Here is a 69,477-nt window from a genome sequence, read left to right on the forward strand (position 1 = left end):
CTGGATGAAGAATTCATATTAAAACCCATTTTAATTCAGTGCCTGACTCATTTGATTTAAGAGTTGTGAATGTTTTAGGGATGAGCTCTGAAGCTGCTCCTCTGTATGTTTCTTACTCCAAATAGAGGGATGACCCTCTTCCCTCTTCATGCAGCAAGTGGCTGCAGGTAAAAATTGCTGTGGGTCACAGAAGGGCTGACTGGGGCCAGTCTCCATGCTGAACCAAAGAGCACTGCCTGGCCAGCCCATTCAGAGATGAGTTTCTGTTTCTGCTCTCACAGCCACCATGCAGTGGCACCCACAGGAAACCTTTAGCCAATGCTAAACTGCATGACCCAGCCCGTTTGCTCTGCTTTGCCTAAAACTAGGCCCAGAAGTCTCCCTTTCCTGACGTGGGTGGCTGATGCCCCTCGCACAGGGATTGCACAGGGTCTGTGGTGGAGATCTGGTCGAGACAAGGCACTGGAGCTCTCCCCTCCTCCCACACAGTACCGTCTGCATGAGACAACTGCCTGCCTGGCTGAGCAGGACCCTGCCCAGCTTCCTTGGAGGTGATGGATACACCAGGTTTTTGGCCATTTTGCTGAGCAGGTTTGCAGCCAAGACAGAGTTTGAGAGGCTCTGGCACTGACAAGGGCAGGAGGAGCCCAGAGCACACAGGCAAACAAAAGGGGCTACCTGTTTTGCTTCAACTGCCAGTTGCCGTTGGCTGGAGTGAGGGACTTTCCGAACCACTGAGGCGTAAAACCACTAATAGCTCGGCTTTGATCCCCCTACTTTGAAAGGAGTCCTGAATTTTCCAAAGGAACCAACTCTCATCAGAGGTTGGAGGCAGCTGCCTTTGCCCATTTTCACTTTGGTTGGGAGCTCTGCACCATGTATCTGGAAAAGCCCAACTAAATGTAGGAACCCCAGTTTTGGATGACTGGGCTTTTGGCTGCTTTTGGAAACAAACCACCATGGCTTCCCAAGATATTTTGGTGGCTGCTGGCCACCTTAGTCCACAGTAACCATAAGGGCTTTGTGCAGAAGCATTTCTGTAGCTTCCACACTGGGAGGTGTAGTGTTGGCTGCCCTTCCAGAGTCTCTAGCTTTCCGAGCCTTGCCTTTCCTTGTTACCAGTCCTTTGGACATTAAAGCAGCTGGTTTGCTGAGGACCTTGCTCCACAGAAAGGGGCTGCTGTTGCTCCCTGCCATCGCTTGATGTTTTTAAGGCAGAGAAAAGCTCTTTGCCCAGCTCAGGCAAAACCAGCAGAAGAAATGCAGAGTTTCCAAGTCACACTGTTCTTGAGAGATGAGGCAAAAAGCAATAACAGGTTAGAAGACTCTTGAAACATCTAGCAGCGAGAGGGCCAATACCCAAGCATTGCACATCCCAGAAAACTGAATCTTCTTTCTTGTGGCTTGGAAACACCTCATCTGACCTACATTCTGATGTGGCAGATCCCTTCTCACAGGGCTCTTGCTGTTTGCAGCCAGTGAGCCCATGGGTAAGCTGATGCTTGTTTGGGGGAAGCATAGAAGGAAAGATTTACCTCCAAGAAAGAAGCCATACCACTGAATCCATCCTATCTGCTCTGCCTCTCCCGAGCATTTCCAGGCTTTTTCTTTCCATGCTCCACTGGAGTCTAATCCTGCATACAGAAAATTCCTCATGCGTTTTCCTCTTATTCCTTCAGGGCATCTGTATTCTCTTTCATTCTGTCTGGCTGTTCAACAGCCTGAACTCAGTTACTCTAATCCCTCCATCTTCAGTGATGTTCTCAGCTCCACATAATAAATATTAACAGCTTACACGTATCTTGGGGTTCTTATGCAAGGGCTCCAAATAGCTTTATGGTTCATACGCACATGGGGCTCACTTTATTTGCCAGCAAAATGCAGCCACTGATGAGACAGCAGTTGTTTAGCAACCTACAGTGACAACACACAATAGTTAAGACAGGAAGTGAAGATAAATATCGTATCCATTTGAAACTCCAGGAGGGGATTGGAGTTGGCAGAATACAAGTACTCATGCTGAATTTTAGCCAAAATGCTCCGAATAGCATTCCTATGCTTGCAGAAAGAGCTATAGGATTTAAAATACCTAACCTATCCCTGGTGGTTTATTTACAATTCCCGTTAATGGCATGGATGTTTTAGGATGCAAACGATGCTCTTTACCCGAGAAAGGTGTCACTTGAGTAATAAACTATACAGGATTACTCTAAAGCCCTTCCTTAGACATTCTAAGAAAGGAAAAATCGGACTATTTTGTATAAACAGCTATCTATTAGCTATCAAATTAAATGATACATCTTTTAGGCAGATTCACCCTTCAGCTATGGTTTTCTCCACTCTGCGACAACAGGACGCCAATTGTGGCATTTTTTCAGTGGTGCCACAAACCCTTCTGCTATTTCCTAACACTGTCAAAACCTTAATGTGGTGGAAAAAACCAAGGGGAACACATTCCCCCCTCTTCAGAGCATGGCAGCTGAGGGAGCAGAGACTCTGGTTGAGGATGCTACATTACCCTTGCATGGCGCAGGGAGCACTGATGGCACTGACATGGCCTTCTCTTTCAGACAGCTCTTTCTGAAGGTCCTTACAGGCAGCGAGTGGAGGGCTTACAAAGCCCTTTCCGATCTTTGCTGGGTTTTCTTCACACTCCTGGTGTGCAGCGAGGCACACATAGCTTCAGTCCTCCCTAAGAGCATCTAAAGGCTTTGCATCATCTTCAGCCCTGCCGAATCCTCCACACGCCGCTTCAGCCTGGCTGCCTGCTTACCTCACTGCCTGCCCACAAGAACTGGGACCAGGACCTTCTCCTAGCCTGTCTCACCGGCCTGAGCACCTTTAATGACCTTCAGCCAATGCCCACAGCTCAGGGACATGCGGACATGCAGAGCATTCCTGCTGCTCATGTTCCAGGGATAGGGCTTCTCATTTCTACCCTTGTCTTGCAGGGGGATAGCTCTTGAAAAAGAAGATTAGCTGCCTTTATGGCAGACTTATCGTGCATAGTCAGATTTTAATTTGCCAGCTCCTCTCCAGCAGTCCTGTGGAGCATAGCTGCACTGTTTTTCTCTCTCTCTGTCTAGGACTTTACGTTTCTAGTGGTTTTGAATTTCACTACACTGCAAAAAGGCCCCTGCTCTTGTTTCTCCAGATCACTCTGTCCTATTCCATCCACTCCTTCATTTTAGAGGGGCAGAGGAGAGAAGGTTTTTCCACTGATTTTACTGCCTGCATCTTCTCATCGCTCCCTGAGAACGATATTAAATACCAATATTTGCTCATGAGTCTCCTTCCCCTGTACACAATGTTCAGTTTGTTTCTTTGACCCAGAATCCTAAGCCATGGCTTATGTAGCATGTACAGAAAAACCATTTTCCTCAACTTTTTCCCAGTGGCTGTACAGACACAGCTTAGTGTGATCCACCCGCTCCTACCCACTTTATTTTTTTGTACTTCCTAAATTGGTAATGATGCCAAAGGATCAGTTTGTTTTGCATGATCTGCTTTATATAAGTGTGTTTGGCAATTCTTAAACTTTTATCTGGAGCATCCACTTGCTGGAATATTTCCCATTGGAACTGTTCTCGGTATAAGTTCGCAAATACCATAGATAAATGTGATGGGGGAATAAGCAAGAAAAACTTGTTTATACAGCTATTGAAATTTGTGCCAGGTTAGGGAACACAGAATAGGATAAAACCTTTTCAACTCCATTTTAGTCCATACCAGGATCACACTGTCCTATTAAATAGCCACACAACAATCTGGAGGATACGGTCCATAGGTCAAATGACATTTCGGAGCAGCTCTGCACAGCAGGGCCAGGTTGGGCTCAGATACCTGAACTCCCTGCTCCTCGCAGGGTAGAGGCAAGGGCAGAGGACAGGGTTGAGGAACAGCCAGCCCCTGCCTTGTTCAGCCTTGGGGACAAGGCACCAAACCTCACACAACTCTGCTGCCTTTGTCTCCACACCACTGAACGCCACCTCCCTGGCGGGGCTGGAAGGGTCTCAACTGGAGATGTCTGTGCTGGCACATTCAGCACACCCAGACTTCCTGGGAACTACAGGGGGGCAGGGAAGCACAAGCTTCTGCAGGCAGCCCAGCAGCACCCAAAACCCCGCAGGGCAAAGCCGTGCCAGTGGTACCTGGAAGGGGCAGTGGCAGAGAGCCACCCACCTACATGCAAGGGATTCCTGTTGTGCCTTCCAAGGAAACAGGCATTTCTCACAGCTCTGATCCTGCCCACGTATTTCTCAGTGAACTCAGGTCTTGCCTCGGGGCACTCAGTACTATTTCATTTATCCAAAGGGATGAATCCCCTTCTTCTCCTTTCCAAGCTGGCATGCCACAGATGCCTTGAACCTGCACACATCAGGGTTTGGCAACACACTGGCCTTAACTGTAGCATCCATCCCCTGCTACATCATCCTTTTCCTCTCCCACTCCCCTTCTTCCTAAGGTGACAAGCCTGAAAACAAAAATACATCTAGGAAAGAACCCAGGCCAGTTCTTTCACTTGCCCCTTCACCTCTATTCCCTCTAGCCTTCTCGTGTCTTTGCTTGGTGCCTCATCACAACTCCCCGATGAGGTACCAGGCACTGCGGCACAGCGGTCAGACCCCCCCCAAGGCCTCCCGTGTTTGCTGGGGAAAGGCAGAGAGAGAGGCGGGCTGAAGGGGACGGCTGGAGGATAGAGGGAAGAGCCTCGCTTGCCGCCTGCCGTCAGAAAGCTGAACTGAAGATCGCTGTGACCCCGAAGCCTCCACCAGCTAGTCCAGGCCTCGGCTCACCCGACGTGCAGCCAGCAGACCAGCGGGAACCCTCCTCTCCTCCCTGCACACCTCCTCGCTCTGACACGAGGGTGCGCATCTGCATCTTCAAGGCATCACGATATGGTTGTGCATTCCAGCTGTGCACTACCAGGTGCCTGTACAGGAAAACTGCATTACAAACTCTACCTGCCCTATACAATTTTCCAGATGGCCTGCATTAAGGGAAATAATGTGCATTTTACCTATAAAAACCAATAACCTGAATTCATAATTTAACTCCAAGCCATAATTCAGTGCCAAAGCTCAGCAAATAAGTAAGCAAAGATCTTATGCTTTCAAGTCACCAGCAAGGGCTCAGGCCACTTTACAGCAGAAGCTTGCCTGCTGCAAGGTGCAACCCTCTATTCTGGAATAGAGGGTTTCACCTGGAGCTGTCACACCCACACATGACATTATAAGGAAGAGAGCAAGCCACATAGGTGCCAATGACTGTAGCTATAAGTTATTTATTCTGCAAAATAGAGGTATCTTCTATGGAGTTGAACACTGGAATCACAGCATTATGAATTGAGTTGTGGAAACTTTATGACAACACACACGCAGGCACACGTGTACACCTACACACACACACACGCACAGAGCCTTTGTACAGGCCTCGCCTCTTGCACTATCCAGAAGGAGCCCTCTCTGCATCTTTATTTGCAAAAACCTGCAGCGAGGGTTGCATTCAAGACCCCTTCCCCTGTTCACAGGGTTTCCAAGGGAATGAGGCTGGTCAGGATTGGGAGCATGGCACAGGCAACACGTGTGTAGTGCACAAGCTCCCTGGCCCAGTGTCCAGCACATCCTGTGTAGGAGTTAGCTCTGGGCAGAACACAGCCCTCAGTGGAGCACTCACTCTTTGCTTCAGTCTTTGCCTCGCAGCCGAGCTTCAGGTGTCTGCAGGAGGCAGATCACCATGTTAGGACACAGTCAGTGCTCCCTGCTCGCCATGGTCCATGTTCCAAAGTCGGTAAAACTCTGCAAAATCCACATAGGGCTCCACACGCCCATCCTCATCTGGCTGGAGTGAGTGGGCAGGCCGGGAGCGGAACAGACCTCCATCTGAACTTGAGCTGCTGCTCTGTGTGTGAGTATTAGTTGACTGGAGCGTCACAGTTGGGCTTTGGCTATGGAGAGAAAAAGAGAGAACACAACCACCTTTATGTTAGACAAGAAAAGCACCAGAACAAGCACCAGTTTCTTCACAGATCAAGCTATCCTAGCAAACAGTTGCAGTCACTTGCTCTATGAGAACACTAGTAGACTTGAGAGCTGACTGGAATTGACAAACATCAAAGATATCTGATTCACATTAACTCGAAGGCCTTAAATACAACCAGGCATCTGATGAACAGAGGAGAGGCAGCAGAAAAAAAAATAAATTAAAAGAAGTCCAAAAAAAAAGGCATGCACTCTGCCAGCCTCCCCATACCTATAACAGTGCAAGCTTTATGGGAAGTCAGGCAGCAAGGAAAACTATTTTTGTGTGACCTGTGCTGCAGCCAAAGCAGCTCTGGTGTGTCAGCTTCATTGTTTCTGGAGTTGCAGAACACAATACCTACAGCACTGCTTCACTTTGCAGTGTGTACACGCACCATCCTGTGACAAAGGCTCAACCTAAACCACAGCCACTAAGTAGTATGATCCCGCAAAGTGGGTCCAAATAGGACCCAGTTCTAAGCTTTATACACTTTTTTCCTGGCCCCTGAGGCAGTGCAGCCTCTCCAGCAGCCTTACAGGTGGCCTGCATAGTCTCTCTTCCTCACTAAAATGAAGGGCACCCACACTCCCTCTGTGCACAGTACCCAACACACTTGGCACACAAGATCCAAAGAGAAGGGCTGCTCACTGCCAGAGCGCCCTCCACGAACAGCAGCAGATGCTGCTCCCAAGGCATGTTGCCAGAGCTGGCTTCAGAGCTGCTCGCTTCACTCATTCCCACTCCTCACACAATCGCTTTCCAGCTAACACAATTTGCTGGCTGTCAATACTGCAGTCAGGGGGGCCATGCTACAGATAAGGGAATGACTGACGGGTAACTGACAGGTGTCTCTGCTTTGCAACCACTTTACACCGTGTGAGGTGCAGGAAAAACTGTGAGTAGCAAGAGAGCAGGACTTTACTTAGTGAGGGTAGGGGTGGCTTCATCCAGAGTTGAGCTGCTGTGGGCACCATTGACCATCTGGCCTTGGGAAGGCATCACAAGAGACAGCGTGACACTTGTCTTGCTTGTGCTTTGGGAGCTGGAATATGGCACAGAGACTGGGTAGACACGGCCTCCTGAGAAGGGAGAAAACAGAAGTTATAAAATGCAGTTGAGACATGAGCAACTGAGGGTGCAGCACAGCAGCAAAGAGGGCCCAAAGAACCCAAGAATTTATTTGAAAGTGCCTTTATTAGATGCTGTACTGTATTCTATAAAATTGTCACAGACTCCACATGTCAAAAGCCAATAATCTGTTTAATAAGAACATTCCTTCTACCCCAAGTACCTCCTCTCCCGATATGAGGTCAGTTCTGGATCAATCAAGACATCTTATCTTCCCCCCCTCCGTTTTGTCTCATTCTCCCCCCAACACACCTTGCGTTGGTGTCAGCGTGGGCTGGCTCATCTCACCCAGGGGGTACCCAAAATTCCTCACAAGCAGCGTCATGTCTTCATGACGGGGACAGAACTTGGACCGCTCCCCACCACTGGCAAAAGTGTCACAGTGGATCCGCTTAACCCGGTCCACTACTGCTTGTGCCACAGCATCCAGAGACGTCTGCTTGGCAAACTCTGTGGCTATCATGGCTGCAATTTCCTGAGCAGAGAAGGAAAAAAAAACATCAGAGGAAGGATGTTTAGGAGATTTTGAAGGAAACCTTTTCCTGCCATCTGATCTAAGAGTTTTTATGGCAACTCATCTGACTGTGAAGCTTGCCCATCTCACCTGCTGATATGTCCCCTTGTGTCTTGAATCATCCCACTCCCTTTTAATGGGCTACTCTTAAGGGACTGGCAGCTGCGTAGAAGAACTGGCTCGGCAAAGCAGCTCCCATACTATTATAGACTGGAATGTGGTGGCACAGGCATTCAACCTGGCCAGCACTGACAGGACATATGAGGAGGACAATCTATAAGGGAGCAGCTGAAGTGAGTCAATAGCCCAGGGAACGTTTCCTGTGTGAGCCAGCTCACCTGGTTGGCCTGCCCTGGCCCATGAGCTGCCTCCAGCGCTTTGTAGAGCCCTTCAGACATGAGCACCAAGAAGCCAGTCACCCCATCCAGCGAGTGCCCTCCGTGGATTTCAGGCTCTGCTATGATGGGCTTAGATTTAGCAGCACTGGAAAGAGACGGTGTTATTTAGCATTTAATGGTGACATATGGAGTGACGGTGTGAATGGAGTGATCATGAAGAAAAGGAGGGCTTGAAACTCCAAAGCTGAGTTTTTCTGACCTGAGCAGTTCAATGTCAGTATAGCCGTATTTGACTTTGTAATCTCCAATGCGTCGAGTGCTTTCCTGCCCACGAATAGTTCCCACTTGTTTTATTTTCCCTGCATCCAAGCCTGCCAGATTGAAAACCAAAAACGTTTAATTAACTTTGTGAAACTTGGAGAACTTCCTCTGAGAAAAGAAATATCTACAGCTAAATAGAACTGTAATACAAAAGAAGATGCTGAAGATTCATCAGGAGCCATACAGGGAGAAAAGGAATAGCAGTTTGCTGTGTTCCAAGGGACACCTTTTCATTAGTTGTGATCTGGGAAGGAGAGAAAAGGAGGGAGACACGTGCAGCCCAAAAGGCACACTGAATGCAACAGCTGGCCCCGAGACTAAGCCCACATCCTGGTCCAAAGCCACCAGCAGCAGCTGGCCTGGGCACACAGGCATTTGCCAAAAAGCCAGGAGAACATCTGCACCTGTCAGCTCTGGTCTGTGTGATGGGAGGAGAAGGCAGGAAGGAGGAAAACATATGTGAAGGATTCTGCTTCTTCTTCCGTCTATTATTGATCCCTGTCCCTAAGCTCCATATGACAATTTCCCTAGTACGTTAGACTGCAGAGAGAGGTTGTGGAGTCTCCCTCATTGGAGATATTCAAGAACCATCTGGATGCAAACCTGTGCAATGTGCTCTAGGATTGCCCTGCTTGAGCAGGGAGGTTGGAACAGATGACCCACTGTGGTCCCTTCCAACCTTACCCAGGTTGTGATTCTGAGATTCCGAGAAATCTAGAATCTAGAAGAGACATTGAATTTGTTCAAGCGCTCAAATTGATGTGGGCTGCTCCTAAGCTAAGAACAATAACCAAACAAATATTTATAAATTTAAGGGGATATACCCCTGGCAGGGGCTAGGAAGTAATCCCAGCTTGAAGGAGGTTCTAACAGAGACCATCTGGGTGCAGCTACTGTTTGAGGCAGGACTCAGACCAGATGAGCCACTTACCTGGCAACCCCCCTTTCCTGGTTATACCTAGAGCTAACAGCCAGAAAACACTGAGATTTTATCTAGGGATGACTGTCCTCAGTACAAGGTGAAGGCAGGGGTCCAACTGAAACGCTCCCTTTGAGTCAAACCAAGCCTCGCTGCACAGATGGCTCCACACCTACCCCAGCAGTAAGACACAACTCCTCCATCTGCTGCAGACCACAGCTGACTCATCAACACGGCCTGGCTCACTTGCCAGCTCCAGGCAGGGGGGTACATGCCACTGACAGACACAAACACAGGGAGGCCCAGAGCACACTGGAGAGGTTCTGTCTAAATCACTCTCCCAGAGCACCAAACAAGTTGTGATGTGCTGGGTGAAGAGCCACAAAGGCACAAGACCTCTCCCTTCCTTCCCCAAAGGGGTGACACAGGGACCATCATGACAAATGCTATCCCCACTACCTCTTAACACTGTGCTTCAACCTGGTCCTACAACCACCTCCTCTGGGCCCCCAAAACAGCCTGTGCACACTGTCCTGTTCCACAGGCTCTTCCTTCTCCTGGGACTGCAGGCAGGAGCGCCACTGCTGTGCCAAGTTAAGGTCAGTATATCTAACAGATCCCTGTCCTCTTATGGACTGCAGCTAAATTCTGCATTTTTGGCAGTAGAAAGGCAATCAAAAGGTCTCCTTCCCAGGATTCCTTCATTCAGTCTTCTGTTTCACAGCACATATCCCTAGTGCAGGAATAGGAGTAAAAGAGGAAATTACAGAGAAATAGAATAAAACAAGACCCAGCAGCAGAAATTACCACATCAACAGCCTCACCAGATAAGAATATATGTGCCAGGTGAACCTAATGAAGAATGCCACCTTAGATCTACCTAAATAAAAGTACAGAACCTAAGTATCTCAATAAGAAGAATTTGGTACTAGCTATCACACAAGTGGTCTGGGTTAGCTCTACACCAAAAAAGAAAACATGTCAAACACTGAAAAGGAAAAGGGAAATTGCCTAAAGCAAAATGTCAGCTCAATAGTTACTGATGTGAGAGCAGTAAATGCCAGTGCTTGGCCTGTCTCTCTCTGAAGTGAAGCTACTTTTTTGCAGCAGCAGCTTGTACAAAGGCATATTGAAACGTACCATCCTGAGGGTGCAGCATCACACAGAACTTAACCCAGCTCAACTGTGGTTTGCCTCCACAGGAGCACTCATATACTGTCCACCTCACTTCTACCCTCTGGCTGTGTGCTTCCACTCCTGCCTTCCTATTGACTCCAGCAATCACACAGCTGGAGGGCAAATCAATGCCAGTTTGAGTCGTAGTTTAGTGTCCTGCTGCCAAAACTTGAATCAAAAGGATAGTTTTCTACTAGGTCAGTGAGCTGAGCTTACTCACTCTATAGCCTCAGAAAGGCACAAAAAGAAGGCACTGAACTTGTTATCTGAAAACATAGTAAGCTTCTTTTTGTGGTCATTTATTGTTTCCAGTGGCTTGAGTCATTCTTGGTGCCCCAGATAAACAGTGTCATGCGATGTTCTGCGCTAAGAACATAAAACCCAAACTCACCCAGCTGAGAGAAGCGAAAAAGTTCATCCTCATTCTCTGTCGTATGGTCCACGTTGAGCTGAGTCACTTGCAGCCCATCCACCGTGGACTTGCACAGCAGTGCCCGATTGGTACCTGCAGTGGGAGCAGCGAGATGAGGCACCAGATAGCTCTGCCGTTAAGAGGGAGAACATATCCCAGTGGAAAAGGAACAGACAGGGGAATAAAGACAGAAAAGAAGAGAAAGGCTCATGTACTGTCTCATCATGATCTTCAAAAAGTAGACTTGCTAGCAGCAGAGTAGGCCTGCTAGGCAGCTCTTCATCCAGGCCTGAGCCAGTACCTCACAAGAAAGTTCCCTATATTTCTCAGTGAACCTGCACCACTTCTCTCAACCCACTTTCCCTCTGTTCTTTGGTCATACAGCCAACCTCTGTAGGGATAAAGAGCCAGGCTGATTTCAAGCGCTCCTGTAAGTAACAAGCATATCACTGCTTGGTCACAGACCAAAGAAACTGTCCCCCACATTCAAATTTCTTTTACTTCCTACAACAGCTGCCATCCTCAGGAATGCCAAGAGTGAGCCACTGACAAAAACCAACTCACCCACATTGGCAATGTAGAGCTTGTTGTTGAGAACGACAGCCACAATAGCCATGGCTCCTCCAGAGATCTCCTGCTCTACAACCTTCAATCTCTCTACAATCTTCTGGTACTGAGAAGGGAGCTGGTGGTGAGGGACACCCTGGAACCCAAAATGAGGGAGAAGCTTGAACACACAGTCCACAACACAGAAATCACAGCTGAAATAAAAATTCTGTAGGGAGGGGACTTGACATGTCTTAGCTTTGTGTCAAGCTTGTGCAAGACACAGTAATTTTTGTTCAATCCTAGCAAATGACACGACTTCAATAAGGTTCTGGAGCAGACAGTCCAGTACACCTGAAGAACAGAACACACAGTTGCCCAGATGCCATGCAAATTCAAGGCCTTGCCTCTCCTCTGCATCGTATGGCTTTGTTCTGGAAGAGCCACATGTACAGCCCGAACTCCTCTCCATGATACACTCAGTTCCTTACTCAGATAACCAACGATGGGTCTAAGTAGTGTCCGTATGAACAGTGGGAACTCTGGGAAATGGACCAAAGGGCTTGCTTCACTTCATGAAAGCTCACAGAAGAGAACCACAGAGAAGTAATTTTCACTTACAGCCTCCCTTGACCAAACTGACTAATATGCCCAAACCTTATCCAGCAATCTGGAGCACGGAACCTATCAATCTCTGCTCTTAAGGTTACATTACCTCTGGTAGCTGGGACTGCAGGCTGGCCTTCTCTGCCAAGGCATCGTCAATGGACTCCAGGAAACTTCTTTCCACCACATCAAAAGCCTGAAAAAAGGCCATAAAGAAAAACTAAGCTCTTATCCAATGCCTATAGACCTTTGAAGCTACCCATCCCCACCTATCTAAGACTGGCTCGTAAGAGTGGATGATCACTGTACGTACAGATATTCAAGGATCACTACATCACATTGAAACACAATTGTTTCAGTGCAACTAGTTAACAGCTTGTAAAAACAGCCTGCAACAACTCAAAACCATAAAAATTACATTCACGGGAATGTCAGAGACCTATCTGATCTTGTGTGTTGATTTTAAAAACTCGCCTTTCACTCAAGAAAGCACACTCACAAATCCATCTCCCTACACATTAACTTCTCCCTTTCACTCACTATCAACTCCCTCACAGGCTGACTTGTTCCTACATGTCCAAGGAAGAGTAGCTGCAGCTTCTTGGAGAGCTCTCAGCACTGTGCTGACGGAGCCAGAGGGACAGATGGGTTTGAGGCGGGAGTGAAACAAAGCACTACAGATGCTCGCCACGAGTGCAACTGCAACCAGCGGCAGATGTTTCCAACCCACACAGAAACCAGATGCTGCTCCCCTGATGGCAAAAAGAGGAGGTGGGTAGTGTGAAAAGCAGCAGCCCTTCCCACTCAAAGCTTCTTTACCTGCAGCAGAACTCGACGCACGTCAGCATCGCTGTGATCTGCGTGTAGCTGGCCCAGCAGGAGTTCTGCAGAGAGCCTCTGACCCACAAAGTTGGTGACTCGGTTGCCATCGTAGCCATTGAAGACACCATAGAGGTAGCAGTTGTTCTCACTCCTGCCAAGAGGGCAGAAGCAAAGAGGTCACAGATGTCTGTAAGACACAGACACAAGTAACAAGTTCCTCCAGGCACCTCCTGCATGCTCAGGCTCCACCCTCTTCTTCTGAGCCCTGTGTGACAAACTGACAAACTACATATCACTTTTACCTGCCCTTGTGCATGCAGGAGTCTGTCCCAAGTGCAACCCACTTACCTGAATTTTAGCCAGTTATCCTCCAAGGGGTGACCCTCTGTGCCCTTGCCATCTGCACTGTACGACCGGTTCGGAGCAGAGCCCACCCCGGAGAGATGGCAGGATGGCAAGTCATCTGTCCAACTGGGCTGCTGTTCCTGGGAGACAGGAAGAGGAAAGAGACCATGTAAAACCCAAGCAGCTTGAAGCGAGGATCCTGGTCCAGTACAGGTTACAAGTCCATCGCCACTCTCTTCTCAACCCTTCTCCCTTTGCAAACAAGGCAGCACACCACACTAGCTAATAACTTCACATTCCCGTGCTGCAGAACAGGACCACTTATCACCTCCCTTCCCTCTGAAGCTGAGCTCTGGCTGCACTTTGTCTCTTGCTAACAAGAAACCTGAAGTTAAATTTGCATGGGATTACGCTTGATACAGCACTGCTCTAGCTTAGCTATTCCTATGGTGAATCAGACCCTCACGCATCCCTGGCACGGGAGTACAGGGAAGGCTCTGGATCCCCGCTGGAGTACTCACCCAGGACAAAGGGACAGGGGCCCGGTGCTGCAGCCAGCTCTTAGGGAGACACCCCTGGGGCCGCCATCTCCCTCACGGCCTGCAGTCGCCAGCTGCCCCCTCACACAGCGGGGCACCCCGAAGCCCGCAGCACTGGCACGGCCCACCCCCCCTCAGCGACCTGTGGCCCCCCCAGCGCTGCAGAGCAGCAGGTCAGCCCAGGGTGCGGATCGCTGACCCCGCAGAGACGCTCGCCAGCTGGAACCCCCTGCCCTCAGGCGGCACAGGGGGCGGCAGGGCAGCAACCCACCGCCCCGCTCAGGGCGGACCTCCCCCTTCCCACACGACAGCGCGGGGGGCGGGTGAGGAGGAGGCCCGGAGACACCCTCGCACCCACCTGGGGGGTGCGTGTGCGCGGAGGGGGGGAAGGTGCCACTCACACTCTGCAGCAGACTCCTCCTCTGCGCCGCCATCTTGCAGCAGGAGCGGCCGCCTCCCGCCCGCCCCGCGCCGCCCCAGCGCCGGGTCCGCTCGGGCTCCGCCTCCCGCGCTGAGGCGGCGCTGGGCAGAGCCGGAGGGAAGTCCCACGGAACTGGAGTAGTTCGAAGCTTCCCTGTCGTTACACCTTCCTTCTTGTCGAGGGGGAATGAAGACATCTCCGTTTCTTAGCCATGGCCTTCGGTTGTGTGATAAAGAAGCACCTGTTGCCCGCCACTGCCAGCGCGCGCGCGCGCGTGTGTGTGGAGGGAGAGGGGCGGGGTTGTGAGGATCGTGGAATCATCAAGGTTGGAAGAGACCTTTAAGATCATTCAGTCCAACCATCAACCCAGCACTGCCACTGTAACTAACCCCTACACGACTAAATCATATCACCCATTGGCAGATCCAGACACCTCTTAAATACCTCCAGGGATGGTGGCTCCACTATCTCCCCGGGCAACCTATTCCGATGCCTGACCACCATAACAGTGAAAAGAAATGTTCTAATATCTAATCTGAATTTCCCCTGTCTCAGTTTGAGGCCATTTCCTCTAGTCCTCTCACTGCAGACACGGTAGGAAAGATGGGTCCCCACTCACTACAGCCTCCTTCCAGGTAGTTGTAGAGAGTGATGAGGCTCCCCTGAGCCTCCTCAAGATTAAAGAGACTCAGCTCAGCCATTCTTCATAAGACATGTTTTCTAGACCTTTCAGGAGCCTTGTTGCCCTTCACTAGACATCCTTCAGCACGTCAATGTCCTTTTTGAAGTGAGGGGCCCAAAACTGAACACAGTACTCAAGGTGCAATGTGTACTCTGAATCCTGTGAAATGGGGTCACCTTGGGTGCCAGAGAGCCCTGAGGGAGCCTGGTGTTGAAATGGTTTTCTTAGCAGTGCATTATGTTCCAAGCAACCTCCAGGGAAGACCTAGCCCAGGTACAACTCTCAGCTGCATCCTGCTCCATAGATGCCACATGAGGCATAAACGTGTTTCAGCTTTGAGTCTCCTGCCCTTTCCCACCCTCTTTTGCAGGCCATAACAAGGACATAGTTGGACCATGCCCTCCGGGCAGCAATGAGAAGGTGTCTAGAACAGCTGACAGGTGGTTCTCAATACCCGCCACGCTTTGGAGCAGTTCTTGGTGGTCTTGAGTCAGGCACGACAGTAAAATCACTTGTGTGCCTGCCTGAACAACACAGACAAAACCAGAGATCACTGATTTTGATCTTTAAAATCCTTTCTAGGCAGATACAGCCTGTTTCCATTGATTCGGTTCAGCTGGGGCAGGAGGGAAGACACGAGATTCATTCTCACCACTTTGTTGACATTCTAATTTAGCAGAAGAGCCCTCCAGGAGTGTGAGTGGCATTGGCTGGCAGTCAGGCTGGGCAGAGGGGGGCTTGGGGAAGAATGTGTTTCCCTGTGTGAATCGTGGCTGAAGGGGCTCCAGCATGAGAGACGTGCAGTTTCAGTCATGAGTAGTAGCAGTGCAGTTGTGGTGAGGGTGGGAGTGTTAAGTAGTCTTGACTTCCAGCAGTGGCTTGATACTCTTTTAATGACATCTTTGTGGCAGATATATTTGATTCAGATGCACTTCAGAAATAATTGCCAGATAATTAACCTCATTCTATGGAACGATGGTTTTTGCTACAGGGGATTCTGCCAGAGATTTCGAGCTTCCTTTCCTGTAAATCTTCTGTCTATTGTTTTGTTACATCTCTTTTTCCTGAATATGCAAAGATTACAGATCCTTCCCCTTCACGCAAGGCTCTCAAATAAACAGCCATTCAGGCAGAGTTAGGTATACAGGCAGAATTACTTTTTTTAAAGATTATATTGGGCAAAGATAGACAAAAATGCTAAATTTAGAACCTCAGTCTACAAACAAGTTTCCTTGTGGTTAGGCTTCTGTATAAGCTTGGTCTCACTGATGTCATTTGGAGTGTTCCTGTGGATAAAGCTGTGAATAAAAGGAATGGGTCTCAAATCTGTATTAAAAGTAGGATGGACAGATTTTGTACTGGCAAAGATTTGTTTTCTTACCAGTATCAAGAATTCCCAGTGCTGCAGAAAAATGCAGAGCACAGCATTGTCCGTGCCATTGAAAATCTACAGGCAAGTGTCTTTGCTTTAAAACGCGATGACACTTTTTCAGCATTGCAGCAGCAGCTTATGGTTATTTAATGCCATTGAAGGTTGCAGTCATGCACCTTGATGAGCACAGTCAGACCCTGTCCTTGCTTAGAGCGCCACTGAAATCAGCAAGGCTTTGGGTGTGCTCAGAACTGCCAGCATGTATTGCACTGCAGGACTGGGAATTTAGGAGTAATTTCTGTCTTTTTCTATCCATAAGTGAGTGCTTTTGAGACCAAAAAAAGCAAGAGTCTGTGTGAGGGTGTGATAAGGCAGAATGTGAACTCGATGAGAGAGCAAAACAACTTTCCTAAAGATACAAGATAGAAAAGCTGCCACTTTCCTTGTTTATACAATGACTTGTCACATCTTGCAGTTAAAAATGTGCCCTGTTCCTAATTTAAATATCTGGCTTCAGCTCATAGTCACTAATCTTTGTCATTCTGGTTTATATTTTTCTGCCAGTTTGGGCTGAACATAGACCTGGTGCAAAGCATGTTTTTCTTGATGAAAATACTTGTGCCAGATTCTGCCTGGATACTTCTGTAGTTCTGTCACTGAGCTTCTGCTTTAACTTTGAGTGAGACAATTAACTACTTGTCCTGGAAAAAAAGTGAATGGTAAGATTTAGCAAACAAGGCCATTTGCAGTGTTAAATGCACATTTGTCCAGCATTTCAGAGTCCTCCAAAGGAAAGTGCTACTGAAGCTGGTGTGCTGCTCTGTGAATGTCTGCTCACAGGGACCAAAAGCTTTGTGCAGCACTTGGAAGATGAAATACTGCACCAACTGAGTTTTTGTTGGCTGTACTGACCAAGCTTATTTTATCTTTCACTTACGCTTCTTTCTTTCTGTAAATCCTCTCAGAAATTACCATGCTTTATTCCCATGCAGCCAAAATCTCCCCAGGAATGCAGGACATTGGTCACTGAACCTCACCATCCATGCACAAGTAAATGAATTATATGATTCAGTGACTGCCAGATATACTGCTCCCTCTCTCACGTTAAACTCCCACATTTCTCGTTCCTCTTTCTCTCTCTCTCTCTCTCCCCCCCTCTCTCTCCTTTTGTAATTACTCTCATATTTTCTCTGTCCGCAGTGCTAGGGATTATACACATGGTATTTCTGGTGCCAAGCTGTACCACTGCCTTCCTGTTTTTACCAAAGTTTTCTCTGCAGGAAAGGAAGAAGCATGGTCACTGCTTGGCTGCTGGATGAAAGATGAACAGCATGACTGAACAACATGCCATGGGGAGCAGAGAGCTTGAGGCAGCCTCAGTGCAGTGCTCTTGTAGGCACTTGGAAACCGTACACAATGGGAAGCATATGCAAGATCGCTGGCAGAAGCCATCACATCACATTTAGTTTCTCTCTACTGATCATGTGTGAGATATGTTTAGGGAGATTTTTTTTTTCTCCCTTGTTTTAATGATAATGGAGGCTGGGGCTTGTCGCCTTGGAGTTTTTGATTCTTTAATTTTTATAGGTTTTAGAAGTAGTTATGTAGTGAATGTAGATTTTAGAAGTAGGTGTATTATATCCCTTACCCTTTAGCATAGTAGTTACACATATACCCAACCCTATTACCCCAATTCCATATCAGTTCCCCTAAATTCCAGTAGCATATTTAGTCTTCTTTTCAAGGTAGGCCTTCATTCTGTTTAAGAACATCTGCCCCCTGGCCTGGACAACAAGATATCACCCAGGACTTTGGAAAGTCTCCAAGGACTTTACATGCTGCAAAGAAGAAGATGAGGAAGAGAGAGTCCCAAAACACCCCCAGACTCAATTCCCGAGGGGTGGGGCGGGGGCAGAATGGGGCAAAGGCCGGGAGATGGACGAGCGGGAATTGGCTGGACATCATTATAAAATTATAACGCCCGGGTCAGGGCGTGCGTGCGTGGTTTGTATCTTCATTAAAACCTTCTCTTATCTTACCGCCTCCTTAAATTGCCCCCGAGGTTTTTTTCTCCCTAAATCTTTTAGGTAACAGGCTGGAAAGTCATGATTTTTGGCAAGGCCTGCAGGAGGTAATATGGGAAAAAAGAAGGGTCTCTCTGACAGAGCCAGCTTGCTGCACTGGCTCTGCTCCTACAGCAGACAGAAGGGTGGTGGAGAGGGTGGTGTTGTGAGCCCTCACGCAGCTCCACCCTGAGGTCTCTCCATCTACCTCTACCAACTTTAGCCTGATGCTTCCCACAGGCACAGGTGCCCTAATGCTCCTCACTTCTCTGCATGCCACTGTTTCCAGGCATGCTGGAATGGCAAAGAAACAACATGGGGCAATAGAGAGAACAAGTATTAAGGAAGGAAAGCTGGAATGAACAGCTTCCTGCCCCCAGCATCCTCCAGAGAGCTGGAAAGCCAATGTGAAGAGCTACTGACAGAGGAAGGGGTAATGATGAGAGTGCTGATCCCCGCAAGAGAGAACCAAATATCACTGCAAAACAGTTTGTACAGAGCTTTAGGCCAACAAATGGGGTTGTTTCAGTTGTGCCAAAATATATAAAATATATATATAAAATATATAATTTTATTGAATTTCTTGATACACTAAACAAAGTCGCATCTCTTTGAGTCCTGGGATTATGTGACCTTTTTTTAAAAAACCCCATCTTTATAACAGAATTATGTTTCTGGATGTCATGGCTACAGGGAGAAGCTTCAAAACATGACTCATAAGTACTTCAAATACCAGAAAACAAAATAAAAGAGATTTCAAATTATTAGAAAACACAAACTAGTAATGTTAGAGTCTTATTCATCTGAAATGCTTGCTTTTGGCAACATCTTGTCTCATCAGTTTTTAACTCCACCTGTTGCCAATGCAGACATTTGCCTTTCTGTGGGCACAGTATCTGCACAACACATCCACCCCAAGAGCTGAGACTGTAGGAAGGGTCTTGTCCAAACAAAGATTAATCATGAAACAAATGGGTTGGTCCATCAACACTTTTGCATATAATTTGATGTGCAGTTGCAATGTGTGCTTAGTTGTGTCCCCAAGAGAACAGACAGTTTGGAGGACTGGATAGAGCCTGTTCACCACCATGTGCCTCTGCTTACTGTCCTCAAACCCCACAGGGGTTCGGAAATGTGATATTCAGGTACGTGGCTGACAGACTCATTACAAAGGAATGAGAAGGAAGCTTTACCTAAGCATTTGTGTAGGATGGGATTTGGAGTTTCATTTTTACTGCAGAGACCGTTGAAACAAGATCCTTTTTAGTGGTGGGCTACCAATCACTGACACCCACTGTCAGCAATGTCTTGACAGCTTGTTTCCCAGAATCTGATTATGTTTTGAAAACTTAATGCACTACACCAGACACCCGAGCAATGGTCACACACAGATGAACAGAGGTAAAGACACATCAAGGGACTAAACAGATCTGCTTCTCCAGGTGTGGAAATACAGGTGTGTATTTTCATATAGGTTTGTATCCTATATTCCTGCACTTCCCCCTTCCACACCTCCTATTGCCATATCCATTTCACAGTGAAAGTCCACTTCTAACATGGCATGTCAGGTTCCTCATGTTTTCCTACTGATTAGGTGAAGACACTCAACGGTGTGTGATTTGAAACTCAGGCCAAGTAAAACAAGTAACCATTAGCTCCCCCTGAAACATCTCAATAAGGGCAGTTCTTTAGGTCTCTTTCCTCTGTTAAAGCCACTGATTGTCAGTAAACTTGCCAGCTTGGCCATGGAGGAGCACAGGAGCCAATGCTCTCGTAGCAAACCAAGCTGAAAAAGCCGTCCCTCCCCAAAGAAGAAAATCCAGACCATTTTTTTTCCATATAGTTTGGTTATTTTGAACATCATAACTTTATTGAGACACCAGTAGTTACCACCTTCACTTTGTTAACCACAAATATATAGGACATTGTAAACACAGGTGCCGAGGTGGCGGGGTTCGCTGTAGTTGGATTTCGGAACAGACAGGGGCAGGGGAACAGGGAGGAGGGGTGAAGGGACACTCGGGCTTAGACAAGACCACTCAAGAGGATCCTGTATGCGGCAGGCCATCCATGAGTCATCATATATACGTATATATGTATAGCTTTATATTATACATCTCTTTAAATATATATATATAATATATATACTATACACAGGCAGTAATGTGGCAGGGGAAGGGGCCGGGCAGCCCAGGTGGTGTTACAAATGCCACACAGGCAGCAGGGAGTCGTCTGGATGGATGGTTTGAACTTGCTGCATGAGGTGGCCTCACTGGGCTCCTTGCCTTGTACCTGCTCTGGGGACTGGAGCTGAGACTCCTGTGGGAACCACCCTGCAATGCTGCCTTCCCAGGTCCTCCCAAGTGCTTGCGAGGGAGCAGGGACAAAGACACCTCCTCCCCTGATGGAACTGCCAGGAATATGGCGAGGAAGGGTGTGTGTGATGAGGTGATGAACAGGGTGATGGTTAGGATATGGGTGAGCCAGGGATGGGGACAGGTCAGGAGGCTGAAGCCACAGATAGAACTGGGGCAAAGTTTCATCATCCCTTTGCCCTTCAGAGCCTCTGCTTCCACAAGACACTCCCTTACTTGGGGGCTTTGTAAGATAAGACATCAAGGGGACATTGTTCCCAACAGGGGATAGTAATCCTCTGTCATCTGGACAAATGGCAGAGGGAGAAGAAAGCTGCCTTATGATTTTGCTTATACAGCCTTCCCTCTGACCTCCTAATCTGTTGAGTGGGGCTGATATCACCCACATTTAGAATATAATAGACATGTTCTAGCCAGCAGTTCAGGTCTTGCCTATGATAACCAGAAATAGGCAGCACCTTATCAGAAGCGCCTAAGATAAGATAACCAGCCCTTTGGGTAGGTCTGTATGTCTCATCAGCTGCAGAACAAGCCAAATGCCATTGGAAATTGCATTTTGCATTTTAAAGAGCTACATGCAAACAAGGAGACTCCCACCCCCAGGTCTGTCACCATCAACCCTTCACTGCAAAGGCTGAAAGCACATCAACCCAAGGAGCTGTATGTCTTCTGCCATGAGCAAAAGCAAGAAGTTGTCTGAGTATCTACTGTTGTAGTGTCTTCTGCCACACCAATGCCTTTCCTACAAGCAAGGAGGAGAGGGACAGAGAGATGGGTAGTAACCCAGGATGAAGCCACCTGGCTCTGAGGGGGAAGCTCATACCTGCTTCAAGCCCATCTGAGACCATCAGCTGGTTACATGAAGGAAGCAAGCCAAAGAGGATAAAGAAAACCTTGCTCATTAGTCAGCCCCAAATGGTGTTTACTCATCTATGTAACTCTGATGGGAACAGGGTATGTAAGATGCTCCTGCGCCACACGCTAAAACAGAGCCTCAGGTAGACCCCCCACATATTTTCCATACCTCTCCCTATGTGCCTGGTCCCTCACCCAGAGGGGACAGGCACTGGAAAGTTCCATCCAAAAGGTACAACACATTTTTGTGCTCAGGGCTGGTTATTTATAGCATCCTCCTCCTCTCGGTTCCCTCCCCATACCCCAAATGAAAGCATGAAAGATGACACAGATGAGTTTGGGCGAGTACAACTAATTTCTCTCCTCCTCCACCTCATCATTTGTTTATTGTTCTCCCCCAGGGGGAGATGGACTGGAGGGAGCTCCCCCCACAGCCACAGTCATAACAAACCTCTCTCAATAAAGTAAACCCATCCCAAGCCTAAATATTAGGCTGAACCCACAGAAAATGAAGCTCAAGAGGCTTCCTTCCAAAAAACACCCCTCCTATTTACAGTATTGCATTCACTCGCAGCCCCAGAGCAAGGGACGTGTACCCAGTCATTCCTGCTGTGTCCGTGGGGCTAGCTGGTCCCCCCCTCCTGTCTTCACCAGTGGGTAACTGCCAGCACAGTGGGGCAAGCCATGAGGAGGACAGCCACCAGCAGCACAAGTCTGCTGGTAGGAGCAGGTAGAAACGGTGTCTGTATACAGCGGAGAACACTGCTCCACTTCCCTCTTGGGGGCCTGCTGCTCTACAGTCCCTACCTCATCCTGATCACTGTGGGGCAGATGGGAAGGAGTCACGCTGGGAGGAGGGAAGGACTAGTAACTCCAGTGTCCTCCAGAAGAGATGTTCACACGGCCACAGGCCAGACCTGTGTCTCATCCTCCTGACTCCTAAGGGTGCTACGAGTAATAGGCTGGATGCTCAGCAGGAGCATCTACAGATTTTGGATCTGCTCCCCATCTCTGCTATGGGGACCAGTGTTGCATCAAGCAGGGTGGCTTCCTGGGCAATGGAGCTCCTCACTGCTGCAAGGTAAACCCTGCATCTTGTGCTCTGAGAGATGTCTGTGCCAGGGACAATTGTCCAGGTAGCTATTGCTGAATTATTTCACTTCAGGGGAATCTGGGAACCTGTCTTCGCACAAAGACCTTGCTTCTATCCTAGAACAGAGAGTGAGCTTCCACAGCTTTGTCTTTACTTGAAGCAAAATCATGAGGAGTGTGGAATGATATCCATATGAGCTCTATTTAAGAGTCACTGCTGCCACCTAGGCGAGGCTTTAAAGCCAGCCAGGATCTGAGATGCTGCAGAAGAGCACAAAGGTATGGTCTATGGCAAGTACAGAAAGACCAGTCCTCAGAGAGCTCAGTCTGGCCCCACCCAATTCTCTGCACACCAAGACCTTCTCCCCATCTGAGTGGGAGACAAAGTGCGGCTGTGCAGGGCAGCATCCTTCCCCACTTGGTTGCACCCCTGTGCAAGAGCCAGATGCATGCTGGCCATCCCAGCAGCAGCATTTCTTTCCAAGTAGTGTCCTGCTCCATTCCTGTGTGCTACAAAGATGGCATCAGCAAGAGGCTTTGCAATGTTGTAGCAGAGGAAAAGAGGAAGGTAAGGACCTGAGGAGCAAAACTGTCTTTCTCCTCCTCCTCCTGCCCAGGATGAAAGGACAAAGCTACCCTCTCCCCCTTGAACCAACCCAGCTGGGGTCAAGGAGTCTCAGGGTGCCCAGAAGCCCACGACCTCCATCCTTCCTCCCGGGGCACTGTATCTGGGCCCAGGGACTGGGCATGGCTTCTCTCCTGCCTCATCAAACACTAGACTGAGAAGAGCAGTGAGCAGGATGCACAGCTGAGGGAAACTACCTCCACCTGAATCCCAGGGGGCTGGAGCTCATGGCACTGCCCCTCTGCTCTGCTCAGTCTCTTGCTGTAACCTACAGACACGCCTGTGATTCCTGATTGTACCTGCAGATCTTCCTCTTTCCCTTCCCATTTTTTCTCTTTGTGCTCCCCCTGCTCCAATATCACTTCTTCCCAAACAGTCTAAAAATAAAGCACCCTTCACTCACTAGCATGTGGCAGAGAAAAGCCCCCATCTCCACTGTTCTTGCTGCCCTCCAGGCCCCATCCTCACACTTGTGTATGCTGACTCCAACACCACTCCCCTTCCTGAGCCACCAGGTGCTCCAGACCAATTTGGATGCTCTCACATCTACTCCAGCCTTTAGCGACACCATCTCTTCTAGGAAGGTCCACAGTCCCTCTGATTTCTTCCCTTCTGCCTTCAACACTCTCCCCTACCCTGCTGGTACCATAGCCCCTCTCCTGCCCACCAGACACATTATGCCATCTGCAGCAAGGCAGGAGAGAGAGGAGGAAAGGGGGGACTTTCCTGTCACAATGCAGATTTTGGGAAAATTTGGTTCTGGCAGGTAGCTTGGGGGGAGAGGAGAAGGAAAAGGTGATGGGGAAACCTTTTTTTCTTTTTTTTTTTTTTCCTTTTTTAAAAACAATAAATAAAAACAGATGACCCAGAAGGCTGGAGCATAGCTGAGAGCCATCTCTAGTACCACTATGCACGTGTCTGGTTTGTGCCTCGGCTTTCTGCCGGCAGTGGGAAAGGGGGCAGAAGGGAAAGGGGAAGGGAAAGGGGCATCGGTGGCTCAGTAGTTCTGTGTTTGGTACCCCTGTGTCTCGGTGTCAAAAGCATCTGCTGGAGGGGGCTGCTGGTATGTCCCCACCGCATCTGTAGCATCCTCCTCGTTCGTGTAGGGAGCATAAGGCATGCCGGAGTCCTGGCTTGGGTCCATGTAGTCCTGGGAGAAGAGGGCCGAATCGGCACCCAGCTGGAAACGCTGATATGCCAGGAATGCCTGGCCCACCTTTAAGGGAGGAGGTGGAGGGAAGAAATGGGAAGCAGAGAGGGGAGGGAAGAGGAGAAAAAGAGGGGGAACGTACCGAAAAAGAGAAACAAACAAAAGTGGGGTTAGTAGTGGTTACGGATTAGTGCGCGAGGCCCGCCTGGCGGAGCACCGGTGAAACACCCCAAGAACATGGAAGTCCAGGCTGTCCCACAGAAAGCATGAGCCCACCAGGAGAGAAGAGCACTGGGCAGGGATGCTTGCAAGTGCAGCTGGCTGTGTGCAGCCTGCCAGGGCTCCCTGCTCTCTCTGGGATGTGATGGGCACCTCCTGCCTGGCAATGGGGTTTCACCAACATGGCACAGATCACAGAGGCTCAGTTGGCACGTGCTTATTCCATTCTGCCCCTCCTGCCTGTGGGAAGGCAATATCTGCCTCAGCGAAACCACAGCGGGTTCGGCTGCCAGGCTGGATGTACGCTGCCATTTGGCTTGGAGCGGCCAGGAAGAAGAGCAGGATTTGACACAAAGTAGTGAGGTAGAGGTCACCCCCTGTAACCCCTTCACTAGTCAACATCCACATGGTGCAGCACAGACCTTGGGAAGGAGCAGCAGGAGGCAAGGTGGCTGCTTCCCAGACCATGGGGTGGTCAGCAAACAAAGTGCTGCCTCCTGCCCCAGGCACTGCATGCAGGACACCTTTGGTGAACTGAGGAAGCCTGGGCATAGGGTTCAGCACTGTGGACCCCAGCAGGCATGATTTGTTGTCCCAGAGCATCCATGATCAAGGTGAGCAATCTAGCAGGTGATGGGGGGAGAGGTTTTTGGGGAGTGAGGTCTGGAAAGAAATGGAAGAGATAAAGTGGTGGGGGCAGAGGGTATCTCCTGGCTGAAGTATTAGGTCTGAGCAGTCATCTAAAGAAAGGCACAGTGGTGTTACAGAGCATTAGTTAGGGTATGGGTGAGGGAGAGAAGGGAGCAGAGGAGGAGAAGAAATTGCCAGTTCCAACTCTCCAGAGGGAGATCCCCCGTTCAGTGGATAACCCCACTCCAGTTCAATGGCCCATGTCTTCCCATCCTATGCCCTGCAGTGACCACACACCCATGGTCAGGGCACTGGAACCGGCTCTGCTCAGTGACCTCCTCCAGCTGAATCCCTCCGCCCCTTCCCCCAAATTCTCCCATCAGCAAGGGGCACTAAGGTAGCAAGGATGGGGAGTTAGGGAACAGGGTATTGTATTCCTCCTGAAAATTAATGTCTTTGAGTCTCCGGAAAGCCAGAAATGCGAGGATGCCCTGTGAGGAGAGAAAGGGGTGTGGGAAGGAGAATCAGTAAGGTAGAGCAAACTGGTGTTTGAAATAAAAACCCCAAGGAACCGGGGGAAGAAGATGCCTGTTTAGCCACTCACAAGCCTATGAACTCAGAGGACCACTGTAGGTGATGGCACCTCAAAAAGAGTCCTGAGGGATCCCCTGCAAAAGCCTTGCTCCTTGTCAAACTTTCTGCTGGAGCTTGCAAGGGGATTTTGGCAGCACTCAAGTGCAGGACACAGCTCGTGAAGGGAACACACACACTGTTCCTTGATCCTGCTTGGTGTGACCTTCCTCTCTGGCAGCTCTGTGGTCTTATGGCACCCCTTCTATCTGGACCCTGCCCAACGTTAAGGCCTGTAGGAAGGGGAGAAGACAAAGCCACAAGCACTTATGTATGGAGACAGGGTTAAAACGCTTTCCTGCTTGGAACTATCCTGTCACTTCAGAAAAAAATCACTTGTGCTTGGTGCTTTCAGAGGCAGGAGGAAATCATCAGGGATATTTATATTGCACACAGCAGTTCTTCCAGAAAACTAGCAATAAAGAACTGCTGGGGAAAGGGCAGTCTTAAGACAGCACCATCACCTTCCTAAGAGATGACCCAGTGAGGCAGTGCTGCAGACAGCCAGCCCAGAGGGACACTCATTGCAGCCTCTTGTGGCCAATGGTGACAACTCATATGACAGGAGCACAGCAGGGAGGGAGATGGGTACAACCCCTGGCCTGGAGCTCCCTTCTCTATTTAGTGTCTGTGAGGTGAAAATGCTCTTTAAGTCCTCTGATGCAAAGGGGAAACAGGTTAACAGGTTGTCCAGAGAGGTGATGGATGCCCCATCCCTGGAAACATTCAAGGTCAGGTTGAACTGGGCTCTGAGCAATCTGCTCTAGTTGAAGGTGTCCCTGCTCATTGCAGGGGAGTTGGACTAGATGGGCCTTAAAGGTCCCTTCCAACCCAAACTATTGTATAACTCTATGATAATGGTGCTTGGGGAGCAGGCTTGTCCACAGTCATACTGGAAGTCTGTCAAGGACGCGACTTAATAGGATATGGGACTCTTTCCCATTGTGCTTGTAAATGCTCTAAAACCTTCTTTCACATAAGTTTTTGAGTCCTCGTTTCCCAAGTTTACCTCCCAACCATCTCCCCTCCTGCTTTTCCTTCTCAGAAGCCATGTGAACTGAGATCCCAGAGGGAACCACTCTTAGCCAATCACCTTCCATTCCCCACAAGATAATACAGTACAGAGGACATTTAATCCAACATCATGACTCTGTACTCACCCAGGTGAAGATGGAGAAGAACGAGAACGTGATGGCTGCTCGGGCTGCATCCCCTCCCTCATTCAGTGGGTTGTCCTCTTCTTTTGAAGCTTGCCACTGGTTGGTTAGAAAGCAGAAGCCAACGAACCAGAGGAATGCCCAAAAGGCTGAGATGGACCACCATGGACATGCCAAAGGGGAAGGACAGAAGATGTGTGTGAGCACAACATACACATATCACATTTCTCTGGAGATTTCAGTCCTCTGAGACCCACTAGGATGTTGCACAGCCAGTCTAAGCCCAAGTGAGCTGGTAAAGCTCACTGATGGCTACATTGTCAAGGTGACAATAGGTGTCTGCAGAAAGTACCTCTGGAGAGTTCATTTGCTTGTGTTTGGTTTGATCACAGGACTTGCATTTGGCCTTGGGAGGGAGCCTGAAGGGCTTCCAGTACTAGAGCGATCACCTGGGCTGTCTGAAACAGCCACTGCTTTACAACCTTATCCTGCAAGGACAAGCAAAGAGCAATTCCTTCCATGGGAGCTGCAGAAGAGTGGGAAGCAGCCGGCCTGCAGTTGCACAGAGACTGGCTTTTGTCAGCACAGCACAGCTCAAGGACTTGCATCAAGGAAAGGTGGTGAAGGACCATTAACATGCTGTGCCCCCAGGACAGGGGTGAAGGTAAAGGGTAGCCTCAAGGGGGAACTTACTCTCTTTGCCAAGTGCAGGCAGATACCCAGCAGTGAGGGAAATGGACATTCCTAAGCAGCAGCAAAACAGGGCTCAGTCGCTCCCCTTCTCTTGTCAGCTGTAAAAGGAACTGCCGGGCAAAGGGCTAACCGTGGACAAACCTGCAAGCCCAATGTCCTTAGCAAGTTCAGATGCTTCATCTGATCCTGCCCTCACTCCACTTATGGCCCCTCTGGCATACTCTGGGGAGGGCCTGATGTTGAGCAGCTTGCCTGAATGGGTGGAGTAAGCCAGGAGAGTGACTGAGGATGACAGCATGAGAGCAAAGCACCTCCTCATGATCCTGCTGACTGGCCTTACACACACACATACACACACACTGTCACTCTGTCACTTTAACACACTGCTGGGGATGGAGAGATCTGACTATAAGTTAGACTAAGCCTCAGGGATGGATGAGGTCCTGAACAGTTATTCATATAGGGAATGCCAGGTAACCTAGGAGGACTAGTTAAGTCAGCCTGCATGAATCCCTCAACTTTTTTTTATGTTCAATCACCTGGAGCTGGAAAAGGAGGAAGTACTGTCTCCAGAGGCATCCATACTTGGTCTTAACAAGCACAAGGATGCAGGGAGCCAAGACCTGCTGATCCTAAAGGGCTCCCTGAGCTACACCTATGGAGAATAGCTGAGAGGCATCAGCCAGATAGTCTGAGAAGAAGAGAAAGGGAAAGAAAAGGAGAGAGACAGAAAACCTGAGAGAGTAAGGAACCTAAAGGCCTCCTTGCAAGCAGGGACCTGACCTGAAGGGCAGCAGAAGCTCCCTACCTCTCCCTTGCTGGCAGAGGAGAGAGGCACTACAGCCAACCAGCCAGGAAGCTCACCCGAGACTCCGATGTCTGAGAGCACTGCCTTCTTGCGGTCCTTGACGCTGCTGATCTGCGGGAAGTAGGCATCCAGAGCCAGGTAAAGAAGGCAGCTGAGGAAGGCGAGGACACCCACGGTAATGCCATAGTTGCAGGCATTGTGATTGCGGTTGAAAATGCAGTGCTCTTCTGACTCGTCCAGGCGGTTCACATACCCTTCATTGACAATGGAGCCAAACACCACAATGGAGAATATCTGGTGGGGAGGGAGGCAAGAGACATGTCAAGGCAAGCCCCATCTCTCCGGACCAGCACAAAGGAGCAGGGGACAGACACTCTTTGCAAGCACATCTCTGCTCTGCTGAGCTCCCATCCTGCTCTCTTGCCTGGGCTGTAGCCACAGGGAATTTACTGGGGAGATGTACTCATTTTATTTCTGAGGATTAACTTAAAATAGGACATTTTTAGATTGAACCTTTTTATCCATCTGACCTAAAGCAATGCAAAGCAGTTGCAGTCTGGAGTAAGAGTGGCTTCCCACAGACACACAGGGAGGCGACATGGAGTGTAAACTGGGATATGGTTTTGGTGCAGGTGCCTGCATACAATGGCTTCAAGTAGAGGAAATCCTCTTAGTCTGCACTTATTCTCCCACTCACTCCTTTCCCGTCAAGGGATTAATTGTTTCTACCATGCATTTGTTCACTGATTTTATCTATCAAGCTACTATGCTCTTTTCCCCATCCACCCTCCCACAATCCACAACCCTGCTTGCTCTGCAGCTCCATTCTCCCCATCTCCCCACACATCGTACACCTCTCTCCACCAGTTTTCAGTCAGCCCAGTGACACCACCTATCCTTCTGCCCACTCACTTGTATGCCAACACCCTTCAAGCTTCCCCACAGATTTTAGGGGCCAAACATCCTTCCTCCAGGTCCACCTGCCAAGGCCACTGTGAGTCCTCCCTACTCATCGCCACCACTGCCACTGCATGTTATTTTAAATCAGGTAGAATTAAGGATGAGTCCAGGTAGAAATGCCCTAATCCGCAGTTGCTGGTCTAATCTTTGCTCATAGGCTTAGCCTTCGTCTCCTGCCACAAGGCTGTCCCTCTTTGACACAGCAGGTTCACCAAAGCAGAGAGCTATTTACAGCACCCCCAGTCCTGCATCTCAAATAAACAGCTTCCCCTTGCAGCCACAGGAGAAAGAGGGGAAGATCAAGGCAGCATGTACAGATTTTTCTTTGCAGGGCATCTGGAGACTCTCAGTAGGAACAGCCCATCTGCAGGCTGCCTGCGGGAGCCTCAGGGAGACAGGAAATGGGACCTCAGGCATGGGATGAACTTACATCTAACAGGCAATAGGACATCACCAGGGCACTATGCCAGCCCAGGAGATTTCTGCACAACAAGACCTGGCACCCTTGGAACCACCACTCAGTCCCCGAGGAGAAGCAGCACACAAGAAGGTGAAGAGGCCAAGTCTCCTGCAGGGAGTGGAGCTAGGTCAGAATGTTTGCTAGGTCAGAAGGACCCCAGTACCAGTTAACCCAACCAAGCACCAGAAGATAACCCAGAAAGCAGAAAAGTAGCTTTGTGAGTTCAGGGAAAATTGCTGATTAATGACAACCCAATACACCAGTTATCATTGGTGGGGTTGGATGCCTGAGATCCACAGCACAGACCTCTGCTGTTTGGCCTGTGGCTTCAAGAACGAGAGGAAAAACCTTACTCACAGTCCCCAACAGCCCTTGCATTGCTGAAATTGGGTCTATCACACTAGAGCAAACTAAAAAAAGCTGGGAGCTGGTGTTCATAAGCACAGGGACTGTATGGATTCTCTGAAAATTCATGAGAGCTTTTTAAGCTTAGAAGTAAAACAACTGATTTGTCTTCCTCCTTCTTGAAAATTGAGATTGATCATATTTTGCAGAAATTGCCTGTGAAAATTAAATAAGAATCTCTTCTGCCAGAATCAAAAAGTTGATCCTCAAAATTTCAGCCTGAATGGTTTGGAAAGCAGCAAAATTGTACACAATTACAGCCAGGCTCCTTCAGTGGGACGTCTCACACACCTTCACAACAGGCTGGGCTGACAGGTCTGCCTGGGACCATTGACAGTAACACCCTGTTCCTCTGACCTGAGGGGAAGCCGACAGACTCCTGAAGTGACATCCCAACGTGAGGCTGTGACCAGCACCGATGTTGACACCTGAAGTACCAACCTCCATATATTGTGATTACAAGGTGGGTGCCCCGTTTTCTGCAGCACTAAACAGAAAGCTTATCTTCTCTTTGGGAGATAATGAACAGCCTCAAAAGTGGCACAGTCTGGTGTTCAGTTTTGGTTTAGGGCTCAAAACTGGTAAAATGTTGATTCCCCGAGTCAGGTCAACCCTTGCAACAAGCTGTATTGTGAGTCTCTGCTTACTCATTCGAGATGAATGAACTTCAGTAATGGCCTGTCCCCAGAGACACCTCTGTTTACTCAGCTCATATCCTGATACATATCTTCCCTCTGCTCTTATCTTTGGATTTGCTCTCAACTGCGAGCAAAAGAAGCAAAATAATTCCTTTTTGCATTTGATCTTTCATACCTTTTTATACTGCCATGTCATAGAGGCCCAGCTCAGAGTCACAAGACCAAAGGAACATCTCCCTCTCCCTAATTTTCAAGCAGAGGTGGCAGTCCTAACTTCCTTTCTCCATCTTCAGTCAGCCAAAACACCGCAACTTCTCTCCTATGAAGAGAAACCTGTTTCACAGCCTGGAGGTGCCCAAGGTATGATTTACAGGCAAATATCTGATTTCAGATGATCTTACGAGTTTTCTGGGGAGATTCCACTAAATGTGTTCTCACTTGTGAGCAGAACAAGACACTGCAGATGCTTATCTTCTGTGTCCTGAAACAGCTACCCCAAAGTACTCTCTGTCCTTAGGGAAGCTTTCAATGGACCAAAGTACAGTAGCTTAAGGGATGTCTCCTTCTATCTGTGTGTTCCTCACCACTGGCATCAGCTCTGGTCCATGCTCCACTCCTCAGCACTGCAGAGAGGGCACAGAGAGGGCTTGCTTCCTTTGCCAGCCTGTCACCACCCTGATGGCACAGCAAAATGCTGTGAGGACCCACTGTGCACAGAAGCCTTGAGCTGGGATGAATAACACCAACTGGGCAAGAACAGGCAAGCTCAAACCAGAGGTTCCAGACTGACAGGCAGAGCTGGACAGCAGAAGAGGCAATTGCTGCTGCTGCTGACAGGCAACATTGCCTGTTTTATTCCTGTGATGTCTATACACAGAAACCATTGTGACAAACAATTTTCTAAAAAAAAAAAAATTATAATTATGAGAGCTCAGGTCTTGCAGCCCTAAGGAGAAACTGTTGCACACTTCATCCATGGCAGCTACTCCTTGTTGGTAAGGGAGCAGGTGGGTGGAAGCTCATTGACGTGGCAAGTCATCTTAGAAAGAGCAAATATTTTTTATTTCCTTGATTTCACAATCCATGCCCTGCAAAGATGATCCAAGCCGCAGGTGCAGCATGAATGACTGACTGGATTATAAACAAAGCACCAAGTTTTCAAGAATGAAGCATTTACGTTCCCATTCCCATCACATCTGCAGCACTTCTGAAGAAACGCCAGCAACAAGCAGCACTGGCACAAGCCTCTTACCGCCCTGCATTATCACTGCTTGTTTCTTCCTCCCCCATTTGTCATAGCCAATCCTCGCTGCACAGAGTCTTGCCTATGGCCACTGATAAAATGGTCCAAAATACGCATCCAGCTGCAAAGATGAGGTGAGGAGAAGACGGCAGGAGTCGTCTTCTGACTGAGCACCGAGATGTAGGCAAGTGGCTTGTCCGCAGGCTGACAGGAGGCATCCCGAGGTTCCCATCATTGCACTCTGCTGAGGGAGGTGCTAGCCACTTTCCTGTGCTCAGTGACAAAAAACAGCCAGCCATCCCCAGCTTTGGGCACTTGAGAGGCCTCATTTCTTCAGCGAGGCTGCTGAAGTCAGCTAACAGGGCTTGAAGTAACTAGATTTTTTGGCTGAGATTTTTAGGTTTCTTTAAGCCTCCAAGAGCAGTGTTAATTGGGCGGGTGTGCAGGGACAGAAAACAGCACTTGGAGAAGATCTGACCAACTCATTCCTGCTCCTGAGACCCAGCTTTTCTCCACTTCGCCTCTCCTTAAATGTTACATCCACACAGGTTGTTGCAATCATTTTCCATGACTCCTGTTTTTATCCAAGAGCTCCGAAGACACCAAGTGAAGCCCAGAGCCAGGTGCACTGCAAAGCTGACAGAGACAGAGCAACTTGCCAAAAGACGCAGCAAAATGAACTTAATGCTTAGCACTGTGCGGAGGAGACGGGGAGAAGCTGAGAGGTTTCCTCTCCTCATTTCTCATGGGGCTCATGCAGCCCATTACAGGCATGTAAGGGCTTATTACAGTGAGAAAATTGCAGAATAGGCAAAATTCTGCACCCTACCAAAACATACTTTTTTTTCCCCTCTTGCTTAACTCGCTTATCTGATTTTGCCAAAGCCAAAGGTGAGTGGTGAGCCCTCAGAGGAGAGGTTCTCCAGTCCCTCCCGACCTCCCCAGTGCAAGCTCAGCCCTGCAGAGAGCTGGGCAAAACCTCCTGAGCATCATGTGAGGCTTTCCACCACACTGCCCATCCCCAGCCGTGCATCAGATGCTCCTGAGCATCATGTGATGGATGCAAAACACAGCCAGCCTCTGGCAGTGCACTAGGATTTTCCTGCTCCTCATCCCAGGAGTTTGTCATGCTACCTCCTGACTTCATCCCCAAGATCCCCAGGATGGCTGTGGCTGAAGAGGGTTTCTGCTGAGCTGCCTGCCTGGGCTCACCACAATGCCTGCCGGCCACAGCCTCTGTCACACTGCATGCTGCCTCTCCCTCTCTCCCCCCCTCTTTTTATCCTGTTATAGAAAGGAAATAGTTTGGTGACATAATATTCCTTGTGGGACTTCAAATCAAATCCCCCTCGGGAAGAATGAAGCAATAACCTCTTCTGAGTCTGATCTGGTAATGACCAGGAATAAATCTGTTTAAAAAGAAAGCAAGAGCAGGGGAGAATGCAAGGGATAAACTGGCAGAGATGATCTGTCTTTCATTTTCATTCAGCCTCTTGCAAATGGAGTCTCTGGAAAGCTTTGGAGTGCCCTGCGCAGACATGGATTATTATTATTATTACCGTCATTAAATCTACTTGTATTTAGTTCATTTTGAAGAAAACATATGCAGCTTTTGAGACGCATGGGACTGGCAGCTTGGAAACAGGCGGCCTCTATTTATTCCCTCCAGCCGGCACCACACAGGCAGCAAACAACTCCTGCCCACGGTCTCGACAGCGTGTCTGAGCCCTGTGCGGGTGCTGGAGGGGACCAGTCTCCCCAGACACAATTCCCCTGAATATGGGACAGGGGAAGAGCACAGCTATGCCAGCACTTCCCTCCAGTTCACCCTCTCTGGCCACCAGCCACATGGCACCAGCTCCCAGCTCACCAGCTGAGGCTGAGCTGGAGCAGGTGACTGAAGGGAGAAAGGCTCCGAATCCCTAATTCCTGCCACGGGATCTGGGACAGGCTTTCCTGGCCAGCCAGCTTTTTTTTTCACACATGGTTTGGCAGCTGACAGGCCAGCCATTAACCCTTCTGCCTCCCACCAGACCTGTGCCCAGGGTGATCTTCACCACTACAACATCCCAAGCCCCAGGTGATGATGGAGCAGCTGTGCCTGCAACCCTGGGTAGGAAGGAAGAACTCTGCCATTGGAAGATGCCCATGGTGTAGCAGGAGGCTGAGCCCAAGAGGACAACTTCAGGAAGCTCCATCCAGTCCCACAGGTCTCATGCTCTTCCCCTGGTGAAAGAGCATCTTCTGTCCCATCATGACTAATGACAACTCCCCACTCCACCATCTCCATGGTGGTATCCATGTCTTTTGTAGTCCCAACATTGCTACATTGCATCTTTTTCCATAAGGAAGAGTTCAGTTTTCTTTCTAGCAACACATCTCTCCTTCCTTGGCTTGTCTGTGCCAACCTAGGCAGAGAACTGCATCCACTGCCACCTGCGCCTGCTCCTCTTGCAGCCTCATGAGTCCTCTCTGCTGCCTTGTCCTACCACAAATGTTTGCCTTGTCCCATCACTATGCAGTTTCTCTGCTTCTCATCTGTGTGCCTCTCATGTTTTGAAACAGCAGATTACATATGATTATGTTATTTTTTGTTCATGTTTCTGACTGTCTTTGATTCCTATGTGCTACTTCTCAAATCTTTATCTGCCAACGCCATTAATGAGAGATTTGTTCCTGTTCTAAGATTCTTCCTGGAAATGCTATGCTGGGAACAACACAACCTTCTGTATCCAACCTGAATCACCGTGCAATTGTGCTCACTTATTGTTCATCTTCTGACATAGTCTCTCACCTAATCCCAGTGATAGCAAACTCCCAAAAGCCCGTCTGAAGCAGACCTAGAGATGGGCATTCCCTTAAAGAACTGTACCCGAGGTTTGACTGAAAGCACATGCTTTGAACTGCTGTGTTTCTTTCATCATGCACCAATGTATGTCACAAACACACAGCCAGGGAGCATGGTGCCTGGGGCAAAAATCAGGTGGCCGAGAACAGACAGAGAGCATGAGCTATGGTCCAGGAACATGGGGAATATCTCAGTTAAATTTACTTGGGACAGAAAGAAGGTGGGAGCCCAGTTCCAGCTGTAGACACAGGAGACAGCACTTCCTTTCCTAGCTTGAAAGGTCTGCATGCTCCTACCAGCCAGGGGACACAGTGGCAACAGCAGCAGGTAATGGAGGAAAAGATGGAGGGCAGGCAGCACCTCTCCTCACCGAACCTCCCTCTGGAGGGGCAGTGACTGACCTTGGCATCAGAGGGGGCTCGGGACCTCAATCTGTGAGACAAGTTTTAATGGGCTGCTTTGTCTGTGCAACTGTGGCTGGAAATACTCAAACCCACACCCAAGCAAGCTGGGCCTGCTTCCAAAAAGCGAGTTACTTTTGCCTTGTTAGGCTTTTACACAGAGCAGCACATCAGTTTCTCCAGCAAGCAGGTTTCCAAGCAGACAGGAGCACCTGGAACAACCTGTTTCGATTAGCATTTTACTTATTTATGGCACCAGTGCTACATCCAATGCCTGCGGGTTGCAAAGGAGCCATCCAGCTCCCATGCGCCAGCTGCGGAGAGCACTGCGGGTCCAGGCGCAACGGGACTCGGCAGGGATGTGCTCACACTCACCTGCTTCATTTCAAGAACAATCCTGGAGCTGTGCAACTCCAGCTTGGTGTGGGTCACCCAGCTCCACGAGCTCCAGCAGTAGCACCGGTAGCTCCAGCTGCTGGGTCACCTAAACGGGCCGAAGGCAAGTCTATATGCCAAAGTGGTAAAAAAACAACCCATGCACCCATGTCTCATCTGCTCTGGGGCACCAGAGTCACAGAGTACTTTCAGTAGGAAGGGACCCACAAGGATCATTGATTCCAGCTCGGGGATGGACCCTGTGACCTCGGCATCATTAGCACCATGCTCTTACCAGCTGAGCTAAACAGTTGTGAGATGCAGCTCAGCTCTGAGCACGTCTCTGTGTTGCAGCTGGCAGCAAGTGAAGTGGCACGATGTGGAGCACTGCCTTGAAAGACCAGGACTGGGAGTAAACTGCAGTGGCAACATTGCAACAGAGTAAGTTGCTTGACTTCTCTTGACTGCTGTCTCTGGGAATAGGGAGGGAATTGTTCTGCTCTTCCCTACAGAGAGGTGAGGAAGCCTCTGGGATCTTCCAGCAACACACTGCTTTTGTCAGCAAGCTTCAGTTCATCTGAATCGGACAAGTCCCCTCACTGCAAGATCCAGATGCTGTTGGAAGCACCTTCAGCAGAGATGCTCAGGAGGGATGGCTCCATAGTGCTGTTTCCTTGCTCTGCAAGGCACTATTTCATCCTGGCAAGCACATCTGGAGAAGGCAGCAGCAGAAAAATGGCTTGTGCTGAGGCCGAACGTCCAAACCTGACACAGGCGCCCTGCAGGACCACTACTGCTCACCAGCACCCATAGCAGGCAGCCTTTATATAGGGAGATGCATACTTACTCCACCATGCCTGACCTTCAAAGCACCCACAAAACCTGAGCTGCCTCACAACACAGTCATAGTGGACTGATGCTCCAGAATTGCTAACCTCTTTCCATAGTTCAGCATTCTCCTTGTCAAATTTATCTTGTCTCCTCTTCAGCAAGGAGCAACATAAATAATCTTCGGTCATCTCATCCGCTCCTGATCCTACAGTTCTCCTTAGAGATTTGCCACCACCTCAATTGGGCTGCAAACTCCCTGGGCAGGAGCCAGTTTTGGTTTCTGTTGGTAAAAGGCCATATGCACCTCTGTGAAGTCTGCTAAAAAGCTGCATGACCCGAGCACAAGGTCACTGCCTGAGGAAGCGATCACGAGAACTTCTGCTCTCAGCGAAAGCTCATCATGTGAAACAGGCCAAAATGAGCCTCTAGCTTTGCCCTGGAGAGACAATGGACCAGTCACAACATGAGCAGGATAAACGCAAATGAGATTTCAGGAGATGGCGGGCAAAGTACTTCCAGTGTGTGCAAGAGCAAGTGAAAGGAAGGACTCTTCACCGAGACCACAGGGAGGGAGAGCCCTTTGCCACCAGAAAAGTTTGGCTCACAGAGCACGGCAATAGGAAAGCTAAGTACAGATGCAATCACGGTCTATAAATACACTCAGGGGAAAACACCAGGGAGGGAAAAGCACCATTTAAACCGAAGGGCACAGGATCACAAAAGCAAATGGATAAAACCCTAACCATGAACAGATTTATGGTGGAAGGCCCTGACCACTGGAACCACTGAGCACTCTCCCAGACAGAGTGAGAAGGACAAAAAAACCCACGAACTAGTCTTTTTTCCAGCAAAGTTCAACCAATTTATGGAAAGGGCCATAAAGGGTATGATGCTTGTGACAGCCTGAGAGAGGACTTCACTGCCCATAAGGACCTGTCTTGATCTCAAGTTAAAAAAAAGACCAAAACTACAACTGAATATTTGGTGCGAGCTTGTGGCTCCCCTGTTTTGTGAAAGGAGAGAGGCTCAGGAGGACAGACAAGACCAAGACAGTGGAAGAGAAGGAATACATAGACTTGCACCACGATGGCCATGCCAGCCTCCCTCGCTGGACCACTGACCTGGAGCACCTCCAGCTCCTGCAAAAGGACTTCAATTTCCACAGCCAAGTGAAGTGCCTGGGGTAAATCCCATCCTGTCCTCTGTCAAGGTCAGATGAGCAGGGGGAAACAGCGCAGGGTCCCAAGGAGATGCCAGTCCCTGGGAAGTGCTTCTTGCCTGGGGAGACCTTGCAGGGCACAAAGCTGAGCTCAGCAAGCCAACAGTGTACTCTGAAGCAGACTAGGTGCCTAATTAAAATTTCTTGTTCTCTCTCCCTCACTGGCGCCTCTGGGAAGCCAAAATCCTGCAGTGTTTGGATGAAGGGCAAAAAAACCCACCAGACAGAGTGGCAGAGAGAGAAAGAGGAAATTCTGCCACAGAGATTAGCAGTGGGAGAGCCTTTGTAGGTCACATCACGTCCATCATCCCGGGGCATGCAGGCTGGCTCCACTCCAGCCACCCAGGAGCAGGGGGCACACATACCCCCTCGCCTGGCCTCCAGCCACAGCCAGCCCGCTCCTGGCATGATGTGCTGTAGTGTAAACAAGCTCAGACACATGGACAGACAGACAGAATGCCTGCATTAATCATGTCCTTAGCTGTCTTGGGGCTCTACAGCTGCCCTCTGAGTCACATCACCCGGAGGGGACATCACCCACCCACTCAGCTGGGAGGAAAAGGGCTGCCTCCCCACCACCAGCAGGGAGCCAGGCCACCTTCCCTTTTCCTCCTCATTTCCCCCACCTAGCACTGCTTTTATTTTCCCAAAGCCAGCCTGCCGCCTTTCCTCTCAGCTTCCATGCGCATGTGTCTCCTCCACTCTCTCTCCCTGCCCTCCCTTCTCCGCTACCGGCCGAGACCTCAATCTCTCCCCCGCCAGCTCAGTGCTGCAGCACTCGCTCCCTTAATCCCAATGACCTTCTTGCACATATGCGCCGGCCCCACGGGCAGCCATGGGATCGGCATCACTGGAAGAGGAAGAGACCTTCTCCTGACACCCCCATAAGACCCCCCTTTCCCTCTACCCCCTTCTCCACAAATTATGGAGATGAAAACATTACAGGGAAGGGAGCTTTGGCAGGGTGAGAGGATTAGGGTAAAACACAGGGCGACACTGAGCCCCCCATAGCCCCTCCAACTCACCTCAGCACGACCTGAGCCCAGCACCCCCAACCCACCGGGGAGCCATCCTAGGACTGCAGCATTCTCCCCTCTCCCAGGTTCCCCCCGTCACCCCACATCCTGCTGCTTCCCAGCATCTGCCAAAACCCCACAGGCATGGGAGGGTGAGAAGACATCCCACCATTCATCCCTTCCCCCCAGAGAAGAAATCTCCAACCAGACTGCTCTCGCCCCATATGGCCCTATATCCACACATCCAGATATGTAGCTGTATGTGTATGTACACACATATATGTGGATATATATGGACTTTTATACATACATATATATAAACCCAGAGACAGATCCATATATCCAAACATACCTGCACATATATATTTTTATAAAAAAAATATATATATAACAGAGATAGAGCCATAAACGGTTATGGAAGTATACGTCCACATCTGTGTGTGTACTGATCTAGGATGTGTGGAGACATATCGACATACGCATACACATGCATATATAAAGCATATAATAATAAATATATAATATATAATAGCATGTTATTATAATAACATATAATGATATGTAATATAGGGCATAACGATTTTTTATATATATGTCTGCGTGTGTGTATAGAGGCAGGTGAGTAGGAAGGTCGGGGTCGGGGTCGGTGGGGGGAGCCCCGCCCGCGCCCCCGCAGCCCGGCGGGACGCCCCCTGCCCCGGTGCCGATGCCGGTGCCCTCCCCGGGGGCGGCGGGGCCTTACCCAGGAGACGAACCGCAGGAGGGTCTGCGGCTGCCGGATGAAGGCCTGCGGGTCGAAGGCGCCGCCGGCTTTCCCCGCTCCGAAGGCGCCCCCGTCCATGGCGGTGCGGGGGTGGGCGGGAGGCAGGCGGGAGGCTCGGCGGGCGGTGCCGGGCTGCGCCGAGCCGAGCCGGGCTGCGCCGAGCCGCGCCGAGCCGAGCCGTGCCTGGCAGCTCGGCGCGACGAGCCGCGCGCTCCCGCCCACGGGGACGCGCCGCGCCGGGAGCGCGCACCCACCCCTTCCACGCTATCAACCCCCCCCGCCCCGCCGGCGCTGCCGCCCGCGGCACATCGCGGCGGTCCGGGGCAGGTCTGGGGGCAAGGCGGCGGGGTCCGTGGGGCTGGAGTGTGCGCGGGGTGCTGGGGGCGCGGGCACTGCGGGTTGCAGCATGGGGGTCTGCGGAGGGCGGTGCGAACACCTCCCGGTACAAAGGCAGCCCACCCCAGCCCCCCTGGGAGAAGGATGCAGGGGGTCATACCACGCTTTGTTTTGGTAGGTCCTAGCAGAAGCGCAGGGTCAGCCCCCAGCCACTCACACTCTCTCCTTGGCCCTAATGGGGCCACATCTGGAGCGCTGTGTCCAGTTCTGGGCTCCTCAGCATACTGACTGAGAGGGAGACAAGGAGCTACTGGAGAGGATCCAGTGGATGGCCATGAAGATGCTGAAGGGTCTGGAGTATCTCATGAGGAGAGACTGCAGGGTCTGGGCCTGTTCAGTCTAGAGAAGAGAAGACTGAGAGGGGGTCTCATGAATGCATATAAATATCTCAAAGGCAGGTGCCAAGAGGATGGTGCCAGACTCCTTTCAGTGATGCCCAGTGATTGGACAAGGAGCAATGGCCACAGACTAAAACACAAGAAGTTCCACCTCAATATGAGGAAGAACTTTTTTACATTGAGTGTGGCAGAGAAGTGGAACAGGCTGCCCAGGGAGGAGACATTCAAAACCCACTTGGCCACGTTCCTGTGTCACCTGCTTGAGGTGATGCTGCCTTGGCAGGGGAGTTTGATTAAATGATCTCGAGAGGTCCCTTCCAACCCTAAACAATTCTGTGATTCTGTGATGCTACCCCATAGAGGCTCCCACAGAGGGGTGAGGCTGGGCCCTTGGATGTGGCCCGTTATCCCAGAGGTGTGGTCAGTGCTGCTCCCCCACTGGACACCTGCCCCCAGGCAGAGATGCCTGATGAGCCTCAAAATCACACTGCAGTGAAGTCTAGGGCTCTCATTGGAACATCCCTCACCCTGCCCACACCGTGTCCCTGGGAGGGGGCAGCAGGAAAAGGCCCTTTGTGAACATGGGGAATCCAGATTTTGGGGAGAACCTCCAACTCTGGGAGGCAGAGACTGCAAGATACACACCTTGCACTCCTGAGGCTGCAGCCTTGGGAGTCACCTGAACTTCTCTGGCACCCACAATACCACCAAGGTCACCAGCACAGCAAGGAAGGGATGTGTGAGGACAAGCTATCTAGCCTTAGGGACAGTTCAAGCAAATTGGCCCATGCCTTCTGCACAGAGTAGCTGCACACCGGTGGCCTACTGGCTGCTGCAGAGTCCCTGATAATCAGTATTACATGGACTGAAATGGAAAGCAAGCCCTTGGATTGTAACATGGTTCCCTAAACTCAGCAGTGGAAGCCAAAACCATGCAAGAGCTAGAGAAAAAATGTATGGGGGAGATAAAAGAGCATTTAAAGCTGGCCTATGGTCACCCATTTGGAGCTGTGCTCCAAAAAGTGGGCAGCCAATCCGCATCTTTTGTGGGGCTCATTTTGAGGGGCAGGCTGGAGGTAGAGGATGGACACTGCTCCATCACATCCAGCCATAGAATCCTAGAATGGTTTGGGTTGAAAGGGACCTTAAAGGCCATCTAGTCCAAACCCCCCGCAATAAGCAGGGGCATCATCCCCCTTTCTAGGGAACCAGTCTGCCAGGTTAGAGCAGGCAATGAAATGTCCTCCAAACAAAGCACATCTTGGTCTGTATGGGCTTTTTCATGCAGGTTTGCACACAGATCCCTCCAGCAAAGCCTCCAGCCTTGGGTTTTACTTAACCTGCAGGGACTGGAGTGGGGGAGGGAGGGTGGAAGGTCTCTGGGAGTTGAATAAGTGTGTTTAACACCTGGATATGCCCTCCTTAATTACTTCACACTAGGTGGGTAACCAGTCTCCCCATGCTGAATGGCTTAGCCGTGTTACACCAGTGCAGCTGGCAGTGGGATCATCATCATGGCTAGGCTTCGCGAACGAAGATTTGGGAAGGACTCTACCCACATTTGCTACAAGCACGCTGGTGGCTCTATAGGTTGGTGTTGTTTAATTGATGCCTGCAGTAACTTGATAGAACTGTAATGTGCAGCATGTTACAGGTCAGCATCCCCCCGGTGGGAATTCTGATGGTTGTGGTGCCACAGTCCCTGGCAGGGAGGGAGGAGGCAGGGCAGGAGTCATCCCAGGGGGCACCAATGTCCGCATGGTGTTGTGTTTGTCAAGCACATCCTCATCTGTAAGGCCGAGGAGACAGTGCGGGCAAACTTTGGGTGCCCCATATGTGAGAAGCTCCAGACCACCCAGCTCGGGGTTCCACTGTTGTTGTGGCCTTGAGTGTGCATCCCCTTGTGTACCACAGGCTGTGGTGGATTAAGGCCCATGTTTCTCATAATAAGGCAAATTTATCTACTGATTCCCAATTTATTCAGCCTCTGGATGTCGTGAGGCTGGATCTTACTATTCAGCAGTTTAGTTATTTTCCACAGATTGCCTCGTGGGTGCATCTAATACCGTCTCAACCACCCAGTATCGGCTTCCTTGCTTTGCTCATGTTCTGCATCTTTAACCCAGAGAGGGGCTGTAGGTAGCAGGATGTGGCCATCAGCCAGGCTCTGAGGCTTACCAGCCACCTGGATGCCTGATGCCATGCCTGTTATCTGAAGCCTGGGTTCAGCCCACCTTACTTGAGCTGAGGCTCTCAGGCTGACCCAGAGGCAACGTAACACCCTGACAATTACAGCGAGCGGCCAGGAGTTGTTCCTCCAAAGGCATGACTCGTCTTCTCTTCTGTTCTCTCCCAGCTGACAGGTGTATGTCCTGCATCTCCAGTGATGTGAAAAGTTGGGTAAGCACTTTGTATATCCTATGCTAACCCGTGGTGGTCCTTGAAGGGACCATGTCTCACAGCATCATTTTCTTGACACTTCCTCACCTGGTCTTTAGCTGGGTAGACAGCTGGGCAAAGTGGGCGGCTCTGTTCAGCCCTCTTACCCTCTCCTGCCCCTCAGACATGGGTCCACCATTTAAGGTGGTCCTCCTTCCTCTCCTCGGCTGAGAGATGCAAGATTTCTGGCTGAAGATCAGAGCTGCTTCAGGGGATGTTTCAGCCAGAGCCGTGCACCACATCAGTTATCCTGTAAGGGTGCTGTGCAGTTCCCAATCCAGAGAAGTCTGAGAGAGCTTCTTCAGCTGGGTCCTGTCTGATTTCCTGGTGTCGATGAAAGGAGAGTGAATAATTTATCTCCTGTTTCTCAGCTCCTTCCCTGCTCAGGTTTCACCTCAGCTTTGCTTCACTCCTGCCCAGAAGATATGCAGCACCAGTTCCCATGCTGGCAAGTTTCTGATGTGGTCCAAGCTATCCAACATCTCCCAGAGACACAGCTGGTCCTCACAGTGCTCATCCATGTGCCAGAGCAGCAGTAAATGGAGCAGGAGAAATAACAGCATGAATAGCAACTACTCCAGGCAGGTTCCACTGAAAGCCTTATTTTCAGTTTCTCTCTCACAGCACAACTTCAGCACGTACATTGGTTTTATTGTTTACTATTAATTCAACTGCAGCACACAGAGGCCCTGATTGAGTTTGGAGCTGTGCTGTACCAAGCACTGCGGGAATATACAGCAGGACACAGCCCCTGAAGAACACGCAATCATGTCCCTGTATGAAGGAAGAGAAGTTATTTGATACCTTTTTCTATTTTGAGATACACGCAAAAATTGTGGGATGGCGATGCTGGCAGTGAAGCCTATTTTATTTAATTAATTTTTAATTTTTTCTCTCTTTTTAGTGTGTTTCTTCACATTACCTAACATCATCGTCAAGCTACAATGTAGATTTGTCAGGTGCCTTTTGCTCAGGGTTCATCAGAGCCTCCCATGGCTGTAGAGCTATTTGAGAAAACCAAACACTGCATTGGGACACCCCATCCAGGCAGGCACTTGCTCCCAGCTTGGAACCAGCATATTGTTTTCGTGGAAAGGAAACCCCTGGCCTGTTCGGGGAGGGAGCCTGCAGTGGGACACACAGTCTGGCATCACATACATCCCCGTGTAACATACACGGGGACGTCATGGGTTTGCATAACGCGATAAAGAACCACAGCCAAACGTTTACGTGTGGTTTACTACGTTCCTACCTTACCCTGCGCTCTTTTAAACCCCAGTGCCACATTATCTGTTACGACCCGTGAGCTTGGGCACCGAAGTTCTCGACAAGCCCCAACAGACGTTTCCATGTTCCTGTCTTTCCGCGCATCGCCGCCCTCGTACCTTTCTGGCCCCGCTCGCCGCCCGTAGCAGTGCGCGCGCACCGCCCACCCTCTCGCGAGATCTGGAGCGGGGCGCTTATAAAGGCGGCGCGTGGGTGGAGCGGCCCTTCCGGCGGGCGCGGGGACAAGATGGTGGGTGAGAGGGCTCGATACGGCTGCGCTGTCCCACTCCATCCCTCGGCATCACCGCCAGCCCGGCCTCGCCCGCCGCACGGCCCCGCCGCTGCCGCATCTGGGCCCTGCGCGACGCCCTCCGGGGCTTATTTTGGGGCGCGGGCGAGACGCTGCCGCGGGGAGGGAGGCCAGGGGGGCGCGGGAGGCCGGGGGGGTGTTTGGTGCCTCTTTTGCTGGGAAGGGGTGGTGGTGGTTCTCTGGAGAGCTCCCACAGTAATATCGTTTTGATGCTGTAAACTTCGCTTGGCGTAACGCGTGTGGAGTATTTTTTTAAATTAAGACATACTTTTTATTAGCTCCTTGGTTAGAGGTGCAGTATTTACTTTAAATGTGGATGTGAGCTTGAATGCATAATTTCTTTTGGGGGCTGAGAGTTCTCCAGATAAAACCCAGGCCTTACATGGCGTTCGGGTTGCAGAGAGAGGCTGCAGGGGTGGGGTTCAAGGGAAAAAATACTGCACTTCCATCCAAAATGACAGACTCAAGGAGGATGTTAAAATGCTGTTTTACTGAAGTTTTTGAAACTGGAATTGCTTCTGTAACATCTGCTTTTATACTGATTACCTACTTTTATACTGATTAGCTGAAAAATGTTGTGAAGTTTTTTGTGCTCTGTTTTGTAAATTTGTGGGGTGGACTAAAATTATGGTGGCTTGCTGTGGCCAAACTGCAGCTTCTGTGGTTCCTCAGTTACAGTGGGACTTAAAATAGGCTTGTAAGGAAAGGGGTGTTAAATGTAGGAAGGACATAGCTGGGGCATGAGGATTACATTCTTATAACATAATGGAATTCAGGAGCCACACAGCTGATAGTGAGAAGAATTTCTAGAATGCAAGTTGTCTGGTGTGTACATGATATTTGTGTTTTCAGGCGAGGAGAGAATTGACCCCTGAGTGGGTGTAAGTGAATCCCTGTAACAAGCACTAAGTGTTTGTTTTCTCTCCGCAGTCTCACCGCAAGTTCTCGGCTCCACGGCACGGCTCCCTGGGGTTCCTGCCCCGCAAGCGCAGCAGCAGGCACAGGGGCAAAGTCAAGAGCTTCCCCAAGGATGATCCCAGCAAGCCTGTCCACCTCACTGCCTTCCTGGGGTACAAGGCTGGCATGACCCACATCGTCCGGGAAGTCGACAGGCCTGGGTCCAGTACGTATCAGTGCTCCTCCTAATGGAGGAGGAGCGTGTGTTAATGGATGGTGACAGGTGGCCTGTTCAGTAGCAGCTCTGGATTTTAGCCCTGGCTTCCGTGCCCTCGAGCGGGTGGCGTATGAAGCACCTAAGCCCCTCCTACTTCCATGCGAGTGCTGTTCCAGCAACAAGACTTCCATGTCTGGCAGCCTGTGGTTAATGGTTCCGTTCCTGAGCTGCACAGTGATCGGGTTTGGTTTAGCTGTAGGATAACAGGCTCCTTAGGATGGCTCTTCTTGATAGAGGGACATCAGTCAAGTGCCTTTGGCATTTTTTTGCTGATTGTCCAGTCCTGAATGTGGTTCAGTTACTCACTTCCATCCATTTTGCCTGTTGGGACTTGCTGTCCTTTCTACTGAGCTAGTGCCTAATTTTTGCAAGGCATTAAATTACCATTTAGAGTTGGTTACTTTACCTGTATCGTCTCTGTGAAGAGAACTTGAACCATTTAACCTTTCACATGAAGGGCCTGGGAGTGAAAAAGAGCAGGTGATGTTTAGTAGCTGATGCTGATGTTAATTGTGCTGAATTTCTGTCTTCCTTCAGAGGTGAACAAGAAGGAGGTGGTGGAGGCAGTCACTATAATAGAGACCCCTCCCATGGTCATTGTGGGCATCGTGGGGTACGTGCAGACTCCCCGTGGTCTCCGTAGCTTCAAGACCATCTTCGCTGAGCACATCAGCGATGAGTGTAAGCGTCGCTTCTACAAGAACTGGTAAGAGAGCAGGGCCTTGGCTTGTCGCTGTCATCTCGTACCGTGCTTTTTAATTTTTCTGCTGGGTTGCAGATGATGCTTGTACAGCTTTTTGAGGAGGCTTTTCAGCAATTAGTGTTTGGCCTTGATGAACTGGCCTAATGATGCGATAGACTATAGGGATTTCTCAGTGAGGGTGACAGCATGATGTGCGTGCCCTTCTTAGCATGGGGGTGGCAGTTCTGGTTTTTGCCTGAGATGTCCTTAACAGGCTACACGTGATGATACTTCGACGGGCGGACATAAGGAAATCGCCTCTGGCGCTTGTTGTTGAGTGTCGAGTCCTGACTGTAGCCCTGTTTTCTCAGGAAAGGGGAAGACAAGTGTTACTTCTGATTGCTGTTCCAGGCACTGTTGTTGTGATTAGAAGTATGTGCATTTGCCTGAGTGCGGCTCCAGGGTGTCTAGAGCTCACAGCCTGTTTATGAACTTGGCAGCCTGAAAAGACGTCAGAGTTGAGCAATAAAGATCTCAAGGGTGTTTCAGTAATGACCTTGCTGTCGGGCACACAAGGGGGGGAAATTGTGGTATTTTGAAGCAGATGGCAGTCACCTCACAATTGCTTTAAAGGTCTGGTTTTTTTCTGTTATTGTTCGACATCTCTCTACAGTCTTTTGTCCTGTACTCTGAATGTTAATCTGCTTTGGAATTCATGGCGGCTCCGCTCAGCTTTGGCAATTTTGCCACTGTCTGATGAGCTCCAGGCTCCTCTTGCCGGTGGAAAAGTCATTAGAAGCTGGCAATGAGCCAAAACCAGCTAAGGTGGCAGCTCCTTCCGCTCATCCCCAGTTGCCTGGGGATTGATGAAGGGCTTAGCCAAACCTTGTCTCTGCTCTGCTCCTGAAGGCACAAGTCCAAGAAGAAGGCCTTCACCAAATACTGCAAGAAATGGCAAGATGAGGAGGGCAAAAAGCAGTTGGAGAAAGATTTCAATAGCATGAAGAAGTACTGCCAGGTTATTAGAGTCATGGCTCACACTCAGGTAAGTGCGTTCAGGACTGAAGTATGCTGGAAACAGCTGAGAGCAGGAATGAAATTTGATCCATCTCTAGGGAGATTTCTGCCTTCCCCTGCAGCCTGATGCTGACTGTTCAGCGCAACACAAATTCATTCTGTACAGAGCTCTGCTCAGAGGATGCTTGAGCAGCCTTGAGGGCAACCGCTGGCAGTCTTCGGAAGGAGTGTCCAAAAGAAACTGAACTGTAGTAGGAACTTCTTGGGCTCAGTCCTTTCCTGATGCCATGTAGACCCAGACTTTGTTAATTCCACCTACAGATAAAACCGGGCTGAACACTAAACTCTGGAGTTTGTGTGTGCAGCATTGTTTCAGGCTGCAATCTGTCTAAACTGCAAGCACTCAGAGACACTTGGTGGCTCCTCTTGCTCAGCTGGAGGAGATGTACTGCTGAGTGGTGTGGTAGTGTCTCTCCAGCTGTCAGTACTCTGCCAGGCTTTCTTGGGAGATGCAGTTAAGTCTTTTGCTGTAAGTGCAATAAAGATGTCTAGTTGTGGCATGGCTGATTGTACTAGAATTAGTTCTCTGTATTAAACAGCAAATGTAGTATTGTAGCTGCTGTTGATACTCTCACCAGTCCCTCTGTGCTAAATATAGTGGAAGTAACTGTAAATGTGACCTGACCTAAAGTGGCCTTTGGTGTGGCAAACTTTATCACAGAATGGTTTGGGTTGCAAGGGAACTTACAGATCACCTTGTTCCAACCTGCTCGCCATGGGCAGGGACACCTTCCACTAGGACAGGTTGCTCAGGGCACTGTCAGAGATGACTGAACACTTTAAGAGAAGGTGCATCCACAGCTTCTCTGGGCAACCTGTGCCACTGACTTACCACCCTCATAATAAAAAAATTCCGTCTTGGATCCAGCCTAAATCTATCCTCTTTCAGTTTAAAACAATCTGTCTCTTGTTGTCTCCTGTCCTTCCTTGGTGGAGTTTGGTTGGTGGTTGCAGGGTTAGAGAACTCTCTGGTCCTATGGGTGGCATATAACTTTCAGATGCAGTGAACTGTCATTTCAATCACAGCCTTTCTCCATGATGTAGGGTCTTGTTGAAGTTTTCTGTATTGGAAAAGGATATACATAGTAAGAAAAACTGATTAGGCTAGGACTAGAAGGATACTTGACTTATTAATATAAGGTCCATCTTGGAAGAGTGGGAGCTGAATTTCATGCTTTCTGTTTTCTAGATGCGTTTGCTTCCCCTGAGACAGAAGAAGTCTCACCTGATGGAGATCCAAGTGAATGGTGGCACTGTTGCAGAGAAAGTGGATTGGGCCCGGGAGAAGCTGGAACAGCAGGTGCCTGTGTCAACGGTCTTTGGCCAGGATGAGATGATAGATGTCATTGGAGTCACCAAGGGCAAGGGATATAAAGGTAAACACATGGAAGTTCTTCTCTTTGTGATAGGATACAGTTTTTAATAAAATCCTAGCCTTGAGTTTTCACAAGCATGTATGCCAAGGGCTGGGGAGGTAGATCCATATTGCTGTCACAGTTCAATGATGAGACCATGGAATGAGCGCTGGGCACAGCGCCTGACATCTGTGAGGAGTCATTCCATGCTGCCTTCCTTCTGAGAACACAACCCAGGGACAGCCAGAGGGGAGCTTCACCAGGAAATTAAGTCCTGGGAAGCTGGGTCTGGGCTTCCCTTTGGTTACCTGGGGACTGCAGCTTGAAAGGTGGCTTAAACTCTGGTTTGGTGACAGCTTGACAACACTGCTTTGGTTCGTTGCAGGCGTGACCAGCCGCTGGCACACCAAGAAGCTGCCGCGCAAGACTCACAGGGGCCTGCGCAAAGTGGCCTGCATCGGCGCCTGGCACCCGGCACGGGTGGCCTTCTCCGTGGCCCGGGCTGGGCAGAAGGGCTACCACCATCGCACCGAAATCAACAAGAAGGTTTGTGTCTCTGAGCTGCTGGGAGGAAACGAGAGCTGGCTGATGTGACTTGCTCCGTGACAGTGAACAGAGTGGAGAGATTTGCTTTGCATGTTTTGCTCTGTTAGAATGTCATCCTGGGGACAGTAACCACAGTCTGTTGTGTTGACTAACCGTAAGATTCTTGTTCGTTTTTAGATCTACAAGATTGGCCAAGGTTACCAAATCAAGGATGGAAAGCTGATCAAAAACAATGCATCAACTGATTATGACTTGTCTGACAAGAGCATTAACCCTCTGGTGAGTTGCTGCAGCTCTGCACTGAGAGTCTTCTTATGAGCTGCAATCCTAGGGGGCAAATGGGCCTGGTATAAATTGCAAAATAACTGAATGAAGAGCTCTCGAGAGAAAACTCTGCTGTGGGAGGTGGTGTTGCTTAGTCAGTCTCAGTATTGACTTGCATAACTTGCAAATTGAATTTATGTGGCAGTAGTACAGAAATGTTACAAACCTAGGAATTGTACTTGTAAATTTAAAAGGAATTAACTCAGCAAGGAGAGCAGCTTTTGCTGTTTTGTCAGCTTCTTCTGCTGTTCTTAACAAAAGTCTTACAGCAGCAAATAAATTGCTGTATCAATAAATTTGACTAGAGAAAGGCAGTACTGGAAACAGGATTTCAGTAAATGTGGGAATGGCTGAGGTCCAGAAATGGGACAAGAACATCAAACTGTAGACAGATGTGACCGCTGGTCCTGTTTTGTATGGGCACTAACTGTTCTCTCCTTGCTCAGGGAGGCTTTGTCCACTACGGTGAAGTAACCAATGATTTCATCATGGTGAAGGGCTGTGTTGTGGGGACCAAGAAGAGGGTCCTAACCCTGCGCAAGGTGAGTAGTGCTTCCTGCTGTCATGGGGGCTGGAGCAGCTTAAGTGAGCTGTACTGCCTCTGGTGCAGGCATGTTTGCAGCTGTTGGGAATCATACAGCCTGCTGGAAAGAAAAGCCCCATGTGCACAAACCCACCTCATAGTAATGACCTCGGGAGTGGCATGAGGTCCTTTCCCTGGTTAATTCAGACCAGGGTTCTTAAGGACCATAAGGACACTGGCAGCCTGACTGGGGCTCACCTACTGCAAGCTGACCAGCCTCAGAGGCCAAGGGTGCAGGATAGGATAGGTAATTGTCAAGTACTCCTTGCACAATGTCACAGCTGAAGTCTGAGGTCAGAGTGACTGAGGAGGCGTTAGACATAGAGGTGACAAGAAGTAGCCGAGAGTACTGGCAGTCTGAAAGGATGCTGCTGCATACTCACCAGGCATCTCTCTTTGTAGTCCCTGCTTGTGCAGACCAAACGCCGGGCCCTGGAGAAGATTGACTTGAAGTTTATTGACACAACCTCCAAATTTGGTCATGGCCGTTTCCAGACAGCTGAGGAGAAGAAGGCTTTCATGGTAAGGGCACTTCCTGGTACCTTTCTGTTGTATATCACCATATTGTGTCTAATGGCAGCTGACAGCTTGACCTTTGGGCTGTCACATGGCCAAAATTTCTGTGAAACAAGAGGCCTCCTGTCAACTTGGTCGTAGCTGTAGCTGGCCTGGGGTCTCACCTCCCCTATGACAGTACTTGGTGTCTGAGGGGCGTTGCCATGTTTGGGCACAAGTTGTTCAGTGGCAAAGCGTGGAACAAGCAGTGCTCCAGTTCCTGTAAGAGCAGCTCAGGAGGATGTTGCTCGCAGTGGTTGGCATTCCCAGTTTGTCACTTGCTGGAGAAAGCAGCTGAGAGTGGGGCCCTTGTCAGGTTGGAGCAGTGCTGTGCTCGGGCCTGCGCAGGAGCTTCCCCACCAGGTGGCACCAGCGTCGCTGCTCTGGCGCATCCAAAGTCATCTGATCGGTGCAGTGCGGCTGAAACCTCTGCCCATGGGGACGGGGCTTAGGGTTTTCCAGTGGGTTGCAACATGGAGGGCTTTTTTTTTTAATTTGCCTTGATTTCTTTGCAGCGAGAGGAAGAGAAATTACGTCATTGTGATTGGGATGTGATGTCTTCGGTGCAGACTGCTGTTTACATAGTTTGGTTTTCATGGTTTTTTGTTTGGTTTTTTTCAGGGACCACTCAAGAAGGATCGTATTGCAAAAGAGGAGACGGCTTAATTGGGTCGAATGGTCCTGTGGCCTGTGTGCTCTCAGACCAAAAAATAAATATTTTAAACAGATTAACTTTGGCTCTTTGTTTATACATTGCTGTGTCAAGTCTGGTACTCACTGCAGGTTCTAACTGTGGGACCAACCAAACCAAAGAAGAAAATAAAGCTCAAGTTCATGAATATCCACCTTGTAACAGGGTTCCTCTAAAAAGAATGAAGCTGCTATTGCTGGTTTTGGAGAGCAAATATTTTGAGGCAGAGCAAGGCTTCTCTGGTCGTGTGAAGTTGTAAAGCAGCAGGAGCCCTAAATGTGGTTGCACTTACTGAGGTGTTACCCCACATGTTAATCCTCTACTGGATGGCTGGAGAGCTTCATGTCAAGTGGGTTCTTAAATAAACTGCTCCAATCAGTTGAAACCACTGTACTTTAGTTAGGTGGCTGGCCCTTGTTGCCATGGAAACCTTCCAGTGTCTGTATGACAGGGGTTGTAACCTGCAGGTTTTGCAGATGCAGTTTTTTGCTGTTCCTGAGAGCAGCAAAAGGCAGCACGTACTGTGACAAATGGGAAATTCTCAGCAGCTGGCTATTCCTGAATCCATATCCTTTACCTGCTGAATGGTGACAGGAAGCAGGCCTGCCTGGATGGGGGAGGAGGATGACTTCTGTATCCCACCCTCTGAGAAGGAGGGAGAGCAGTGAGTGCCACTAGTGTTATTGCCTGACTCAAAATAATAGATGGTTTGGTTTATCCTTCACTGACCATATTTGGAGATGTGGCCACAGTTGAGGCAGTGACTCCAGACCTTCCCACCCAAGTGTAGTGCGATGCGGAAACAGACCTGGATTTGTGCTATTTGCTCTTCACTGAAGTGCAGAAAGGTGGGATGTAGAGATTTATTTCCTGTGGAGATGCATGAGAGCCTTCTAAGAGTTAAAAGGTGGCAAGAAGGAGGAAAAACATTTGCTTTGTTTCCCTAGAAACCAGACTGGGTGACTGCTCAAGCTGGCTGTCTTTCTGTCAGCCTCATTTAACACATGAACCTGCTGGCTGATTTCAGCCATGTGAAATAAGAGGTCTCACCTGCTAATTTTTTTTTTCCCTCTCACAAATCTCAAATCAGCTGGTACATAAAGAATAACCTTGAATTAGTATTTCCCTGATGCAGAAAAGTGGAATTCCCAACCTCTCTCCATCCTGAGGCTGCAGATTTATGGGCAGCTCTGAGGAATGAGGTCTCTCCCCACCTGTTAGTGAGCCTTAGGTGGGCTTTTCAAGTTTTTAAAGCTGGTATGTGCTAGGAACAGCATGCCCCTGAGCCAACCCTGTCTGCCACTGTTTCTTCTATCACACCAGTTGGATGCATCCAAGGGAATTGGGATTATCAGGATAAATGGATGTGTTGGGGGGTGAGCATCCATGACAAACTATGCACTACTGTGATGAAAATCTGTAAAAGCACCGAATGTTACCAAACGACACCTTGTGATGGGAGCTCTAGGGAGACTGGGGAGGTGCTGATTGTATTTTGAAGTGACAATGGCAAAGGAGGGAATTTTTAGTCAAATAGGCATCTAAGTAGATGGAAGCAGTCCTGAAGAAAAGTCCTTGTTGAAGATGCTCGGCATGTCTGGAAGGAGGAGTTGCTTTGTCTTGGACTCTAGTGCCAGACTTGAGTTTGTTTATTCTTGAAGTGATTGTTGCTGACTGATAAAACACCGGATGGGGGAAGAAAACCCACAAAAGCGGTTTCCTGGAATCCTGGGGACATCCAGCGTCAGGAGGTGGCGCTCCTCCCTCTGCAGATGGCATGCGAGACACTTGTCCCGGAGGGCTTGCTGGTGGGACTGGCCTGGAGAAAAGTGCTGCTTAGCCGAGGCTGGGTCATCCGGGCTACGTGAGCCCTCTTGGCCCCTCTGAGGGCTCCCTGAAGCCCCACAATAACACCCGGGCACTTTGCTGGGGAGCTCCTGGGATCCTGCTTTGGGATATCCCTGCCAAGCCACGTAGCTGGGGAGCAAAGGCAGGGGATGCCAAGATGGCTTTGGCAAAGCCTTGTGCTCCTAAAATCTGGGTCCACCCTACAGCCCTTGTCCCCCAGCCTTCCTGCTCCTCTGTTTTGGGGACAGTCCCCAGTGCAATAGGTCAAACACTGGTCCAGAAGCTCCTGAGAGCTAAGAAAAGGTTTGAGGATGACTGACGTTGTTTTTAAATGACCTTCAGCTTTTACTCTTCAGCGCTGTCATCTCATTCCCTGCAGCTCCACAAACGCCTTGGTGGTGCTTTTTGAGCTCATCTTCCCTGCTTCAAAACGTCCAACAACATTGCAGCCTGGTCAGAAAAAATTCTTCACCCTGGTGAGACTCAGACCAACCCGAGAGGACAGGAGGACAGGGACAGCCCTGACCCTGCCAAAATAACACTGGGTGCCGTGGGAACGTGCCCTGTCCCAGCTGGTGGTGGGAGGGCTGCGGCTGGGAAGTGGGCCTGGGTTTCACCCCCAGCACCCGGTGCTCCCCAGCTGCCAGCAGCTCAGGGGCTGGGACCCAGGGCTCCTGGTTGGGGGGCTGCTTTTCCAGCAGCATCTGGCTCCAGCACTGCCTCTTTCCCTTGCTGGAGATGAAACGAGATGCAGCTGGGATGCTGGAGCGGAGACCTTAGAAGTGTGTTAGGATGCCTGGGAGGGGGAAAAAAATTGGGTTCAAGTTGGAGGTCTTGGCTCCCACAGTCAGCTTCACAAGTGGCCCAGCTGACACCCTGCCTCCCACCCCAGCCCCTGCCTTTGATCCCAGTGACAGGCAGGGAGCTTCAAGTATGCTTGATGGGGGAGAGCGGCTGACAAAGGTGCCCTGGGGGAGCCGTGGCTGGGTTCATGCACTGCGGCAGCTTTTCTGCCAGAGCAGCTCTGCTGGGCCACGTGTGTTTGATTTGCAGCCCCCCCTGCCTGAGGACTTCTTTTGTACCTGACAACTTGCTGGCTTCTCACCAACCCTTAGATGTGCCTGTGGGACCGGAGGGGAGGGATGTGGTGGGGAGGTGGGTCCCCACAGAGGCGCTCTCTGCATGAGGCACGGGGGTGGCAGGTGGCCCTGCTCCAGGATTGCAGCCCTGTGGGCACTCAAGCTCCCAGTACCAAAGCCAAAGCCGAAGCTCCCCCATTCCCATGGCCACCAGAACCTCCTCGACATGGGGATACCAGTGGTCCCGGGGCAGCGTTGCTCCACAGCTGGGTATGGGACTTATGGGAGCCCATGTGAGTTTTGGGAAGTCCTTTCATCCTCCCCCCAGCGTGGTGCTGCGGAATCACATGTTTCTGTGGCGACCAACGGGTGCAGTGGGGAAGACTAAATTTATCTTCTACAGTCTCCCAACTTCCCCAAAACACAGTGCGGGGCTGTCCTCCCATCCCAGCAGGGACAGCCCCTGTGCCAGGGTCCCCTGGATGCCCATGTGCCACTCAGCCCCCCACAATCCCCAAAGAACCTCAGTGTTGGGTAGCACTCTTGGTAGCATGTGTGGTACCAAATTCAAACCCAAAGATTGAATCAGGAAAAGGCATAGGCGCTAATCTGGCCCGGTGACCTAAGGGATAGAGGGACATCTCTCCGAGGCTGTCCACTAGGCTCAGGCATCACTTCATACCCAACTGCGCCATCACAGGCCCTTTTAAACATATATTTTTTAATTTCTTTATTGACACCAGCAGCAGTAGAGACTGAATTAAGCCAACAGGGGCTGTTCCTTTTGGGCACAGCCATGCAAGGAGAGGCTATGCCCACATACATCATTCCACAGGGATAATTCCCCCTAGCTTTGTGGCTGGAGCTATCTGCTGTGTGCTATGCTCCTATCTGCCGCCATGTTCAAGGGGTGGATGGAAACCTAAGTTCATTTTTCCCCTTGGGAATCAGCCAGCAACTGGGGCTCTGGCAGACCAGGTCGGAGAGGAGCTGTTGATGGCGGGAGGTATTTATAATCTTTGTTTGGTTCCAGCAAGGCTGGACGCCCACTCCCGCTTCCCTCCATACAATAAGATCAAACAGCTCCGGGACATTTCCTTGCTCCTTGCAGATGAAATTCTTGCATCTGCCGACCTGCTCCGCCCTGCCTGGGACTGCAGCCTCTTCCTTTGCTTGAAGACCTGGAGGGTTGCTGCTGCTGTTTCTTCTGCCCCTAAATAAGGGAATTTTCTCATTTTTCCCACCTCGCCCCCTCCATTTTCAGAGCTCATGCATGACGGGTCAGGACTGGGACTGCAGCACCTTCTCCATTTCACCTTCATCCCCTTTCCCACTTTTGAGGGTCCTCAGCCAGGTCTGATGGCTCATATGCAGGCTCTGCACTCTGCGCATCAGTGCAGACAAGTGGCAGGCAAGAAAGCAGGAGTGTGCTTGCTCATGGCAAGGGCAAGGTGCTCAGCAGGAATTTGTTTCAGTCCCACATATCCATCCTCTTCCTTGGTGCCTGGCCCTGGTGACAAGCAGAACCAAGGAGAGGGTGAGGTCCTAGGAGTGCAGTACAGCTGCATTGGACAGGTTGTCTGCATCCCTAGTGATGTGGAGGCAGGATGTACATCCTTGCTGTAGGAATCTGCTGCTGCTGGCCCCATTCTAGCCAAGGGCCCTCACCATGCAACCATGTTGGGGATTTCCCCAGACTCTTCCCCCAAAGGCCATTTTGCTCTGGGAATCCCTCCCAGGTGCTCAGCAATTGGAGACCACCACCACTGAGCGACAGAGCTCAGCATTCCTGGGGAGGTACCGAGCACTGACAAAGGCCATCTGTCCCCCAGGCTCTGCTTGGGGCAGAGTGGAATCATGCCCTGGCACTGGCAAGCAAAGGGGGTGGTGAGCAAATGCCAGTCCAGCTTCACCTGCCTCCCCTCCAAGAGGAGCTTTCCTGTGGGGCAGGAGCAGGCTGTAAGGATACTCGCCAGTCGGCAGAACCTGTGGCTGGCCATATCCCAAGCCAGGTTGTGCTTTCCTGTCCAACTCCCAAGCAGGGACCCACTATCCTCTCCCAGCAGGAGCCTTCCCAGGTGTCTCCGGTGTCAAGGGACTGCTGGTGTGGCAGGGGGGCCTGGCTATGGGCAGGGCGTGCAGTTGCTTTTCATGTCCCTCCTCACGGCATGGCTCACACTTAATCTTTCAGCAGGTCCCTATGATCTAGGGGTAATTATGGGTGCCAGGTTTGGGGCAGCCAAGAGGGAGTTTTAGTGGTGGGGAGGTGGCAGGGAACAGCATGGGGACAGTGAGTGACTGGGGAAGGGTGGTCACTAGCTGGATTTTGGCACCTTCACAGCATCTCTTCCTGAAGCACGTTGGGTTTCAGGCTGTGCTTGGAGGGCAAAAATGCACACATCACCCCCACTTCAAGCCTTCGGCATCCCTTCTTCTTCAAACCAAGCCTTCATCCCAAAAGGAAACCCTAGGTAATGTCCCCCATGCCTTCCTGCTCCTCCTCTTTGCCCCAGGTTGCTGAGCCGGGTCTCTCCGCTGCGGAGGCGTTGGATGTGTGCCAGAGGAAACAGGGGAGACAGCGGCAGGCCAGGGACCCAGGTGCAAACCCACACAGGTAGCAGGGCTGTGACTCAGCCATCCGAGAGTGCCCCAGCCGTCGGCACGGCCGTGGCCGGGAGGGCTCCGGCAGGGAAACCAGACAAGCCACCGGCCTCACTGCTCACGGGTGTTTTGCTCCAGCAGCTGTGCTTGGCTGCCCCCAGGGCTGTTGGGGTGCAGGAGCACTGAGCTTCCAAATTTAGCTCATTTCATTTCCATGGAAAAAGCACCTCTTTCCTCTGGAGACCCAAGAGACGTGTACCCCAAAACTTTTCCACTGATCTGTCCAGCCTAATGTCAGAGTCTGATGGGGACCAAGCATAGAAAACCTTGCTCCTTGCAAGAACCTTCCCTCTTCCTCCTGTTTCTCTGTTTCTCTGCAAAGAGTTAAATCTCTCTCCAATTCAGCACTTCTCCCCTCCCTCCTGCCCCCGGGATAATGTTTAACCGAGCTCATTGCTAATTAAATATCGATGACCTCAGGCAGGTTTTGTTATCGTCTGGAAACACCTGATGCATGTGTCACCAGAAAGAGTTTTTCTCATCTCAAGTACACCGGCAACCCTTGAACTCATGTTGGCTTTTCCCTTCCCACCCCGCCGGCCGCCCCTGCCTGCGGGCACCAAGGCCTTGCTGGCTGCCGAGTGACTCGTGTGGGCTTGTTGTCGCCACTCCTAATTGCAAGGGACAAACATGGTGGGAAGGAAAGGTTGATTCCTCCTTTATTCCAGGCCATTGCTGCCTGCCATCCGCAGCTGAGCAGGCTCAGCTTGAACTAGGTGAAATTTCTTTTTCTGGGCTGAACCTGTGCTTTCCCAGCTCTCGTGAGCATGGGGATGGCCCACCCGGGAGCTTGGCTCTCCAAAATATCTCCTGAGCTTTCCCAGGGAGTCAGCAAAGTCCCACAAGGAGAACTCATAATCCCCTCTTCCCCTGTCCCCCAAGGCTTACTTGAAGCAACACCACCAGGCCGAGCAGGCTGGAGCTGAAAGCCTTAAAGGCTGCGATGGTGAATGGGTTAGAAAAAAAAGGGCACAAAAGAGAACGACAGTGAGAAAGGAGAGGCTGTAAAGAGGTTGGAGATTTTCTGGGAGGGGGTTGTGAGTCCATTTTAGGCAAGATGGACTTTTATAGGGGCAGACCCATATCCTAGATGGGTTTGGGACAACTGTCGCCCTGAGCTGGGTGCATGAAAGTAGAGGGGACTCGTTGGAACTGCATGGCAGCTGGGGTTTCCTGCCAGCTCCACCAGCCTTGTGAACAGGCTCTGAGCCTTGCTGCTCAGGATGGTCTCTGCAAAAATTCTCGGGGCAGGTTTTCTTTGTGGTGAAGAGCAGAGGCTTTGCTGACATCATTTTCACACTCTGTGGTATAAATAGCCAATCTGAAAAACAAAGGAAAACTCCCCATGAAGACCATGTAAGGCAGAGCTACAGTTGCACCATTTATTTATTCGCTCACCGTAGCTATTTCCTGCCTCTGTTGGTCAGAGACCTCCTGTGTTGGCCAAAAGTCAGCTTTTCCTCCCTCAGTGGGATTTTATGGATCAGCAGCACCACTGTTAACCAGGGGATTACAACCTCCTGGCCCTGGCAGGACAAACTCACACCTACGGTTGGCCTCGCTCCCACAGCTGCTCCAAGGTCAGGTACATCTGCTGGGCATCTACAGGGCAGTGGTCATCACCCATTGGAGCAACAAGGTCAGGGCTAAGGCTGGAGGGATCAGTAAGGCTGGAGGCAGCATCCTGCTCCAGCTTTGTTCTACAAGGCTGGTGTTCACTGGGTGTTGCAGCAGGCAGGAATTCTTCTTCCTCCACCTCTAGGACATCTCTTGCATTGCACCACCTCCAAGACACCAACAGCCCCAGTGGGAAGCAGATGCCCTGTTAGAGTGGGGCATGGCTCCCAGGCCACAAAGCTGGGGGATGACACTCGAGCACACCCAGACTGAGTTTTTGCTGCCCCTCAATCTGCAGGTCCCTGCTGTGCAAGGCAAAGGGAGCCCTGTGTTAGGGATGAGCCTGAGAGGGGGAGGGTGGTGCAGACACTCGCATGTGCACAGAGCCAGCTTGTTCAGCAAGCTGGAGCGAGGCTACAGATGCATCTTCTTCCGGCTCCAGCTGCACTCCTGCTCTGCAGCCCCTTCCCAGCGCTTGCTGCCTCCAGACCTGCCAGCAGATTAGTCTGTGCATGTGCTTCCTAGCTGGCTTCAGGAACCATCAGCCAGGCTCGCTCAGGCCCCTTCTCCCTTGCCTGAACTGTGCTGGCCAGCTTTCCATGGAATGAAGTGAGCAGTGCTTCCCCCATGGCTCCACCAGCATGCTGGGAGGGCAGCAGCTCCTCAGCAGGAAGCGATGGCCGGCAGCTGGGGGTGGGACCTCCTTCAGAAGATCTAGACAAACATTTTGGGCCATAGGTGAGGGTTCTCTGAATTTCAGATCTCCATTTGAGATGGTAAGCAATCCCAGCTCTCCCTCAGGTGTGCCTGAGGTGGAGAAATGGACACAGAGGTCCAGGGCTACTGCTGCATGGGAGCATATCTTCAGGCATCAGATCCCTCGCTCCTGCCTGTAAGCCAGATCTGCCTTCAGTTCTGTTCATGGATGAAGCCAAATTGCAACTGCCCTTATCTGCTCTCTGAAAAGCTGGGAAATGGAGCTGGGCTGGCAAGAGAGAGCGTGGCATGGTACCTGCTGCTCTGCCAACTGCTGATGGGGACAGGAGAAGTTGTGGGGACAGTGTCAGAGTTGCTTTGCCCTGCCACCATGGCCAAGGTGTGGGGATGGAAGGACCTGCTGGCAGGGAGCATTTTCCCTTTCTGAGTCATTCCCCTGCCTGAAATCCCCCCTGTACACAAGCAGCCCTGGGGAACAGGGAAGAGGGGGTGACAAAGGTTGGTATAAGCTGTTCAGAGGTTCCACTCTGTCTCATTCCAGGGAGGGTCCCATCCAGCGGACTGTCTCCTTGGTCATTGTTATCAGGATAATTCTCCAGCAGCTTGAATCCTGTTTTTGTGTTGGTGTTGCCTGGCTCTACGGGAGTGAGGGGGGAGAGAGAAACACAGGAAACGGCAGCGACGGAAGCAGAATCATCTCCTGGAGGGAGCGAAGAGCTGCTGACGCCACTGAGGGGAACAAAGACTGAGATTCAGAAGGACTTACACATGAGCTTGTGCTGGAGACAGACCAGAAAAGTAGTATCAGTCCCAGTCCCGCCCCTCCAGCATGCTGCACCTCCATCTCCCCCAACCCGAGTCCCTCACACTGAGCTCTGGGGTGCAAGGAGACCTTGGGGGTCCCTGCTGGGGAGAGGAGGCAGCTGTAAGCTAACACAGATGTTCTTGGCATGGAGAAGCCCTAGGGAGGGTGGCCTGGGGGATGTCTTCTGCTCTACCCCAGTGGCTGCAAAAGCGTTGGCTGCCGTGGCAGAGCGAGGGCAGCTGTGGGAACAGCACAGCACACGGTGGCAGCGTGGGCGCCAGCCTCGCCGCTGTCTCAAAGCTGTCCCCTCCACCACTCTGAAATGCTGGGTGGGCTGTCCTTGTGCTGCCTTGCACGCACAACAGGCCCTCTGTCCTGCATCACAAATGGAAACTTTGAGTAAAAAGGTCAGAGGGCTTGGCCATGTGTGTCCCGGGGCCGGGAGGAGCATGCAAGCCTCTGTCTGGCAGAGTCACAAACTGCCCCTCTCCTCATCCCCATCCATGGCACCTTTCATGTCCTGAGGAAGCCGCCTTTTGCTTCCTCTATTGAAGGTGCAGGTCAGGAGTGCTGCACCCCAAGTGCCAAGGGCTCTTCTGCATGGCTCTGGGGCAGAAAACCCACTCTCCCAGCTCATGGCCCTGTGGGATGCAGGTGTCCCAGCCAGGCTGGGCTGGGGAGCTCGGTAAGTCCTGGCCTTGTGCATGACAGTGGAGAATGGTAACAGTGGACATATCCTTCTCCACAACACACTTGTACCAAGGAAATTCCCCCCATCCAGTAGCCATATCCCTAATTCTAAGAAAAGAATCTGTACCACAGCTTCAAGTGATGAAGACCCTATTTTTCTGTTACAAGGGGCAGCATTCACATCTCAGACCCTTCTGTGGCTGAGGAGTAAGAGCCTGTCCCAGTCCCATCAGATGTAGACCCCCTTGGTCCACAACCCTGTCCCCATGGCACATGCACTGCCTACTCCAGAGCTAGGGAGGAGGATTTCCCCCATCAGCTATGCCACGAGGCTGAGTGATGCTGACACTTGGGAGAGCACTGGGACCGTGGAGCCATTCGGGGTGGCACTGCTAGGCAGAAGCTTACAGCACCCCTTACTTACCCTGCTGCCTGCAGGAAGGGCAGCACAATCAGGATGCTGCTGCTACCAGGAGTGCTGCTAATTCCCAGAGTCTGCCTTCGTGAGCTGTGTTTGTGGCTGGAACATAAGCACCAAAATGTCATCAGTCCCTTATCTGCAAAGTATCTGGGTCCTTTTGGTACCCACTCAGCCTCCAAAAATAGCCCAGCAAAGGAAAAGAATACATCCCTAAAATAGCACAGCCACTTGGGCTCTCCAGTGCTGGAGCTGACACCTGGTTAAATGCCCACTGCGGCTTTGCAGGGAGATTTCAGGTCTATTCTTCCATGCTTTCCCAGCCTAAAATAGCAGCCACACCTCACCACACTGGGAGGCTGGCATGTGCTTTCCAACTTTTTCCCAAAGCAGTGCCGGCTGCTGCCCAGCTGCCCTGTGCCGCCCCACGGCACCACTGGCAGTTGCCTTGTGTGAGTCCCAGGCAGGATCCCTGTGCCCACACTGCCCATGGTGCCCAGGGCGGGGCAGGGAGGTGAAGCCCTGGAGCACAGAAAGGGCCAGTGAATCATCCCTAAGGATACAGTCAGAGATGCAGGAGGAGTGGGCCAGCTAGCTGCCTCTCCTCAAAAGGAGAGCTGCCAAGGAGGAGGAAGCTGGGAGGAAGGAAGGCCTTGTTTGTCTGTTCCCAAAGCAGTGCAGGAACTGCTATATGAGGAATTACCTGACCTCACATCTCCAGATGCTTTTCACCAGCTTCCTCATTTGAGCCTCCCCCAGTAATCTTGCCCTACATCATGGTGCTGCTGCTGCCTCTCCTGAGCTACCCAGCACTGGCAGCTGGTTTCCTCCAGGCTGCAATTCCTTTTCCGTCTCCTTATGCTCCAAATTTACCTACACCTGCTATTCCTCCTGTATGGTCCACATTCACTCCCTGTAAGTAGATCCTGCTGGTCAGGCAGGGCTTGTCCAAGGGCTCTGCACATCTGGGAAGGCAGGGAAAGCCATGGTGAGTGGGTAGTTTGTGAGCTTCCAGTCACAGGGAGGATGCTGCAGGTGTGGGGTGTCCTGTGGGATGCTCTGTGGGACCCAGGTGAGAAACTGGGGGACTCAGGAAGAAGGAAATTGAGGCTCTGCATCGATCACTGATGCATGTTGTCCTTTGGCAGCACATTCCGATTCTACATATCTCGTGTTGCTCCCTGTGCAGCCCCTGCCTCATGCGGTGTCGCACGGCCGGACTTCTCGGCATCCGTGAAGGATGAGGGGATAAGACCATGACGCAAAGGTTTCATGCTCTTTGTAGACTATTGCTTCCTCTCTTGCCCAGCCCTTTAGAAGATCTGGGCAAAGATGTTTATGCGGAATACAAAAGGTTTAAGGATGTGTGTTAGATACTGGGGGATGTAGCCCGGCATGAGATAAGTACTGATGTGGAAGCAGGATCCAGCACTGCTGCTCTTCGTATTGAACAATGTTTCCTGGGGCAAGTGATGAGGAGAGGTGAGGCTGCTGAGTTCAGGAGGGCTGGGAATCATGAAGATAAGGTACTCCCAGGGAGTAGGATATAGTCAGGGGCTGGTCTGTCTTGGAGCAGGGATGGAGGCATATTTTTGCTGCAGAACAGACCTAGGACTGTCATGCGTGTCCAGGAGCAGGGCTGGAAAAGGAAACATGGAAGAGTGTGCAGAGGAAGGGGACATCCACATGATGAACGGTGGCTAGAACAGGGATGTTTTTGGATCAGGGAAGACTTCTCTTTCAGGGACTGTGCTGGAAGGGAGTAGATGCTCAAAGTACCTCCAGAGGCAGAGGTCCCCCCAAAAGCAAGCTTGAGGGATAGAGGCCAATGGAAATGGCTTGCTGAGGTACACGAGAGAGAGCTGGGAAGGCAGGGAGTGGCAAAACCTCCCCACCATGTGAAAAGCTTTGTTTTCCTCCAGGGAGGTTCTGTTCAACTGGAGACTCTCCAGCTTTTTGCAACCTCATAGCACCATCAACCATGAACCAGCAACCCATGGTCAAATTAGGGGCTGAGACCTGCCAGGCTGGGGCAGAAAGGGGGATATGAGTCAAACCAGCAAACCCAGCACTCTTGAGGAGGCCAATCTAAAGATTGGGAAGGATCTTCTAAAATAACAGGTTATTTCTAGACTTAGGAAATGAACCAAGTAACCCACTGGCCCAGAAGGGACCATTGGGAGGCCTCATATCTCTGAATTTAACAACCTGCTGTGCGAGCTGAAGTCACTGGTCATTGCAGAGGACAGGAACTCAGAGAGAGGAAGAGAAGACCGGATGCTTGGCCAAAATACCTTAAGAAGTGATGTTAAGGATATCCCCTCTCCTCCAGAGCCAAGATGTGACAGTACCTCCCCAGGGCTCAGTGGAGAGCAGTGGTGAGGAGGTTGCTTGCACCAGGTGTTCCCAGAAGTGGGTTGCCCCACACCTCTTCCCAGTTCCATCACTTTTCCTAGCCTTCCTCTGACTATAGTGCTTGTTTCTCCCTGCTCCCCTTTTTTCATTTTGACATGAGAAGCAGCAAGCAAACTCCTCCAAGCCCAAGCAAACAGGATAAACATGAGTCAAGACCGAGCAGGGAGTGGTGTAGTGGCAGAGGCACAAGACTGCTCACCTGGGAGCTTTGGAAGAAACAACAGGCTTGTGCTGCTGCAGCAGAAGAAACAAAAGGCCAGCTTGAACATCATGCTGAACACCATGAGAAGGGCAGACCCTTCTCATCTTTGAGGGCCTTACAAGCATATTGGCCTGTCCAATTCCATCCGAGTGGAAGTCTGTCATTGCTCAAGTCAGCTGTGAACCCCAGTAGTGTTTTCCCAGGGAGGTGTGTGGAAGTCCTGCCAGCATGGGGATCAGAAGTCCTGCGGGGCCATGCCCATGCTTCTTGGCCTGCCTCTGTCTAGCAGAAAACTCATGGCTGAAGGACTCATGTTCCCTCATGCAGGGGAGGTGGTACAGCCCCTTAGAGTCTCTCTGGTCACATGATGCACAAATGTGACTATTTGAACCCTAAAATCCTCAGTAGACCCCTGTGAAATGCCGATGGTTATCCAGAGAGAGTGGGCTGTGGTCATGAGAGAGAATGTGTCAGAACATGAGAAGAGATGCACAGCTTTCCTTGTTCCTGGGAAAGGAAGCCACCATCTGTTAACAGAAAGAGGAATCCTGATGGAAGAGCAATTTAATTAGACAATCTCTCTAATTAAGACAGGTGACAGGCTGCAAATTTCCCTCCTGGAGAGACCTTTGTAGAGACCTCAAGCAAGGATGCTCCTGACCTTGTCCTTTCAGTCAAGGCCAAGTGCCAGAGTGAGAAGAGAAGCTGCAAGTCCATAGCACCCTCCTTTCTGGTCCCCAGTACTTGAACCCCCCCGGAGCCAAATGGGACTGCTCTGCAGGCCTGGCTGGTCAGCAGCCCCTGGGGATGCTGGGAACCAGTATTCAGACCAAAGCAAAGCACCCCATATCTAGGACAGAGAGATTGTACAGCAGAAGGCCGGGCTATGTGCAAACCTGCTTTCCCTTGCAAGTCAGCATCTGCTGAAGGCTCTTACTCAGACTTTGCTTCATCCTGGCAGTTGTGTCATTCTTCCCTTCTCCCCAACCCCCTTTTTCCCCTGAAGAAATTCTTTTAATGGGCATTGTCCATTTGATCTCTAGCTCCTATCCAGGCCAAACAAGGCATGCATCTTACTGGAGACAGGATAGAGGACTCTTGGAGTTAATAGTTTTCTCCATTGTCTTTCAAATGTGTGCTGAGATGTCCGTAGCTGGGGGACCCATTGTACTGCCTTCCTGCTTGTTTTTCCAACAGTCTCCAGTGAATAAAAGCAATGCAGAGCTTGTAATACACTTTCCATGACCTCTAATCTTGCTGTACGATCTATCTCAATTGCCAGGTCAAATACAGTATTCATTAGCAGTGGTTCCACCTCCATCTCATCTACTTCTCCAAAATTCAGCCCCAAGCTATCTCTGGCTCACTCCAGCTTCCCTTGCCTGCACCACCATCTCCACATCCCTCATCTGTACTTTCTTCTCCCTCCTCCCTTCTTGCTGCTCTCCCAAGCCCTGTGTCTTAGCTCCTTCCCCACAGCATTTGGTCTCCGGAGGTGCTGGCAGAGGGGTGTGCGGCGGGAGGGAGGTGACTGATCCCGGTGAAGGTATGCCCGCACCTTTGAGAACATGCTTGCTGAGGACCATGCTATCTCCTTCTCCCACCATGAGTGGGTCGGGGCAATGCCACATAGGAGTTACCAGCACTGGCAATACAACAGGAGCCAAAGCAATGGCTGGAGGGGACTTCAGGGTGGACAAAGCCTGTGGGTTTGCCTTCTCACCCTGGCTATGAGCTCACTCTGCTGCGTGGGCTTGATGAGATTCCCAGATGCTCAGACACAATGCAGCAGGGAAACCCTGTTCTCCTGCAGTTATTTTGCATGGCTTTTCTGGGAATGTTTGCCCTTCCTACCGCTTTCCTGTGACGCCGGAAGCCTTCAGGTGTCCCTCAGCTAGGACCGCCACCTGGGCTTTAAGGATGAGTCACCCCCTCTTCCCTTGTTTTCCTCAGTCTTCTCTTTGGCAAGGACTGGCAGCAAACAGCAGGAATGAATCAGAGGCCGGGACAGCTGAGGGACCAGAAGCCCATCCCTGGGCATCCCAGCATATGTGTCCCAGCCTTAGCACCATGGGGGACTGGGCATTGCCCATCACTGAGTGACAAGGACTGGTGACCCCAGGGGACAGAGAAGTCTCCAAGTCATCTCACTGGAAGCTGTGCTTAAGATTTCCCTTCCCAAAAGGGCTGAATTCCAGCTGTGGTCTTTTCCAGCACCAAAGGGACATCCCTGGAGCTTCCTCTGGACAGAGGAAGGATCCCTTCCTGCACCAAGGATCTGTGCCCAGGACAAGAATAAAACACCATCTCCAAGTTTTGGCCTTCTTGCTCCATCCACCATCCAGCCTTTTCTCTTTATTTTTTTTTTCTCTCATTTGCTTCTTCACACCAAGGTGTAGACCCTGGCCTGGATGTCTGTCCCCACTTTGAAGAGTTGGCAGGTTATTCCTCTTGAACTGCCAGATTAAATGGCCAATCTCCCTGCTGTTGTCGAGGGAGTGTAGGCAGGGAGGTGTGGAGCTGGAGCACCAACACAGCCCAAATCTCCAGCCAAACTCTTTATCAGTCACATCTGCTGAGGAGGCAAGTGCTGTCTCGCTCTGGGATTCCCGAGCACTGTGCAGCTGAGACTCTCTTTAGAAAATTGGCACTGGGCTGAGCCTTACTGGATCTGACTGCTAGCAACTCTTCTGACTTATTCCCACTTCCCAGAGAGCCCATGACACGCTTGTACCCCATGTGCCACACTGCTAGGATTGGTCACTGGAGGCATCACAGCCACAAAAATGTGGGCTGGGGAAAAAGTTTGGCAAGCAAGATTTTTTGGACTGTGTCATGCAGGGGACAAGAGGATTGGACTAAGCCATCAGAGTCGTTGTCTTCGAATTTAGAAAAGGCAGCTGGAAATCAGCCTCTTCTTCTGGAGATTGTTCAGATAGTTACAGAAGGTACTTGTGGTTTGGTAGTGCTGTTCCTCTGTGCCTCTTTTCCCAGAGCTCTGCTCATTTCAAACCCATCAGGTAGTAATGCTCGTTTCAAACAATCGCATAGTAATATTCATCATCATCACATCTGTGGAGGCAGGAGATGGACTCAGGGCCCCTGAGAATTAAGAACATGGCCTGGCTATGGAAAGCCTGCACAGCCCAGGCTGGAGACAGCATGGGCAGGAGTTCAGATGCTTCCCGCTCCCTCTCAGGAAGGTAGTGCTGCAGTGAAATGCTACCCAAATATTCTGCCATCTTTATCAGCCTTGGCTTTAGTACCCATAATCTCACTCCCCTTTTCCGAATTGCTCCTCAGGTTACAGCCACTGATGTTAATCAGTGGGTTGTCATGCAAGGGGACTCGAGGACATGGGTCAGATAGTGAGGGAGGAGAGGGGGCCATGGCTGGGCTACTCCTGTGGGAGCCCACCAGAGAAGGTGGCAGGCGTGGGTACACGCCCAGGGGGATGGGTGCAGGGGTGGCTGTGGCTGACCCTTCTGCAGGCAGCTCAACATCTCGGTAAGGTGCCCAAGACTCACATTATCTCTGATGAAAGGCAAACAGTAAGGGGAAAGTGAGAAGGAATTCCTCACCTGAGAGGGTTCTTATCACCTTTCCGCTTCCCTTGCCCTGGAAAGATAGGGCAGCAGCTCAATGCTCTGTTGTTCCTCAGCGGGCCTCTCCTCCCCCACCTCCATCCACATGGGGATGTGATGGGGGCTCCTGCCCCCACAGCCCACCAGGCACCCCTAGGCACATACTCCTTGCTATGTCTGAACCTCTGCCCTTACCCGCGTGTCCACAGCACCTTTGGGTTTTGCAACTCTTGTCAAGCACACTGGCAGTCCCCGAGGGAACAGAGAGCCTTTTGCTTTGCTTTGGGAGTACCACGGTTTTGTGCCGGTCCCAGCACACTTGCAGCTGGGTGGCCAGCATGGACAATTCATGCTGACCCCAGCCACATTACGGTGATATACCTCACTGCAACCTTGACCGGCAACACATAAATGAGGCTGAGAAATAAAACTCAGGCTCCTATCAGCCCTGCAGTGAGTCGCGGTGTACTTACATAGTGACCAAAAGTAATTAAACCTTTGACAGAAGCAGGATGGATCAGGCTTGCTGGCTGAGGATGGGAGGAGGCAGCTGCAGGTGGTTCAATGCCCCTATAGCAGTGAGGTCCTCAAGGCAGGCAGAAGAGCTGAAACAGTCTGTGACAGTGTGAGGGAGAGGCAGAGATGAGGGAGACCCATGCTCTGTTCTGACAGCAGTAGGAAAAAAATGCTGGTCAATATCATTGTGAAATCTCAGGGCTCTTTCCACCTATCCCTGTAAGAAGAGTACTTGGGAAAGATTTTTGCAGCACACCAGCTGCCAGAAATGGCAAAGCTATTGATCATCAGGTTACAGAGCTATGTCATAAAATCATGTGAATCCAACGAGTGAACAGATGGCCAGTCTGAGTAGGGATGAAATTATTTTGTAGCAGATCTGACAAGCAGCTCGATTCAGTGTTAGTGCAAGAACCAGATTTGATTTGGCAGAGAAGACAGGGTGCTTGCAAGGCTTGGTAGTGCCACATTTATTCAGCTCTCAGATTTTTATTCATTCTGAGGTTGTTATGCTCGAGTTGGGGATGCACTCACAACTCAGCTGTGATTCAATGCAGTTCCCAAGTACTGGTATCCAGTTTCATTTTAGATGCACTAGTGTATGCTGCCTGGCCTCCAGCTGCTACTCCAGACGGGTCTTGGTCTCCAGTACATTCTGTGGCAGATCTGCCAGCCCTCTTCATGTGTCTCAGATACCCTAAGACATCTCAAATGGCTCTAAACTACTTAATTTGGGCAACAGGATCCCAGGATTATGTATTCATTGAAGAAAGTACTTAATTTTGCTTAATTTTTGTCCTTTTCTGATAGCGCTTTGGGGATTTTAGGTAGCATAAGCAAACCTCTGAAGAAGTGGTCATAAGGCAATCAGAATAAAAGGGTCTGTTCAGCACAGGGATGGGGGACAAAAACTTTGTAGAGCCAAAGTCAAAGAAAGTGCAAATATTTCCACTCAGTTTTCTCATGTTGGAGGTTGCAAGGACCCTTTTCTCGGTAACTGAGGGCTTTCACAGAAGCATGTATCCAAAGATCTTGAGAGTGCAGAAATGCCTGCGGTTGACATGCTGATTTGGAATAAAACTGATCAGAATCATAACTGGAGCCTGGAGAGAAATCAGCCAAAGAGAGGAACTCTGACCCAAAGAACAGCCACTGAGGCTCTTTGCAGAGTCAAGCCCTGTGAAGGTAGAGGGATATTTGTAGCTGAGAACAGTCTGTTTTCAGAGCTGTCTCATTCTGGTACTGCTAAAGGAGAATGCCTGGGAAAGTCCCCTTATTTTTTCGTTGCAGAGGAGATGGTGCCAATGTACAGAAGCCTGGCAAAGTGCAAGGGCAGGTTCAAGCAGGTTCAGTCAGGGGAAGTTGGGCTCTGGAGGCTTTACCAGCTCTGTGCAAGCAGAGAGCTCTGCTCTCCTGGGGTTTCCTGCTGGCAACATGCTTTGGTGGACCTCCTTCTGGAGGCAGTTTGGAAGAGTAGATCTGCCTTACCCCTTCATTCCTTATTCCCCTGCCTTACAGAGGAAGGATATGGAGAATGTTGGGAAGCGATAGCTTTTGTAGAAGGATCCCAA

General features: G+C 50.4%; 3 protein-coding genes and 1 non-coding gene across 7 annotated transcripts; 2 read left to right on the forward strand and 2 right to left on the reverse strand.

The window, feature by feature from the left end:
- Window positions 1–5,258: 5,258 nt before the first annotated feature.
- Window positions 5,259–14,434, reverse strand: TAB1 (TGF-beta activated kinase 1 (MAP3K7) binding protein 1). Its single transcript, XM_032688833.1, has 11 exons — window positions 14,089–14,434; window positions 13,152–13,288; window positions 12,801–12,954; window positions 12,091–12,177; window positions 11,394–11,532; window positions 10,809–10,922; window positions 8,261–8,372; window positions 8,002–8,146; window positions 7,402–7,624; window positions 6,944–7,100; window positions 5,259–5,947 (listed from the first exon to the last, which is right to left on the reverse strand). Exons 1-11 carry the CDS (start codon window positions 14,302–14,304, stop codon window positions 5,740–5,742), a joined length of 1,692 nt encoding a protein of 563 aa, XP_032544724.1. The 5' UTR covers window positions 14,305–14,434; the 3' UTR covers window positions 5,259–5,739.
- A 5,618-nt stretch (window positions 14,435–20,052) lies between these two features.
- SYNGR1 (synaptogyrin 1) lies at window positions 20,053–44,176 on the reverse strand. 4 transcript variants are annotated; one of them, XM_032688838.1, is made up of 4 exons: window positions 44,049–44,176; window positions 28,516–28,753; window positions 26,962–27,107; window positions 20,053–24,388 (listed from the first exon to the last, which is right to left on the reverse strand). In XM_032688838.1, exons 1-4 carry the CDS (start codon window positions 44,076–44,078, stop codon window positions 24,170–24,172), a joined length of 633 nt encoding a protein of 210 aa, XP_032544729.1. In that variant the 5' UTR covers window positions 44,079–44,176; the 3' UTR covers window positions 20,053–24,169. The 4 variants fall into 4 exon arrangements, with proteins under 4 accessions (XP_032544729.1, XP_032544727.1, XP_032544728.1 ...); XM_032688836.1 differs by lacking the exon at window positions 44,049–44,176 and adding an exon at window positions 39,598–39,806; XM_032688837.1 differs by lacking the exon at window positions 44,049–44,176 and adding an exon at window positions 39,598–39,785 and having other exon boundaries at window positions 20,053–24,322.
- An 8-nt stretch (window positions 44,177–44,184) lies between these two features.
- RPL3 (ribosomal protein L3) lies at window positions 44,185–51,395 on the forward strand. The gene is made up of 10 exons (XM_032688835.1): window positions 44,185–44,307; window positions 45,298–45,490; window positions 46,079–46,247; window positions 47,133–47,268; window positions 48,490–48,676; window positions 49,041–49,201; window positions 49,379–49,480; window positions 49,972–50,067; window positions 50,511–50,630; window positions 51,285–51,395. Exons 1-10 carry the CDS (start codon window positions 44,305–44,307, stop codon window positions 51,327–51,329), a joined length of 1,212 nt encoding a protein of 403 aa, XP_032544726.1. The 5' UTR covers window positions 44,185–44,304; the 3' UTR covers window positions 51,330–51,395.
- On the forward strand, window positions 48,794–48,886 carry LOC116787785. Its single transcript, XR_004357451.1, has one exon. It is a non-coding gene; the product is annotated as a small nucleolar RNA U83B (small nucleolar RNA).
- Window positions 51,396–69,477: the final 18,082 nt, after the last annotated feature.

Source organism: Chiroxiphia lanceolata, chromosome 5 (assembly GCF_009829145.1).
Source record: "Chiroxiphia lanceolata isolate bChiLan1 chromosome 5, bChiLan1.pri, whole genome shotgun sequence".
Classification (NCBI taxonomy): domain Eukaryota; kingdom Metazoa; phylum Chordata; class Aves; order Passeriformes; family Pipridae; genus Chiroxiphia; species Chiroxiphia lanceolata.

Bases quoted from the DNA above. Each gene is read 5' to 3' on its own strand.
- TAB1 (XM_032688833.1), bottom strand. From the start codon at position 14,304: ATGTCTTCATTCCCCCTCGACAAGAAGGAAGGTGTAACGACAGGGAAG. The intron at 8,373-10,808 runs GTGAGTTTGGGT...TCAATCTGGCAG, and splicing joins TTTTCGCTTCTCTCAGCTGG to GCTTGGATGCAGGGAAAATA. The intron at 7,101-7,401 runs GTGTGTTGGGGG...CTCCCTTCTCAG, and splicing joins CACGCTGACACCAACGCAAG to GAGGCCGTGTCTACCCAGTC.
- SYNGR1 (XM_032688836.1), bottom strand. From the start codon at position 39,696: ATGGACGGGGGCGCCTTCGGAGCGGGGAAAGCCGGCGGCGCCTTCGAC. The intron at 28,754-39,597 runs GTAAGGCCCCGC...CCTCCCCACCAG, and splicing joins TCCTGCGGTTCGTCTCCTGG to ATATTCTCCATTGTGGTGTT. The intron at 24,389-26,961 runs GTGAGTACAGAG...CCTCCCTTAAAG, and splicing joins TCTTCTCCATCTTCACCTGG to GTGGGCCAGGCATTCCTGGC.
- RPL3 (XM_032688835.1), top strand. The intron at 49,202-49,378 runs GTTTGTGTCTCT...GTTCGTTTTTAG, and splicing joins GCACCGAAATCAACAAGAAG to ATCTACAAGATTGGCCAAGG. The intron at 50,068-50,510 runs GTGAGTAGTGCT...CTCTCTTTGTAG, and splicing joins GGGTCCTAACCCTGCGCAAG to TCCCTGCTTGTGCAGACCAA.